Here is a 60,948-nt window from a genome sequence, read left to right as displayed (position 1 = left end):
GTGAAATGAATGCTGCCTAAAAATGCTGGGTTTGTGAAAGGAGTACAAGAGAGACACAATGCCAGAAACTCTTAGATATCTAACTGAAGATGCTCAGAAGTCCTTTGAAAAATTGTAATTAATTTGTTGTTAGCTAGAAAATGGGCAAAATATTCAAGAAAGGAATCCTGACTGCCTGGCCATGTGCTTCCAGTGGTGGCCCTGTGCTGGCATCAGGGGTCATTTGGTACTAATAAGGAACTAAACCAAGATAAGACAAATCCTGTTTAAAAAGGAAGAAGGGGAAAAAAAGAGAGAAAAGAACTCCCTCCTTTTCTTTTGCAGGGAAATCATCTGTTTTATCAGAGTAGCGTTCATTTTTATTTTTTTTTTTTTGGCTCAGTGTCAGAAGGATGGATGGTCTGCTGCAGCTAGGAAAAGGGAGGAGGGGGTCAGCTGTCCCTGCTTGGTGCAGTGACTGAGAAATTAGAGAGGTTTTTTCTATGATCTTGCAATAAAAATTCTGAATTCTCCCTGTGGTAGCCTGTATTATGAAAAAACCCACCAAAAACAAAACCAAAAAAACCCCTCATTGTCTATGAAGGACACATCTTTACTTCTTTGTTGTTAAGCCCCATAATCGCATCTTATAGAAAGGTTAATTTAATTGATCCTTAATCATTAGGGTTTTTTCAATTGGTAATGTTCAAGGTATTGTGATCTATGGGGTTTGTTCATAAATGTGCCCCCAATGTTTGTGCTTTTTGGGATAACTTGTGTATTGTATATTAAAAATTAATACCCGCTGTCTTCCAGAGGCATTTGCTTTTGGGGGTGTTATGATACCTGTGTAATGCTCTTGAATTATAATAAAAAATGTGAGGCTTTCTAGCTGTTGTATAATCAGTAGGTATCGATGACTCTGATTTGTGCTGTATGTTTCAAATTCTCATATGTAGTTCTGTTGGATAAAAGATACAGGAACCTGTAGAAAAAGAAATGGTTCTTAATTGGAGTGGTGGGTGTCCCATGTAGCAGAGTGTTATAGCTAACTAAGAAGGGGGGTTTTGGGTGTGTAGGTAGGTATTAAAATCAGTTTAAGTCTAGAAGAATATTTAGTTTGGGCTTTGTGTCTTCTGAAAGTCTGTATAGAGTCATAGAATTGTTTTGATTGGAGAAGATCTTTAGGATCATCAAGTCCAACCATTAACTGAACACTGCTAAGTCCAACCACTAGACCATGTCCCTATGCAGAGCCCACTGAGGCTTTGGGGACAGTATTTGTTTTTTCCACGTCATATCTACATATGCAATCTTATTTATAGCTTATATGCTGATGTGATCTGCAGAATATTAGGAAAACTGCCCATAAACAGCGTAGAGTTGACTGTTACGTGGCTTTGACAGCTTCAATAATTGTATGTATTTGGTTTTGTATTTTAGGAAATAAAATAATGCTAATGAAGCAACCATTTCCCTGAAGTTCCAGTTTTCAGGCTCTCTGCCATTATGGGTAAGTCTTTGCGTAATACATAGAAAAATGGTTTTGGTTTTCAATAGAAATTAAATTCGTGTAATACCATTCCTAGGAAATGTGTGCTTTGGCTGTGTGTTCCATGTAACTTGTACATGAAAGGCAACATGTACTTGCTTTGCTGGTATTCAAAATAATTCCGTTGTTTTCCATTTGAATGAGCACTTTTCCCTCATTATGTGGAAACTGAGATTCATAGCAAAGAATTTCATTGTACCATTGAAATGCAAAGCCAGGACTCTGTAGATGGTCTAACAGTGTTTTTCTAAATATGTAACACATTTGTGTTGTTTTAAATTTGATGTTTTTTCAAGGTGTATGTGCTTTTTAATGAGTTCACTATGTTATTGCAATCACTTATGGGTGCTCACTCAAAAAAATCCCATCAAACCAACCAATATCTGTTGTTGTTGTGCTACTTTTTCTTAGCTTCATGCATAATAATAAAGTAGCTGAATGTAGGAGTGCAGCACACTATAGATTTCTGATGCTCTCCAACACTGTGTGTGAGAAATGACTGTTGAGTCATATTGGATATTCAGTAAAGTTCAGATGCTTTGCCACGATGCTTTGGTATGAAACATGCTACCTAGTGACCACTGGGTATTTCTTTAATTGTGGAAAGTTTTGAAATGTGTCTTAGTGTGAGCTGCAAGAACACCTTCCATTCTTCCATTGCATATTGCTAGTAAAACCTGCTTTTATAGATTTGCATAGCTTAGTAGAGTTGTGAATAATGACGGCATGAGTGATGATCAGAGTTACTTGTTTTCAGACCAGCTTTCTGATCTGTTAGGAATCTATTAAATTAGAACACTGACATCCCACAATTTCTTGATACGACAAGTGTATTTGATTATATTTGAATAGAGTGGGAGGGAATTCTCACCGTGGCTGAATACCTGGAATGCCCATTTAATGATCTCAGTGATGAATTTTTCTTAAGTCTGTGGCTGAGAAATGCTGTTCTTTGTAAACCACAGCACTTAGCAATGAATTCTTCAACAAACATGCACGTGGTGAAGTAGCACGAAGGCACACAATCAGTGCCTTTCTGGTTACATTTTGTTACCCTTTGTTCTGCATGCATGGTGAATATTGCTATAGTAGTCTTGTAGTAGCAGAGAATTAATACAAAATAATAGTGACAAATTTCCCTTAGTGGTGGATGTAGAGGGTTTGAGCTTCTAAGTGCCTTCCAGTCTAAGGAAGCATCCCAGTTCCAGGGGAGACCTTGTCTAGCATGGCCATGGGCCATCACGGCTGCAGCAGGTCATCAGGATTTAGGATTTTGTGTACACTTTAAACTGAAGCTGCTTATCATTACTGTTCCTAAATTGTCCCCTGGGGTCTGCTTCTGTTTCTCCTGAATTACTCCTGTGAGCCTTAACCCCCCTACTTTTGCAGTCCTGGGAAAATTCTGTTGTGTTTTGTTTTGGTTTTTGTCTTTAATTACTCTCTGAGTTGAGAGTAGACACTCACAGTGGAAGTGTTTCTCTGGGTGTTTGTGTACACTTCCTATGTGTGTGACTGTACCTGTTCAGGACAGAGGTAAAAATCATTCAGAAGTACATGGTTTTACTCTTTATTTTATGAATCGGGGTAAAGGGAGGAGGTATGATTTCCAGTTAACATCCCATCCATGGACTTTGTTTCAAACAGGATAGATAATCTTTTTTTCCCCCCTCTCCTATCAATGCAGTCTGCATGTATATAGAGCTGTCAGTCTCTTGTTAGGACTTCATTTTTGTAAGCCTGCCATGTAAGTGTGTTTAGTGATTAAGCAATTTTAATCGGAAATGAAATAAAAATGTTTGCAGCATTTCAGGAATTTTTTTTTTTCATTTGGCAATTGTGTACTGAAGTGTAATATGGACTTTTAGATTTTAGAATAATGCCTGCCTAATTGTGAAATGAGACATTAATGCACTTCAGATGTAACAGTCATTTACACTTCTCTGATCTGAGCAGATGAGCAGCAAGCTTTGAATTCAATCATGCAGGATTTGGCTGTGCTTCATAAGGCCAGTCGTCCTGTATTGCCTCAGCAAGAAACAGGAAAACCAAAGTCATCTTCACCTAAAAAACAGGTAATTTTTAATATCCTTGCTATCCTACTGAACACTGAATGTCCTGCTGTGACTTCTATAATTATTTTTCTTGCCAGACCAGTGAGCATACCAGAATGAGCTATTAGTCTCCCACATGTGCTGCCATTTTCTTTGTTCGTGTTCTTAAATTAGCAGCAAAATGAAATGGGGCATTTCAGACCAGATCATAGAGTAGGCAAAAATTACTCTAATCCTGATAAATTGGAGTTTATAGGGGTATTTTGACAATGTGTCTAGATTTATTTTTTTATTATTTTTATTATTATTAATTAGCTGATCAGTATTAGACTATTTTAATATATCAAGGTGTGCTAGTGTCACAGAATGAACTTTACAGGTACATTGGAGTCCCCAGTTGTAGGTGAGTACAGCAGCAGAAACACACTTAAGCTCATTTACTGCATCTTTGCCCTCAATTTCTTGTTTGTTCATATGCTGGAAATATGAGTTCTTTTCTGCAGCTACTAAGCACAGATGTAAAAGTAGTAAATACTTGGTTGATAAGTTTGAACTGCTATATAGAGAGATTAGGAGAAGATGTCAATTTTTACCCCAGTTGTGTAACAGCCTTATTGAGTTAACTGTATGTTTATTTGATTGGATCTTTCAGTCCAATATTTCATCAAACTTCAGTTTGTGCAATATTCTTTTAACCTTTTAAAGATCAAAGTATTTTTACATATTTGGCTCTTCAAAAACCAGTGGGTACATCTTTTTCATTCTGTGCTTTCAAAGCTGTGAGAGTTCAGCATGTAACACAATGGTGCTCTGCTAGTTTCATGTAAGTCAATTCTGAGCTGTCACTTCAGACATTGTGGTAATACCCACATGTGATCCAACATGTATTACATTCAATTTATGTTTAGAAAGTTGGAAGAAAAATAGTTGAGCCGTTTCTGAGTTGAAATGTGGTAGTGGTGAGGTAGAAGTGGATATTTGTCATTCTGTTTAAATTTGTGATTTTTGAAAATAATCACTTGTGAATCAAGTAATTCTTTTGGAAATTATGGCATTGTTATTTGGATATAGTCTCTGTGGTTGAATGCATTTTATGTTTTTTTCCTGCAATAGTTGCTAATATAATTTGATTCTTAATCTTATGATTTTGTGAAAGAGTTTTATTTCCATGTAACTGCAGATACTTACAGGTATCTTTGTTTTTTGGGGAATTGATTGCATGAATGCTGGTTTAATTACATGTGTGGCTTTCTATGATAATAATTAAGAAACTTATTTATGAGGGTTGGACTAGATGATCTTTTGAGGTCCCTACCAACCCCTAACATTGTGAGTATATGAAACAAGATATGTTTTTTAATCCTGGAATGCTCATCTGTGAATTGTAAATAAAAACCTGTTATGGAAGTTAAATCTACCTGCCTGTTCAAGATAGGGAATTTTTTAGTAGTCAGTTCCACACTGTATTTCAAATCCTGAATCTGTTATAGTGGTAAAATATATTGATAGAAAAGAATGTGTGTGTTTACAGAAGCATTTGTTGTACTTCAGAATATTTTTTTTGTATTTTTACACCCTTGAATTATCTATCAGATACCTTAGCAGAAGTAGCTTGTTAAAATGTTAGGTATCAGAAATCTAATATAGACTGATTAAGGATTTTAATTCTGGTGTAGGATTATTAAATGGGATTTCATTACCTTTGTTGAAGAAGGTAGTAACAAACTAATAGTGTTTCCTTTATCTCTTTTCTCACAGAATGATGTTAGAGTCAAATTTGAACATCGAGGTGAAAAAAGGTAAGGTGGAAACACAGGACACATTCTTGTCTTTTAATTATTTACAGCATTTTGTTGGGTTCCTGTCATATAGTTTCACAGACTGTTCAAAGTGTTTCAGCTATCTCAGTGTATTTAGTTTGATAATATAGTGCTACTGTAGCATCCAGAGGAAGAAGCCTAGATCTTAAAACTCAATATTGGATTTACTTTGGAGGAACCAATCTGAGAACTGTTAGACTTGAAAGTTAGATTGTTTTTATAGACAATTTTGAATACTCATTTTAAATTTATTTTTATTCTGTGTATGAGAGATGAATGCTTTAAAAAGTATATAAACATCTCTCTGTATCTCTACTCTGGGTGCTCAAAAGCTTTACAGAAGTCAATCTATGATTCTGTGCAGAACTAGTTTGTGGACAACTCTTTGTCTCTTTTTGAAAGCTTCAACCTTCATTGTGCTCACAGAAAAGATTATAGACCAGGATGTTGGAAAATACTGTATGAAAAAATAAATAATACCTTGGTCAGGCTGTTTGTTTATAGAAGTGGTAAATTCCTTAAGTAAAGATTGCTTCAGAGTGAAACCTGTGCTGCTTCTGAGCATCCATAGTGTGATGTGCAATGGCTGTGTGTTATCCATGCTGATTACACTGTGTCCTCTCTGCATGGTGTAGTGAAATAGCAGTAAGTTCCCTGGGTATCAATGTTCTTCAGCTGCTTTCTATTGCTTTTCTCAACATCACATGTAACAGAGCATGAGGAATGGTTGGGTGCTATAAGGAATTTGGAGGAAATAAGTCTTTTCTGAAGCTTTGAAAGTTGAGGACTCTTCTACCTTGGAACTTGAATTAAGCATGAATTTAAATCAGCGAGCTGCTTACTCACTGCCTGCCTGCATGGACAGTGCGATTTTGCAGTTTATCTTAATTCACTTTCACAGTGGACTAAGTTAATCAATTTAGTGTGAATGCAAGCATGAAGGAAGTTTGCAGAAAGATGCATTTCCCAAGCTTTTGTGCTGGTGGGCCGAGCTGTTTTGGACCGTCCCGAGTAACTTGACCTTCCTTTGCCCAGGGGTGCTGGGCAGCCCAGGCTCCTTGTTCAGCATGAGTTATAATGCTTTAGATCTATGTGCTCAGGCAACAGAAGATTAAAATAATGAAATTATGCAAGAAAAATAAGTTATGCAATGGCTTTCTCGCTAGTTCTTAAAAAGGGAAGTGGAAAAGAGAAGTGATTCCAGAGTTTCTTTCAGTAGTGAATGTGCCACTCTGTACCGCGGACCATGCGGTGTGATGGGCAGAGTTCCAGGCTTGTTGAACCAATTGTTAACTACAGTGAGAATTGGTGGTGTTTTTTCATATGTGGGTTTTCTAAATGATTTTATTTTTTCAAAGTCTTTTTTTAATCGGAAATGGCCTGGCTTTTAGCCTCATTTCAATGAGAAGTATTTTTCCTAACGAGTACCAACTGAAACACTGATAAAAAGAACAGTTACCTTTTTGTTATTTTTTCTGCTTCACAAAATTTGAGTATCAGTAGCTTAGTTGCTTCTAAAACCTTTTTTTTGGGGGGGGATAGGAGGAGGTTTGATTTTTTTGTGTAATGGTGTTGTGTCCCAAATAATGCAATAGTGTTCTATAGTGAAAGGTCAGTTAGAGGCATTTTGGGCTATTGGGTTTGAGACACAGAGTTACAAGAAGATCTAAGTTGTTGACCTACAGCTGCACCATTCTTATGGAAACACACTTGAAGGCCATTAGCGATGGACTTCAGTAGTTTGGGCGTGTAATTCATTGTGGTAAAGATGGTAACATTTAGTTACCTCCCTCAGATAAGTCTCTTGGATTTCCAGAGCATGAGGTCTGTAGGAGTAATTCCTTTCTGATACTTAAGCTTGTCAGTCAATAGTACTCCCGTTATTTTCCAAACCAGAAGATTTTAGAAGTTTTAAAGAATTTGCCTCTGGAATGGAGGCATGCAAAGCATTAAGAAAGATGCCATGTGCAAGCAAGTAAGATAGTCATGAGATCTGATTTTAGGTGTGATTATCCCTTACCTTTTTCACTACTCTTCTCTCTTCATTTGATGACTCAATGTATGGAGGACAGTAAATAAACCATAGCCTTTTGTGGTCTTTTTAGTAATAAACTTAATTCTAGGGTTGTTCTTAAGTAATAAGTTGCCAGATTTTCCTAAGTAATCAACAAAAATTCTTTGTAACCTAAATTGTGTTTCAGGATCCTGCAATTACCAAGGCCTGTTAAACTTGAAGATCTTGCAGCTAAAGCTAAAGTTGCTTTTGGACAGACTATGGATTTACATTACAGCAATAATGAGGTAATATTCCATTTCTCGTAACTTCTCAGTGACTTGTACATTGATTATTTTAAGGCTGAAATTTGCTCTTGTATGCCATGAGAACCGCTCCTGTGACAAAACTTACTCCCATGACAAAACCACAGATTTCTAATGTGTGTTTTCAAATATGTAAGGCTTGTCTAAATTAGGATAGGCAGGAGATGCATGAAATGTTTTATGAGGAGAGTCATATCTTAATGAACTAATGTCTCTGGCTTTACTGGGAACGGATAAATTGTCTTTCTGCTCTGCTACAGTCTAGTTGCACGTCTCTGGGAAGGTCTCTACCTTTTTGAGCTTTGTCATGTTTGTAAATTTAAGATAATATTTGTCCTTTCTTGTATACTTTAATTTTTTTAAGAACAAATCTTATAAGCTAATCACTACAATGCTGCATTTAGTACTGTTTAGATTGGAGAATTAGGCTTAACTGTTTCTCCTTGTGAAGTGGCTGGTTCACAAAGATTTCTTGGGAGAAGTGAGTGCCTTCAAGCCACTTGTGTCTGATCATTATTACTTCCAGCTTTTTTTTAGAAGTAGAGATAGAAATTTTTAATAGGAAACATATTTACAGATGCAAGATCCGTTCTTAGGAGTTACTTCTGGGTTTTTGCCTTGAGTCAGCGAAGTGCATGGAAGATTATTTGTGTGCTGGGTTATGCACAAGATAATCGCTACATCTAATCTGCATTTTTGCAGGAGAAAATGCCTGTAATTGCGTTTTGTTGATTACTCACTGCCTTACCAGGCACTTCTGTGAAACTTCTGTGAGGAATTTCAGTTAGAAGGCTTTTGGAGATTAGGAAGGTTAGAAGAAATGGCCATCATGATGCTTTAATGTCAGCTCCTTCCTTGGATAGATTTTTTTTTTAAGCATTTGAGCAGGTTTTCTGCTTGTCAGCTTCTGTACTGGTTGGCAGATCATCAGTTGCCTTTCAGAAATGCAATGGTAATAACCTGTTATTAGCAGTAAAACTGCAACTTAAAATGAAGGCTATGCATGTTTGTTTTCAAGACTTTCCTCTCTTATTCCTATTTCACCTAATGTGTTTGAGCATCTCTGACTGAAGCTGTTTACAAGTAGAATAGATTTTTTTTTTACAATTACATTGTGTTAATCCCCCTTTATGAGCAGAAGTTGCAATTTCCACCTCTGAAACAAAGCCCAATTACAATTGTTACAGAACTCAGCTCTCGAGTGCTTTAATGACATAAAATTGTCTGTTCTAAAGATACATGTGTGACAAGTTAATTCTAATCAATTAGATCCACATAAGAGCCTACTGAGGACTACAGTTGTTCCATGTGGATCACATCATGCCTCATACACCTCTGTAACAAAGTCTGCTTTTACAATGGAGCAATTCTTAGTGATGCAACTTCAAACATAGTTGTAATATTGTGAGATACAAAACTGTGCTTTATGCCCTATAAGATAGGGCTTCTTTTTACTTAAGACTTTTATTGATTTAGGTGATGGCAAATACACTGACACTGTTGCACATGTTTCTCTGAAGCTTGTAGGATATTACATGTATTGTATGCATGTTAAATGGTTTCTCCTTCATTGTGAAGACTTGTTTCACCATGCTGTCACTATTGAAGTAAAGGTTGAACTTTAGATGTTTTGGTGCTAAATCGAGGCATTGTTTTACCTTATTTTCAAGTTGTTTGGAATTAAAAGAGAGTATCAGTTTATTTGTTTCTTTGCACTTCACTTCCTCATTTATTCCTCGTTTATTGTCCTGTTTAAGACATGGTTTTAAATATTATTTTTTGGTCCCCCATTTTGTAGCTTGTAATTCCATTAACCACCCAGGATGACCTGGACAAAGCTGTTGAACTGCTTGACCGTAGTGTTCATATGAAGAGTCTCAAGATATTACTTGTTATACATGGAAATACACAGGTATGAGTTGCCATTCTAAATGTCTTTTTCCTCACTATTCACAGTGAGGTATAATTTGTATCTTTTCTTAGAGGTGACTTTTTTTTTCCAGTTGAAAGTATTACTCATTGCTTCTTCAGTGAACTTTAAACATCTGATAGCATTTTGTATTGACTTGGTTTCAGTTCTTCCCCTGATCCCATTCTTCCCATTTGCCTTCCTTACAGTGGTAGGAAAATGTTCCTTAATTAGATGATGATGTGCTATAAATTTGAGAACTACATGTAATTTAAGTAACTACTTATTTGAAACTGTCCTTTAAGTAATATGGTGTGACACTCCTTTGTGGCAGGCTGCATAGCGGTGAACTGTAGGCTAAATACTGAGTTAATGATTCTATGATTATCTGACACATCACGGCCATGATACTGATAGAATTTGCATGCTAGTACATATTGACAATTATTTTAAAATATTAAGACTGAGCTAGTAAAATAGATGAATTTTGATATAAATTGGCAAGCTTCTTTTAGACTACTGGAAAAAAGGAATGTGCTACACAAAGCCTATAAAGTTTGCAAAGAACTTTCATTGTCGGGGTATAAAACACTGACTGCAGTTTGTAATATTTATGTGTTTTCACAGTCACCCAGTGTAAATAATGTGGAACCCTTGCCCTCACTGGAAGATTTAGATAATACAGTGTTTGGTGTGACAGACAGAAAGAGGCGACTGTCTGTAATAGGTAAGCTACGTATTTTGATAGCTTTAATTGTAAAAGCCTTTATTTTGTAATACTCTCTTTATGAAGAAATTGCTCTCAACACACAGACTGGTTGAATTTCTGTTGCTTATCAATGACTCTTCTATGGAGTTTGCACGCAGGGGGGAGCAGATTTTGAATTTTAAGTCAGAGGTGATTTAAATATATGGAACAGAGGAATCTATGTAGAATTATTTGGGCAAGCTGATGGGTATTCTAAAAAATTGATGCTAGGACTCCCCTTTATTTTCAAATGCAGGAATGAATTACTGAACACGTTGCCTTATAAAAGACTTTTTTTCCTTGCTCAGTTTGGGGCTTCTGTATTTTTTTAATCATAATGTCTGAATGCCTGAGATACTTCCTTTGGCATTGATACAAACTTTTCACTTATTCATGTGTAAAGTTGCTGTGATGATAACTTCCAAATTTTGTTATGAAACCACAGAGTTTAATGAATAATTTTGCAGACCATTTTTAAAAAGAGGTTTTCATGTTATTGCAGACCTAATATTCTACAAACAAACCTGAAATTCTTGGGAGTTGGAAAGGATTAGTTGACGTGGATGTGGATTTTTATTTTGCTTGTAAAGAAGACATTTACCCAGCTAGCTGTGCAGAAAAATTATATCTCCTTCCAATACAATGAAAATTCTTTTTAATGCCACTGAGGGAAACCTGCCCAAAACTTTCTGTAATTCCTGTGTTGCAGGAATTCAAATGCTGTACAGAAGTCTTAAATTGCATAGGCATTTGGGAAATTTCTAAAGAAAGAAGGCAGCCTCTGAGCCCAGGACGCATTTGAATAACCCCCTTGGATTCTGGGTTAGTGAAGAGAGTCTGATTAGCCCTTTTCTTTCCAAAGGTTCTAATACTCGTGACAGGAGTTCACCTCCCCCAGGATACATTCCAGATGAGTTGCATCAGGTGGCCCGAAATGGGTCCTTCACCAGTATCAACAGTGAGGGTGAATTCATTCCAGAAAGTATGGATCAGGTACGTGTGTGATTTATTAAAATTAATGTTCTTGTTATGTTGATTTATGAAATCCTGCTGTTCAAGAAGGATATGGAATTGTTAGAAAGAACAGCTAAAAAAATTGACAACCCTAGATGGTTAAAATAACTGTGGTTTATTCTTGGACAACCTGTTTTTTTTCTCTGTAAGTCTGTATAATTATTTAAATATGTTGCTACAAGGACAAAGATAATAGTCTTAATTTCCATGATAGTTGAATAAGGGAGTGATAAATATAAATTACAGCAAGAGACGTCTACATTAAAAAGAACAAACCCCTTTTATGAGTAGGATATGTAAGCAAGACAAGTTTTACAACTTTCCCTAGTAATTAAAGGAGGTTTTAAAGAGCAGTTTGGATCCATTAGAGTTATTTGGTCTCAGTTGATGCTGTGACTTTCCATGGTCACGGTTTTTGTGTGAGGGTTACAGGCGTGTACTACCTTGTTCTCCTTGTGCACCTGCATTATTGTTGTGGAGTATCAGTACACTTAGTGTGACTAAAAATTGTGCTCTCTGAATGTCAAAACTGCCATTAGGAACAGCAGGAAAAGATGGAGGAATGTAATGGCTCACAGAATTGGCAATGGAGAAGGAGATATTTTAAGGAGAAGAAAACCCACAATGCGGTGTACCCGAATCACCTCAAGTTCTTGTTGACACTGGTGCTCTGTACACAAATGGCAAGATGCAATGGTTTTTATGAGCTGACTAAATGAGACACAGATGATAGAATAAAAATAGAGGCAGAGAGATGGTGCAATTTGTTGCACAATTTTAATGACTGAGCTGGGAATACAGACTGAATCTCCTAATTTTTAGACCAGGATGCTATTTGTTATCATAGCCACGTGGTCAGTTCCAGCCCAGACCTGGATTCATTCAGTGAAATGATTGCTGTTTGCCTGGGCAAAATCTTTTTTGGTTACTGACTGGTCAGACAGACAGATGATCTCTGAGGCTCAGGCTATATTTTCACTCTAGAGCATTAAAGAAACAAGCAACCTGTCATGTACACGTTGCTGTCTAAGCTGTCAGTGGGGTTTGAATACAGGAATCCTACTTTCGTAGAAAGTCAGGTTAGTTCAGCCTGCGCAGCCTAGAGGGCTATATTGGGGTGTTGGAAACTCACAACTCCCACCCCTCCTACGTTTCTCCATCACCTTGGCAAGCATTGACCATGAGGACAAGAAGGGAATTTGAGAATTTTGCTCTGCTCTCCTGTTGTTCTGCCTGAGCACAGCTCTTCACCCTGACAGCAGCCCCCACACTTTCTCGACAGAAGAGATGTTGGGTTGGACATAGTCTGCCAGTTGGACCATAATACATTAAGGGATAGAGGTAATTAATATGGCAGCAGCTGGTCTTTTTTCCCACTCAGCACTCACCATTCAGCATGAGAGAAGAAGAGAGTAATTGCTGAATGTGTGGTAAACTTTGTCCTCCCCAAAACAGAGTTCATTTAAGTGTCTGAGTTTGCAGACTGCAAACTCACTTTCTGGGCACTATTTTTTTAGTATGTTTGTTGCTTCACAAAGTTTGTGCCTAGGACCCTTAAGATTCAGCATTGACAATAAAAATTGGAGGGGCAACTGCTTAATATACAGCAAAAGACTGGTGTCCAATTCCTAAAAAATAATGCGGGTTATATAACATATCAAAACAAACTGTATTTTAGGAAGGAGCTCTTTTTAAGACAACACATGAGTTTTGTACTCTTTTTGAGAGGCAGGCTGGTAAAACTGTCACATCCAATAATTCAGAATTCTGTTTCCATTTCTTCTGAAAAATAAATCTGTGAAGTGTTTCAGATTTGCTTTGCTACAAAAGAGAAGGGAGTGATGTTTGCCTGTCATTACACTTACGACTTTCAGGGTGGTAGGGCGAGATAAACAAAATGAATGTCAGCCAACAGAAATAGCTGGTAATCAAGAGGGTGCTCTTGATTATTAATCCATTTCTGTCTCTCTGGATTAGAGTTCAAGAAACAGAGAAAGTGTTAATGATTGTTTTCATTATGTAACAGATCTGGCCATGACAGTCAGTTGTATGACTTCTTCAGTCTGATACATGTCAGACTTCACACAGCTCAATTACTAGGTCCTAAGAAGTGTTTTAGGAAAAAAGAAAAATCTGTCTGTGGTGTTTTTGTAAACTCAAGTTTCATACAAAAGTTTGTTTTATTTGAAACGGGATTTTGGTTTGGGTGAAAAAGGAGATTATTTATAAATTTTATGCATTCTTCTTTCTCCTTCCATTTTCTCCTGAGTTCTATTTTTAAAATTGTGTGACTTGCTTGGAGTCCTAATTAGAGATAAAAATTTAAAAGCTCTTCACAGTATTTGATTCAGCTGTTTTCTGTGACTGCTGGTTGGCCAAACTTAAGCCACTGCAGAGATTATATAAATTATGTTCATCACAATCTGTGTCATATCTGAGACATTTTTTCTTTGGTGTTGGTAACAAAATATGAGGGGGGGGGTTGGTGTGGGTTTTTTTAACTGTCCCAGCTTTTTATCCCTTAGAAGCATTATGTTTGTTATTCGGTTAAGATACTCGCATGCAGATATTGCTGTGATGTTCAGAGACAATGGTGTATACAGGGAGAATGTAGCAGTACCAGTTATTACATACAAAGCATGATAAGCACATTAAATATCTTAATTGCATTCTAGCTAGATGTGAGAAAAATGAGTCCTTTTGGGATTGCTGACTGTAATGCAGGCTCAACTATGGCAGCTAACTATTATTTTCTAGTAATTAATATTTCTGGGTGGGGGTTTTGTTTTGTGTTGGCTTTGGGGTTTTATTCAATATTTTGAAAGTATTAAAAAAGCAAAAAAAAAAGCCAACAAACTTGGTCTTTTTCTGTTATTTTTAGATGCTGGATCCATTGTCTTTGAGCAGTCCTGAAAACTCTGGCTCAGGAAGCTGTCCCTCACTTGACAGCCCTTTAGATGGGTAAAAATTAGTTACATTAATTATTTATCTTTATTAGATTACATAATGTATCAGTTGTAACATATAATAACTCTCCAATGACAGCTACTGAACTTCTTCCAGAAATTCTTCTGTAAGTTATAGAACATTTATAAAAGTTTATTAAAACTTAATTGCTTACTAATGCATGAAAAATAGAAATAGCTTTCCTTTTTTTTTTCTTTGTATGTAGCTTGCATTTGAGAAACAAAAATTTAGACTTTAGATCCTACAGAAATGTAGTGAAGATTTTTACTAAATTTTGCCAGCTTTATGTATATGTGAAGTATGTTCCCTGGCAGTGAGCTGCCCCATCAAATTTACATTTCTTAGCTACTGCTATGTGAAGTAAATTCCCTTTCCCAAGGTCCAAGGTACCCAATTCAAGATAGAGGGTAGAATCATCTGACTACTTCAGCTGATCCCCTCCTTTTCTCTGTTCTTCTCCTGTCATTCCCAGATTTTGCACTGATTTTCTTTGTTTAAGCCTGCCACTTAGCCAGAGGCAGTGTGTACTGTGGTGGGTCTGGAGATTGGTTTTGATTGACTTGTTAGGTGTTTGATGTGTTGCGAGGGGGCCACTGTCCACAGCTTCTCAGCCACCAGGTAAGCCAAACAGAGCATGCTCCTGTTTGGCTTGTGGTTGGTCAGGCAGATGAATGTGGTCTTAGTTGCACAGATTGACTGTTGATTTGGAACTTATACAAATAATACTGTTAATTAAATATTTTATTCAATTGGGAGAAAGGTAAAAAGATGGAAATGATTACCTGTGGCAATTGATCAGAGCTACAGTATCCCATAGGACCAATCCATTTGAGAATATGTGATTTGGGGACACACAGACATTTGGTCTAACAGATACATTTTTTTTGTGAAATGAGTCTCCGTTTCACAAGCAAGAAAAGTATGTTGTGGTTGGAGTGTGACAGGTTATACACACCCCATGTTTAATGTAACTACACAACATAAAAATTCAAACAAATTTTTAGGGTTTTCTTTTTTGTAGAGTGAGTGTAAGAAGGGGAAACAAAGCAATTTGAATCATAATGTTTCTCCTTCAAAGTTTCTATTGTTTGGGGGTTTTTTAATTAATTTGTCACTTCTATTTAGCTTATTTTCCTTTTTGTTTGTTTTTTTCATTCAAATATTTCCTGCAAGATGTAGGTTGTGTGTCTCCATTTAGCTTCTGTTACCCATCAGAGAAATTCATACCGAAAAACAAGGATATTGTTTTGGTATGTTTACAAAAATACACGGTAATTGGTTGCTCTGACTGGCAATCCCATCCATTCCTTTTGGTGGCTGGCAGTTACATTCCAAATGTAGATAAGAACCAATGTAATCATATAAGAATCAAAAAATTGTTCATCTTTCAGTAACTCAACAAAATTACCATCCTAAATTTTGAGATGTTCAGAAGTTCTGCATCTCTTTGACTAAAGTTCATCCAGAGTTTTTGTAGGCTGTATAAGAGATTTTGCCAGTCTATAAACTTCTGTGTTTAGCCATAAAGGTGTTAAACCTAACAGTGCTCCTACATGGCTTTACTTGTGATAACTCATGTTTTTACTAATATCATTGCTCATTAACACAGTCTGTTGTTTCCTTAGTACATTAAGCTCGAAAAGCAAGCTGCTTTTCCATTGTTACTGATCTTGAATTATTGATATCTATTAGATTTAATGTGTTAAAATGAGGTTCCACGTAACACATGCAGCAACATACATGTAGCAGTACATTTTTATCTATCATAAAGAATTGTGAGAAAGTAAAATTAAATGTTTAAATACTTAGATTAACAACAGGTTTTAGATGCTGTGTGTTTTTACACTTACAGGGATAACTATCCCAGATCTCGGATGCCAAGAGCACAGAGCTATCCAGATAATCATCAGGAATTTTCAGGTAGGCAAAACCACTGGACATGCTACCTTTCCAGAACTCTTCCTCTTGCAAATAGGACTTGGAAGGGAATCTCACATTGAGAAGTATTATATTACACAAACATCATATGGTGGGAAGGAACTAACCAACAAAATGCAATCCAAATGCACACAGTAAAAGATAGTGAAATACAAGATGTCCTAAATGTTTCCTTCTAGGTTATTGTGTATAGCACACTGTTTGTGTGCATGGTATAACATCTGCTTCTCTGAAAAGAACAATGCAGTGGATAGGGGTGCACAACAGTTTGTTAAACTGGACTGTAATGTCCATCTCTAAGTTGGCACACAACCTTGATTTGTTTATTTAACATGGGAGTGCTGTGGTTTAACCCCATCAGGGAGTTAAGCAGCATACAGATGCTTGCTTATTCCCCTCACAGTGGGATGGGGGAGGGAATCAGGAGGGTAAAAGTGAAAAAAAAAAATGTGAATTGAGGTAGAAACAGCTAAATAGGTGAAGCAAAAGCTGCACGTGCAAGCAAAGCAAAATAAGGAGTTCAGTCATAACTTCCCATCAGCAGGCACACGTTTTGCCACTTCTGAAGCCGGACTTCATCTCACCTAGAAATTACCTTGGGAAGACAAATGGCAAAACTGAACATCCTCCTTTCCTCCTCCTTTTATTGCTGGGCACATCCTCACATGGTGTATCCCTTTGGTCAGCTGTCCCAGCTGTGCCCCTTCCCAGCTTCTTGTGCACCACCAGCCTCCTCCTTGGTGGAGTGGTGGTGGAACAAAAAAACCCCTTGATGCTGTGTAAAGACTATTCAGCAGTAAGTAAAACATCCCTGTGTTATCAACACTGTTTGGTCACAAATCCAAAACATCATATGGGCTAAGATAAAGAAAATTAACTCTACCCCAGCCAAAACCAGTACATGGAGCTTTGATTTTCATGAGTTCTGTGAGAGCACTGCAAAGGGAAAAGATGAGGGAGAACTGTGTGCTGTACTTAGAAATTTTAACCTAGTTCTCTCGTGTTTGTCTCAATATTTGTCTCAATATTTGTTGTGGTTTTGCCCCTATGTGATGCTCTGGTATTTTAAGTGAGATGGACAGCAATCATTAATTTCATATCCAGTATTGATTTTCATCATTTGATGTGCAACAAAACCGGAATAGTATGTGGAGTCAAAAAAAAAGTCCACCTGGCCTAGTCTTTTCTCCTGCCACAACCGGTACCAGGTCCTGTAGAGGACTGTGTAGTATTATATCCTCAGAATACATTCCTAGTCACATTTGGCTTAAGGGTTCTGCAAATGCAAGATGCTTTTCTGTGATTTGATGAATTTATCTTTCCTTCCTTACACATTTTTTTTCCAGTCCCCATTTTAAAGTATCAACAGTATATTGTGACAAGAAGTTGTGAAATTTACTGTGCTTTATGAAGTATGCACTTTGTGGGGTGTTGGGGGTTTTTTATATTTATAGACCTCTTTGTCTCCCTTTGAGCTGTTACTTTTCTAGTCTGTAGAGGCCTGCATTCCTTACAGAGAAGCAATTTTTGTATCTTTGATCATTTCTGTACTTCTAAATCTTTTCAGTTTTATTAAATCCTTGGAAATGCAGTAGACCAAAACTTTGGTCAGTATGTCTTAATGATTTATGGCATTTAATTTGTTTCTTAGCCAATACAGAGAGTTCAGCGGTTGCTTTATTGGAACTCTCCATCACAATCCTTTGCTCTAGCCTACACTGAATTTCAGCTGCCATTTTACTATCCAGTTATGCAGACTCTAGGGCTTTCTCTAACTCTTCTGTTGGCTTTATTTCTCCAGACGATTTTGTCACCTCACTATTCGTTGTCTGTCCAGAGAATTTATTCATAATTGAACAGCATGAATTATAGCCCAGATTCCTGGGGAAGTGTTGACCATTTACTGCCATCTTACGTACTTACCTTCTAACCAATTATTTATACATGAGGGACTTTCTCTTTACCTTATGAATACTTATCTCCTTTATTAATTTTTGAAAGAGGACCTATCAAATGTGTTTTGGTAATTCAAGCTGTGTTAACTCATTTGCCAATTTTTCATATTTATGCATCTTTAAATTCTATTCTTTGTGATAGTTTCTGCCAATTTTCCTGCTGAACTGTAACTTCCCAGAGTTGTTCTAGAAATGATTTTTAAAACTGGAGTAATTTGGTGTGCTGCAGTCCTTTGGCACTCTTCTAAGCAAGAGGTTACAAACTGCTTGAGCTATTGAGTTCTTGTTCCTTTGGAACTTTTGGCTGGATGTCCTTTTGGTTCTTGTGGCTTGTGAAATTCATGGCATTTCTTCTATGATCTTTTTTGCTCGGACGCTTCAACTTGAAGCGTATCCTCTGATATGTTCCCCTGTGTTAAGTTTATAATACCAAACTGATTGCTATGCTTCTATGACACCTGAAATGTTGAAATGTCTCTCTTTATTTTCTAGTGGAGTATGATATCCCAATATTTGAGAAATTTGGAAAGGGGGGGACTTATCCCAGAAGATACCATATTTCATATCATCAACAAGACTACAATGATGGTAAGTGTGAATACTGCAAGAGGTCCACTTTCTTAATCTGTTTTTTTCTTGTTAAATAGTGAAGAAGATGATTTAGTTTATAAAATCTTAAAGAATGAAAATATTGAAGCAATCGAAAGCTCAACTTCTTTCCCGAAACTCACTTGCTAATCTAATGATTGACAGAGCTGCTGAGCAGTCTTACCTCAAAGTCATGGATTACAGAATCCATGACTCACATGCACAGCTATGAAAACATTCTCTATCTTTGGCCATGCACGAGTCATCCAGTGTAAGCTTTTGACCTTTGTGACCCTTTTCTGTCCAAAGTAGGTATGTCAGTTCGTTTCTCATTTGTTGTTTTGCTTTTAAAAAAATCCAAATGCAGTGGGATTCGTAGTAACAGAGTTTCTCAGATTACAAGAGTGATTAGCATTGAAGAGCAGTGATTTACATGGAGAATTAGCAATTAGCTGCTTGAATCAGTTGCTGGTATGTAAGACGACACCTGCTGATGTGGCCACAAAACTGATTTGGACAGTAATAACATTGATGTGAATTTAACACATGTGAAATTCCCAAAGGAAGGTAACAGAAGCAGCTGAAGGATTGTCTGACTTCAGGGTGTGTCTAGCACTAGTTGTGAAGTGTTAAGAAACTTCTCAAAAGACTAGCCGGTTTCATTTGCAGTGTGCAATGAGCACATAAATGGAATTCTGTTACAGAAGTCACAGAAATACCGAATAGAAGAACTGCAGTGCAGTTTCAGTCCAGTTCCTTGCTCTAAGGCAAGATTAAAGAGGCAAAGATCTGTCACAGTGACTGTTAAGCCAACTCCAAATTGACCTGAAGAGAAGACATACTCATTTTCTCTACATAGCTGACTTCAAAGGTAGCTCATCTTATAACTTACCTTTCTCTGCCCTCTAAATGACTTTACTGCAAATGAAGCTAGTACCTAGTTACTCCATTTTAACACAGTGAAAAATTGGTCACTACCCATATAACTACTTCACATACACCTCTTTCTTCTCTTCTTGGTTTTCTTCTTTCAAGCCTTAAGCCTTACCTCAGACATTTTTGCAAGCCTTTTTGTTTTGTTTTGTTTTTCTTTCTTCACCCCCTCCCTGGTCTCATCTCTGTTCTTTTAGTGGCCAAAACCTAACAGGTTGCTCTAGCCAAGGCTTTTTTCATGACCACTTTATGTATAACATAGGATACAACTGTCAGTATGTAACAGTCATGCTAATACATTCCAGAATTACACTTCAGTCTTTTTCATAGTTACTGTACAGACCACTGTTCTGTCTGTGGTCTATTACAGTTCTTATATCCTGTTCCACAAGACCTTTAGCCAACCAATTACTTTACACTTTGTGGTTTCTGCATTTGATTTCTCTTGAAATACATATGTTGTACTTCCTTGATGAATTTCACCTTGTTGATTTCTGAATCATCTCCAATTTACTAATACCATTGTGCATTTTGATTTTAATCTTTAAATGGACCTCAGCCACCCGTAACTTGATGTCACCTGCTATATTTCAATGTGTCATGTCCCATCATATATACATCATTGGTTAAAATATTGTATGGAAATGACTTGAAGTTAAACTGGTGTGGATGTCCCCTTAAATTATGCTTCTCTTTGAGAAATCACTGATAACTCCTCTAAATCTGTCTTGGGCACACTCTACATAGTAAGTTTCTGCAACACTTCACCAGTTAGCTTATGAGTATGTCTTGATGAAATGGGGAAATTGGATTAGCAATGTGTGAGAAAACAATTATGGCTGGTTTATCACCTTATTATCTTCTCAGTGGTTTATAAACCTGCTTAATAATTTGCTTGCATATCTTACTTGGAATTTAAGTTGGCCAGAATAGTATATAAATCTAAGTCCACTTTTTCAAAGACGTTTTACCTGCCTTCTTAGTCCCATGAGATCTCCTTTTCCTGTATAATACCTAATGAATCAGACTCCTACAGCTATTTTGAGTTTTGTAGGAAGAAACTTCTTCAACCCATGCTGACCTAAAAATGCTCATGTTGCCTACATACATTAACGCCACTTGTATTAGTCATCTGTAATTGACCTTTTTTCTTTTTCTTTTCCTTCTAGTGCTGTGACCATCTCTGAATTATGCATTGTTTATGATGTAGGTCTTTCTCTGCATTCAATTCTTACTAGTTTGCAGGATAAAGATGGCAGCCTGAGCACCACTGGAATGTAAACGTCTCTCCTATTTATCATAAATTTGGTATTTATACCTCACTAGAACAGTGAAAGTCAGAGGCAAGGCGTTTTCCTCTCTCCTCTCTGTCTTCCAGGTTTCTGAAGCACATTGATTATATTTCAGAACAGTTGCAGAATTTGGTCCCAATTTCAGTCGCTTCAATGTAAACCGGTTTTTGACTCGGTCTAATCCTTGCATACATCTGTGGTGAATGTTTGTTTTCTTCTAGGTAGAAAGCTAAACTGGTAAATTTCATGATACCATGCACTGTGGGAGATTTGAACTGCATTATATGGAATTCATGAAGTATTTGCATAGCCACACAGCGTAGCAGTATGTTCTGTAGTGTAACATTAGCATTTTCTGTATGTTACTGAAGGTCGTAAAACTTTCCCAAGAGCCAGGAGGACTCAGGGGAACAGCTTCCGATCACCGGTTAGTTTCAGTCCCACTGACCACTCGCTGAGCACCAGTAGTGGGAGCAGCGTCTTTACACCAGAATATGAAGATAACCGAATGAGGAGGAGAGGAAGTGACATAGACAATCCTACCTTGTCAGTCATGGACATCAGCCCACCCAGTCGCTGTAAGTTAAAGCATTTTGTAAAATCCTTTCACATCTCAAACATTTTGTGTCAAAACTAAGCTTGTCATCAAAATACGTGCGATTGAGGAACACACTTCTGTCTCTGATAGGGAAAAGCCAAGTGCTCATCTGTTTTTCATTGCAAACACTGCCAGCACTCATGTAGATTTTCACATGGAAATTGCATCTGTGATGATAAAAGGTTAAAAAAATTAGGATGATTCGTTAGACTCTTGAGGAGCCAAGAAGGGTTGTGTAGATAGCAGTTACTGTTTATTTTTGCAGATGAGCTCTACAATTTATCAGGAAACTCGACACACAGGTGGTACTGTGTTATATGTGGGAGGCATTTCAGGAGAATCTATACTCCAATAGCCCGTTATATTTTAATCACACCTTGATTATTTTTTTAAATGTTACTAAGTTTCTTTACTGTGTTTTTTCTCTTTTTCAGATTAGCTGTTGATAGTTGTTTTAAGTGTATTTATCTATCTATGACAAATTACTTTGTGAATAAATATAAGTAGCTCACATTTTCCATTTTACAGGAGGTTATATTGATCTTTGTAATTGTATGGGGAGGTTTAGGACACATGGTCTCTGTTGTTGAAAAGCATAGTCTTTTAGAAAGTTATTTTCTGTGTATTCCAGTTTTTCTCACTCAGCTGAATAACAAGCTCATTTGAAAACCAAAACATACTTATATTTTCAGCACCACGTGCTCCAACTAATTGGAGACTTGGTAAACTGCTGGGACAAGGTGCATTTGGCAGAGTGTATCTGTGCTATGATGCTGATACCGGAAGAGAACTTGCTGTTAAACAAGTTCAGTTTGATCCTGATAGTCCAGAAACCAGCAAGGTAAGTGATGCTGTCCTGGTTTTGGCTGGGATAGTTAATTTTCTCCCTAGTGGATGACATAGTGCTGTTTTGGATTTAGGATGAGAATAATGTGGATAACACACTGATGTTTCGGCGGTTGCTGGGCAGTGCTTACACCAAGTCAAGGACTTTCCAGCTTCTCACACCACCTGACCAGTGAGGAAGCTGGGGGTGCACAAGGAGCTGGGAGGGGACATGGCCAGGACAGCTGACCCAGAGTGGCCAGAGGGATAGTCAGTATCATATGGTGTCATGCTCATTGTGTAACTTGGAGAAAGCTGTCCGGGGATTTAGGCCCCAGCTTGGGAACTAGGTGGGCATCAGTGGTCTGCAGTGGTGAGCAGTTACGTTGTGCGTTGCTTGCGAGTATTCTTCTATCATTATTATTACTATAACAATTAGTCTCTTCCTTTTCTGTCATATTAGACTGTCTTTATCTCAATCTTCAAGTTCTAACTTCCCACACCCCCTCCCATTTACTTCTCCCAGTGCTGTGGGATGGGACATTGATCCAGTTAATGGTTCTGTGGTTGTCTCAGCTGTTGGCAGGGTTAAACCACAGCAGGTACCAAAGAGAGTTTGTAAAGGGGCTTCTGCTGAAGTGGTGTGTTCTAGACTAGACTGAAGCTCCTTTTTTGAACAGTATGAAGTTTTAAAACATGTTACGTGTTCATGTTCTTGTTTAGGAATCCTGTTTTGTCAGTAACTCAGAGAATTAGTGTGGTTACCTGATCTTAATGTTACATCCCATTTATTAATTTTCAGACTTATCCTTAAGTACTGAACATATTCAGTTTGATGCGGTCTCAGTCTCTAAAATTAAACAATCCATTATGAAGAGTGCTCTAAAATAGATAATTATTTATACTTACAGGAATTAGAACAAGTTCCGTTTATAAACAGAAAAATCTGTGCTAATTTAAGGGCTCCTGAAAATAAATTCTTGAGGATATTTTGCTTGGCTATGAAGAAAGTTTGAGGTCTTTATCTTTTTTCTTTTTCTTTTTTCTTCTTTGGGGAGGGTGTGGTGGTGTTTTGGGGGGATTTTTTTGTTTGCTTTAAAAACTTTAGGTATCAGGGCATCATTTAGGCAACTACTGTTGCTTGCTGTATTTATCTGTGAATTGCAAAAGTGTCATTTGGAAAAATGGAACTTTTCCTTCTTCAAATACTGAGCACTTCAGGGGAGAAACTATTTAAAAGTAGCACCAATCTTCTGTTTCTTTTTTTCCCACACCATACCTGCTGCTTTTTACAGGATGGAAAAAGAATTATTACTTCTGCATTAGGACTGCACTCTGCCCTGAGGGGAGCAAGGCCGGGGAGGCAGTGGGTGTAAGCACGATTGCAGAATTGAGTGGCTGCCAGTTATAGTTGCTGCTACTAGTGATGTAGGAGCAAAGAAGAAAGCCAAGAATGATTTGTGCTGTAGAGTCCTTGTGTAGTTGTTGTTGCTACTTCTTTAAAATGTAACAAAGAAGGTTAAATGTAAAATACTGTAGTCTGCTGTAGCCACTGTTTGGTGACCTCACTTGCCATAGCATTTTGTTACGTGTGCCTTCAGTGTCAAAAAATCTGGTTTAACCTAAGAAGTGTGAGGGTATCAGTAAGAGTTTGTGACAGATTAAAAGTATGTTTTGATGAAAGACTTCTAGGTGAAAATTGGAATCTAGTCAAGTTTGAATTTGTGGGTGGTTTTTCCCTCCTCTTATTGTACAGTTGGTTTCAGCATATCTCTCTTCCTTTTTGCAAACTTTTTAGTAATTCAGATAGCTCTGGAGAAAGCACTGTATGTGGTGGTGTTTTCTTTGGTGTATTTCATTATTACAATATTAAGTAGTCCCCGAAGGTGTTTTTAAAGTATAGTTTGTCATAGTGGAAAAGCTACAGATTAATGCTGATTATTCCACTACAAAGATTTAAAGGATTTGGTTTTTGGTTTGTGTGGTTTGTTGTTTTTTTTAAAGCCAGTTGGAAGCTTATGACATGTTGCATAATGATCACTAACTTTATACACATATTGGTATCCACTGTGTGCGGAAACAAAAATAACTAAAATAAGAGAAACACTGAAATAACAGCAAAATCATCCCAAAGTCAATTTCTAGAAAGGCCATAGTGTTTTGGGTTTTTTTACTTCAATCTAATGGTGACCCTTTTTGTTGTTGTTGTTACAAAATGTATAAAATTTACATAATCTACAAGAGTGTTGTTTTACTCAGTTTGCATAACCTTTCGTTACGTACATACTGTCCTGCTTTAAAAAAAATCCCAAACTTCATTATTACCACATCAAACATAGTAAATCTCATCTCTCCCTTCCTTTTAGGAAGTAAATGCACTGGAGTGTGAGATTCAGTTGCTGAAAAACCTGCTGCATGAACGAATTGTTCAATATTACGGCTTCTTGAGGGATCCACCAGAAAGAACACTCTCTATATTCATGGAATATATGCCTGGGGTAAGCGAGAGAGCCACGTGCTTAAGTACCTGCTGAACTGTTCTTCTGTTTTTTAATGTAAGCATTTTAAGGTCAGAAAGCTGTAGATTCTCATTTTCTTACCAGGTGGGGTCAGCAGAGCTAAATAAATGTGCTTGTATAGAAACAGGTTCTGTGTTTCCGAATAGTTTCAGCATTCTGCTTCACTGTGAGATGCCGTGAGGAAAAAACCCAACCCAGCCATGTGAGGGGTTTTTTAGTGGTGGGGGGGGTTTCACTTTGTTTGTCTGGGTTGTTTTTTTGTATGGGAGCTAAGGACTCTGTTTTTGGAGGCCTTGTTTGAATGTTTCTGAGACTTGGAGGGCAGTGTCACAGAGGTAATTGTAGCAGTTTGTAACTCCATGTGACCAAGCCATGTTATACAGAAATAGGTACAAACTGGTGGGGTTTTGATTTGATGTAATTTTGAGCCAAGACTTGCTTACCTCTTAATGCTCACATCAAACACTTTCCTCCAGCACATGGTGGTCTTTTTCTTGACAAACTCTTTTCTTTTTTCCTTATCCTTGAGCATAAACTAACCAGGGGAAATGGTATGTGTTTTGTCCAACTTGAGCATCATCACCATGTAACCGTCAAAAAGGTTGAGAGTGGTGTTTGAATGAAAATACTGCTGTTCTCTTTCTGTGCATCACACTGGAACTGTTCAACTGTTTGACAGTTTTGAGGTTAACAGCATAACCTTTTGGTATCTCACATCCCTGCCCAGCCTCTCTTTTGGCAGAGTTGGTATTTTTCTCAGTGAAGGTAAAAGCACGGGTATAGTTTGAAGTTAATGTAGAGAAGTAGGACAGCTTTAGATCTCTGCATTTCATCATCAGTGAAACTGTATCGTTAGCCCATTTGTGCTTCTGAAATCAGAGTGGTTTATACTTCTCGTTTGCCATAGGGCTCCATCAAAGACCAGCTGAAGTCATACGGAGCGCTCACAGAGAACGTGACTCGTAAATATACGCGGCAGATTTTGGAAGGAGTTCACTATTTGCACAGTAATATGATTGTCCATCGAGATATCAAAGGTAATGATAGTTCTGTGCACAGTCCAGTGCTCTGCACTACAAATTCTTTTCTAGTTCTGTGTGAAGCACTAAGACATAATTAAGTTTGAAATGCCAAAATGCTGACTTTGCTTTCCATCACTTATTCCTGTCATTGTTATAACCTGGTTGGGGGGGGGGGGGGAGGGGAATAAGTGTCTTCAGCAGACTTCTGAAAAATGTTTCTGTAGTTTCTGCAAAACAGTCACAATAAATTTCTTTCTGACTTTCAGTATGAATAGTTTTGAACATATGAAGGGATTATGTCATTACAAATAGTGCAGATGAAAGCATCATGACTCAAAAGCTTATTTTTAGAGTTTTGTTTTTATCAGTTACGTAGAAATGACCCAGCACTTCACTGGTCCAAGAAATGACTGGCAGAGGTGACTTGTCTGACCAGATAACTCAGACTACTTCCATTTTACTGCCAGGAAGCCTGAAGAAATAGACATACTTACTTTTTGCAGATAGGTGACTTTCAAGTGCTGCATAAGCTATGAATATGTACGAACATGGTGATGTGCAAAGTAGGTGTGTTGATCACCACCCCGTTGTATGCCCTAAAACTCCTGCAGTTTCCCTGTTGCTTTGTATCAATAGTATTTTATTCCAGGAAAGGTCGAGGTATGGTGGTCAATTTGTCCTTGCTGGTGCAGGTAAGTGTGAACAAATCTGTAACAGAGTTAGAGATTTTGCTTTAATATAGTTTAAAGACAATTTCAGTTGTGTGTAAACTTTTTTGCTGTTTCTTTTTATTTCTGTGTACAGCACATTCCCAGGAAAGCTTTACAGAGTGACTGGGACTTGCTGGAAAAGGCCTAGGATACAAACTAGTGTCTGCAATTCATTGTTTTCTAAGCCTCCCTCAGAATAAAGTAACAGGAATGAGCAGAGGAAGTAATTTCTCTGGCTTGAAACACCAGGCTGATCTTGCATTGTATCACTGAATCCAAACTTAGGTTACCATTTTCAACACCACAGTGTTAATGGGCCTTTCATGAATATAATGCTGCATTCCCTTCCTTGCAGGGGCAAACATTCTGCGGGATTCAGCTGGCAATGTGAAGCTGGGTGACTTTGGTGCCAGCAAACGGCTGCAGACAATATGTCTCTCTGGTACAGGAATGAAGTCTGTCACAGGCACTCCATACTGGATGAGTCCAGAAGTTATTAGTGGAGAAGGGTACGGCAGAAAAGCAGACATCTGGTATGTTTAAAGAAACTTTCTTGATTAAAGGTAGAGAGAAGGGGCTCCTTTACAGCAGTGTGCTTGTTATTTGGAGTTGGACTGTTTCATTCTGGGGTTTAATTCGAAGAAGCACCACCAGTCATATTTGGTGTGTGAACACACAGAAGAATACTTAGGCAACAGTAGATATACAGGGAGTAGTAACACTTTGTCCCTTTAAAAAGGAGCCACGTTACATCCGACAAATGGCAATACTTTTCAAGTAAGAGAAATTAATTCAGGTCACTTAGTAATTATTCTGCTATACTTCAATAATGGAACAGTCTTACAGGTTTCAGGCAGTTGACTTGTTAAACTCTGAAGTGTACGTACCAAGGCTAATGGATGTTTTTTGATGGAGAAAAGCCTGGTTAGTACTAAGGAAAAAATGCTGAAGTATGGTTTATGTCCCTCAGCAAATCCTTATTGTGTAAAGAAATGTACATCTGTCTAACCATAAAGCTTCTTCCAAGCATCTTGAAAAAACATACGACTTCCTGAGACATGGGTAGTTGTTCCAGCCTGTGCATTTTGTAGGATCATTCGTGTGTTATTTGAAGAGGCTGCTCTTTCAGGACTTAAGAGACACAGCTTTTCTGGCTGTATGTACGCTCTTCTGCCTTCCTAATTCCTTTAAACCTAAGCTTTGTATTCAAAGACTGTTTAGGATCTTAACATTTTGCTTGGCAACTTAATTATATTTATAGTATCCTTAACTGAAAGGATGATGCCACTGAAGCACAGTTTGAAACTTTTCAACTGCCGTGCTGTGTGTGCACATTATTCCTTGGTGATAATTTGTGTGCCTCTAATGTCCTAGCAATATATACAGTGAGCACAAAGCTCCTGTCACTTTGCATTTCTGTTGGGTCTGAATGAGCAAGAAAGCTTCTGAGTGCATTTAAATCCTGCTGGGGTCTGAGGAGCTGGGGTACCGGGGTTGTGCAGCGCTCATGGCCTGCATCAGCGTGCTGAGCACCGAGTAGCACGCAGTGGGTATTGACTAGATAAATAGCTTGTTATCTCCTCGCTGAGGTAGCAGCTTTTGGCCCAGTGAAGATGTAGGTAGTGATCTGTAACCTTGAGATAGTGTATAGCTGTACGTGTAATTCTTTTAAACGCCTGTTTCACAGAATGTTCGGGGTTGGAAGGGACCTCGAAAGGTCAATTAGTCCAACTCTCCTGCCAGAGCAGTATCACCTGGATTAGGTCACACAATAACACGTCCAGGCAGGTTTTGAGCATCTCCAGAGAAGGAGACTCCACAACCTCTCTGGGAAGTCTGTGCCAGTGCTCCATCACCCGCACAGTGGAAAAGTTTTTCTGTGGAACCTCCTATGCTCCAGCTTGCACCCGTTGCCCCTTATCCCATCATAGGCCATCACTGAGAAGATCCTGGCTCTGTCCTTCTGACACTCACCCTGTAGCTATTTTCCCTGCAGTAGCTCAGCAGAGTTCAGTGCCTGCTGCTTACCTGTGGTGTTTCCGTTGCTCTCCGCTGTTTCTTGTGTCCCTGGGAGGGCGTGACTCTCTTGTAACCGGCTCTCTCACTCTGCCTCTGTTCCAGGAGCGTAGGTTGTACGGTGGTAGAAATGCTCACGGAGAAGCCCCCGTGGGCAGAGTTCGAAGCGATGGCGGCCATCTTTAAAATCGCCACTCAGCCAACCAACCCCCAGCTGCCACCTCACGTCTCCGACCACGCTCGGGATTTCTTGAAACGGATTTTTATCGAGGCCAAGCTGCGACCCTTTGCAGATGAACTGCTAAGACACACGTTTGCACACTATCACTAACAGCCTGCCTCAACTCAGCTTGCGTCTACTGCGTTTATTTTCTATTTGACTGCACTTTTATTTTTATTTTTTACAAAGAAAAAGGAGAAAAAAAGACAAGAGAGAGAATATTCTCTTGAATCTTTGTTTCACTTAGATTGTAAACAATCTAAATTTTGTATCTAAAATGAGAATCTTCTCTCCTCTGCTCCCACCAGGACTAGAACGTTTTGTTTCTCTAATGTACTGATGTGGTTCATGTAGATAAAGCACTTTAGTACATATTTGTTCCTTATTTAAAAGGGGGGGGGGGAGGGAGAAAAAAAAAGACAAATGCTTGGACAGTCAGGAACTGTGGGACTTTTTCTGACACCGCTGACTGACTCAGGGTGCAGGGAAAAATAGACATGCAGCTAAAGGACAATAAGGCTACTTCTCTGTGATTCTTCTTTATATTATAGGTACTTGTGGCAGAGAGTTCTAAGTTCTTACTGTATTTTAGCATTTAAATCAGTTTCTGGATTTTCCCTTGAAGCTGGAACACACTGTTCCGAGAGTTAATGATAAACCTGGAAGAACTTGGAACTCTTTGTACAGCAGCATGTCTAACTGGTACTTCTATGTGACCAAAAGAAAATAATAAAAAAAAAAAAAAATCACTCAACACTGATGTACTAGTTAGAGGTTTTGGTGTAGAACTATTGTATTACCTTAATAGGAAAATAATTGCAGGTAACCAGATTATGGACCCAGACTCCTAGGAGCTACTGTACTGCAAGGGAGAAGTTTCCATACAGACAAGGGTCAGCTGTTGGATGTAAATAATTGGGAGAATGCCTCCTGCTGTATCTGCCAAAGAGAACCTCTGTTGCATAAGCTTGGAGGGAGACGGTTATCTTAGATAATTAAACATAGTGATGTTGAGAGTCAGTTCTCCTCCACAATCCCGGGAATGGCTGGAGGGGAAGGGAGTGGCTAATCCTTGTGCAGTACATGAGTTACTTGGTTCAGAATGAGCTATAAGTAATGTTTTCAAAGCTGTGCAGAGGCGCTAGGGTAGAATGTATGTCAACATCAAGTGCCTGAATAATATAAAATTCTTCCCATTATGCACTAAGAAAATTGCTGTTGTAACACAGTTCAGTCATCCAAGATGTGCTGAAATAAAGTTAAACATCTTTAACACCAGGAATAGGTCACTGAGAAAGATAAGACTCCAGTTAGGTTTTGAATAAGGTAGCGGTGAACAGGGAGGCACGGCACAGAACAGGCTGAAAGCGCAGGGTGCACCAGGGTGTGATTACTCCAGCCTGATAATCCAGCTGATTGGTGTTTGTCAGATTTCCAGCTGTCATAAAACATGTACTAATCACTCTTTCCATTGCTGAAAGAGTATAATGAAAGAAGCAGAGTACAACTCTGAAATACCGCTTCTCAGCCGAGAAGTCCCGGGGCCGATCAGGCCACGTGAGCTGATCAGGCCACTGGTCACAACAGAAACACCAAATGCTTGTGGTTTTGTAGAACAACACAACGTAAATAATTTGAAAGGGCATTTGGAAATAAACTGTTGGACTACAGAACTGAAACAATGTATCCTGGTTTGGATGGTTCATTTCCTTGTTCTGTAAAGGCAGAGCGGCCTGGTACTGTGAACCTTGTCCACTCGGACAAGGCTCGACCTGTGTCACATCCTTAGTGGGCTGTTGGAATGACAAAGTGCACGGAGCTAGAACTGCATCAGCTTACCCATTCCTGTGGTACTACATTTCTGAATCCATCCTGACTACTTCCAAATGCTGTACCAGAGCCTAACAGGAGCACAGATCCATCTGTCCTGGCCCCATTCCCTGTAGTGGAGTAAGAATGAATATTTTTTATTTTCTTTTTGAGGCCATCTCTCCTGAGACAGCTTGGTGGCTTGTGCATCTTGTGTCTTATACCCAGCTTATTTCCTCAGCCAGGGCAAGGTTTTCTGAGCCTGGGAAGAACTAGTCAGAGCAGGGGAAGTTTAGAAGGCTGAAAGGAAACTCAGCTTGTGCTGACTTCGGTTTGGTGGGGTTTTTTTTGCTTCACTACACAAAAGGTACGAGAGCAGCCTCTGAGTAGAATTGGTCTGTACTCTGCTGTAAAAGGCCTTTGCTTTATGAGCAAAAAATTTAGTGATAGTAAGGTGGGAAGTTTAATGTAGAACCTAATAGTTTACATAGGTAATTTAAAGATCATGTAATTGAACAAAAATTATTTCAAACCGATAAAGAAGGTACCAAAACTAAGGTGGAAATGTATATAAAAATGGGTAGTGGTCATTGATACCTGTAAAGGTATGGAAACTTTGTATTACCAAAAAAGGACATCAAAGGGAAAACGTAACCAGGTTTATCTGTAGCATTCCTAAGATTCAAATATCCTGTTCTAGAAAGAGGCGGCACACTCTGAAGCTCCAGACTTTGCAGAATCTAATTTTCTTATAACTTGTCCTTTTGGTGAGGCGGTGCTGGCTGATGTCTCTTGCAAGATCACTTCATCATTGTGATTTTTCATTACTGAATAATCAAGTTTGCTGCTTTTGTGCCTTTTTTTTTTTTCTAAAATAAAAAGGCATTCAGTCATGACAACGGTGAGCATCTCGGGGCCAGGAAGAAAGCACTTCAGAATTAATTTTCCTTAATTTCTTTGACATATCAGAAAGCTGCCAACGCGTAAAGACAGAGCTGCTTAGATAAAGATGACATTTGCCAGTCCCAGTGATTCTAGTAGAATTTTATGGATTTAACTAAGATTAGGCGAATTTGAAGAATTTGTCCACTGACTAAAGCAACCCAGAGTAAACACGGTGGTGAATAAGAGAAATGGTTTGAGCTAGAAGTAATTACAAAGCTAAATCAAGCTTTAACCAAAAGATTAGCTAATATTTGTCCCCTGTTGTGGTAAGGAGGCAAAACAAGCTGAGTTAAATCACATGGTGCCTCCCTGTACAGCATCTGTAGAACACTTCCATTGACTGATGCGATCAGCAGTGACCAAACCCTCGTTCTGGATTTGGGGAGGGTGGAGTTGCATGCCTAAAACCCCGTCGGAGGGGGTTGGTAGAGCCAGGGTCCCTGCTCACAGCTTGCCCTGTGCTGCCAAACAGGTACCAGCATTTTAGAATCATGGCTTAGTCTGTGTCATTGAATCCCGTTACCAGACAATGCCAGCGAAAACAGCACTGTTACGGGGTATTTGGCTTTTCCCTAAAGGCCACGATGAAGCCAGGCTCTCAAGAAATAAAGCTCACAGTGAGTATGTGTGTTTTCGGAAGACTTACTTATCTGCTAATGAATTTTGTTATTCCCTCTGCCTGTATTAAGTACCAGAAGTTAGTCTGCTTGTGTGGCATGGTTCTAATGGTGTAACCAACAGCCCTCTTCGAGAGGGACTGAAAGTTTCAGTTGTTTTAGAGCAAGTTGTTTGGTTTTAATTTGGGTCATAGAAATATCCATGCAAGGACTTAAAAATGATCTGCAGAGCCAATAATGGCAAAGTTAAACTATGTAGATTTATTTTATTTTATTGACAGTTCAAATTCAGGCTTAAAATTGTAACTTTGTTTGCATTTCCATTGTAGCTGACCAGCTCTTTCAGTATGACACCAGGAAGTTATTTGGGGTGGGTTTTTTTTAGCCAGTGCCTTTGTGTCTGTATGCCTTAATTTTGTTCAGGCTTGAACAGCACACTGAAACACATCATACAAACGCTGCACTGAGACGTGGGCTTTAGCGACAACCTGCAGCGCGCGTTCAAGCTCAGGACTTTTGGAGCGTTTCAGGGGGCTCCCTGTGCCAATACAGGTTGGTGGTTGTGTTTTGGAGATGGCACCAGGAAAAGGACTTTTCTGCACTCGCAGAAATAGGGTTGGAGTTGAGATTTAGCTCCCTGGCTCTGGGGACTGGCCTCAGTCAGGGTTTACTGCCAGGACAGTGCCAGAGTTCTGGACTTGATACTCTAGTTGGTACGTTCGTAAGCGCGGTACTGTATGGAGAGCTGTTTGCTTTGGCACACCGGGATATGGTGTGTCTGAGCAAGTGACCAGATGTCTTGGTGATGCAGGGCATCATGCTCGTTAAATTCTTTCCTTGTGGGCATCCCTCCTCCTGCCATTGTCTTGACTGAAAGCCATGCAGCACCTGTAGGTACGGTGCAGCTCAGCGAGCCGTTCCTTAGAACAACGTAGAGCAATGCCTAACCGCAGCTTCAGAGATGTGAGCAAATTGGTCAGATCTATAGTTATTTATAACCCATTTCCTACTTTCTTTTAATCTTGACAGTCACTGTCATGCATAGGGAACAGCACAGTGTGTGTGCCTGAGTGCCAGACCCCTGCTGCGTTTACAGAAAAGCAGTACTGCTCCAAGTATCGTTTCTTATTGCTGGTAACTCGCAGTCTTGTGTTGATGCCAAGTCTGCAGTGTAAAGTCACACACGATTACCAAAGCTTCTCTCTCCCCGTATACATATAGCCAAAAGTGATGTTTCATGGATTAGTACTGTTACCTATAGGTACATATATACCGTCAGTAAGCTATTGCTAACTGAGTGAAGCAGGTACTAGTAACAAGTGGTAGACACTGCCCATATTCAAGAGATTTGGGTGTTCATAGTTGCTGTTTTGATGTGCAAAATTCGTGCTAGCATTAAAATATGAAGAGTTTGCTCTTCAGAGCTCTTTCTAACATAAATCTTCTTGTCATTCTAAAAGCAATGCGAAAGCTTGGTGACTAAACCTGGTGCCTTTACTGCCGGGTTTGAGCTTGGGGACGTTTAAGCAACTCCACGAAGATAAGTAGATTGTGACCTGACCCGCTCTGTGCGCCGCAGTGAGAGGGTTTCATTGCTGCTGGGAAGCAGTCCGCTTGACGCGACAGCCAAACGTCACCCATAGGTACGGGGGTGTCCATGCTGCCTGCCCACCATGGCACCCTGATAGGGACAGGCAGCAGTGCTACCGGCCTGGGGTTTCCACACTGAGTCCTGTATTGGGAACAAAGGAGCCCCTTTCTCTCTTTATATCACCCGCTCGGCCGGCATTTTGGCTTTTGTTCTCATTGGTGTAAGTGAAATACCACGTAGGTGGAGGTGACTGATGGCTCCCACGTTAGGTGTGAGTTCATGTAGAGCTTTGTGCCAGGGCTTCAGCACTTGAACCCTGGACACTGCAGCTCCCTGCTTGCTGAGCAGCCCCTGGGTTTTCCCCAGCAGGGTCCTCTCATATGTAAACAGGGTAGATGGGGCTGGAGGGCACGAAGTTTCTCGTGTTTCAAAGCACCAATGCCAGCAGTTGCGCTTTGGCTGGGTCTTCGTTTTCATAAACTTACTTCTAAAGGGAGAGGAACTGGATGAAACACATTAAAATTGAATCTCATGGTTCAGCCCTTGCGTTGAGTCCACCAACGAGGGTTGGAGGCCAGGGCCTTCTGTCAAGAGAATTCCAGAGCAGATGTTCATGGGAAGTAGTTCAGAGGGTTGTCATGCCTTTTACCCCAAAATGAGGCGACCCTGTTCCCCAGAGGTTTTGTCATGTGGATTTAAAACACAGATTGCTTTTTTCTTTCCTGAACAGGCGTTAGACTGTCAGTTCCCTAGTGTTTGTTTCTCGTTGATAGTATAAAAGGTGATGTCATCCTAAACTTGGAAGGGTTTTATTAAAGCCTATAGCGTCTGTCATCTCAGACCTCGCAGGAGTATCGCTGTACATATGTGGAGGAGACTCAGATGAATCGGAACGTAGGCTTTTAGTTTTCATGAAGCTATGAATAAAAATTTGTAAATTTACTCGACCTAATGTACATTTTTACGTAGCCATTAAATTCTCTATTTAATCTATCGGTTTCTCACTGTAAATGTTTTTACTCTCAGTTGAATGCTGGGCACAGTTTGTAATGTATGTACACAAAGGTGTTTTTTTCTATCAACGTTGACTTTTTTGCACATTTTTGGAAATATTTAATTTGTACACTGATTTAATACTCTGACCAATTGTCGATGGGTGTATGAGAATCACGTGTGTGTGCAACGTACTACTGTCTGGATGTGGGGGGGGGGTATTGCTTTTGAGGTGTTGCTGCCAGTAACCGCACCCCGCTGTTGCTGCTTTACATGGAATAGCTTCTGTACTAAAGAAAAAAAAACAAAAAAAAAGGGAAAAAAAGAGATATAAAATCCAATTTAAAAAAATAATTAGCCTGTGGTTGTCTTGGTTGAGGAACTCAGGAGTTTACTGGTTCCGCTGGGCCGACGACCTTCCAAAGGCAGAGGAACCCACCGAGAAAGCACCCCGCCCCCGTGTAGCTCTGTGTATGCTGGATGTGTGTGTCGGTGTATATATCCCAGTAATCTTGTTCCACGGTTTCGTTTCTACATTTTTATGAACTTGTTTTTTAAGGGTACTATGTTTAGTTAGGACGATTAAATATATAAAAGCTTTGAGAGATGATTTACTAGATAAATATATTTTCAGCTGGCTGATGTTCAAAATATTTTTTTAATTTTTGTTTTTAACCATTCAGATGTATTTGTATTTCCAGAATCAGACACGAATTGTACTTAGAAATATATTAAAACACTCTGTAGGGACAAGGCTGGCGTCGAGTCTCTCTTCAGGCCTCTGGGCCTCACCCCCGCGCGGAACGCGGCCTCCGTTACTGGCCCCGCTCTTCCTGCCCCGCTGCCCGCTCCGCCACCCCGCAGCCGCTGCCTGGCGCCGGCCGCCGGGCCCTGCCCCGCCCCCGCTCCCCGCGCCTCCGCCCCCGCGCCTCCCTCCGCGGCCGCCCGGCCCCGGAACGCAACCCCCGCGCTGCGGAAGTGACGCGAGGTCGGGCGCTGGCGTGCAGCGGCCATGGGCAGGAAGGAGCGCGGTGAGCGGCCGGGGTGGGGAGCGCGGTGGGAGGTGGGGGAAGGGGGGGGGATCCCGGGGGCGCCGGGCCGTGCCGCTCCCCTCTGGGGGCGGGTGGCGGCCGGGCCGCCTTGTCCGAGCTCCGGCTTTGCTCCCAGATAAGAAGAAGTCCAAGAAGCGCCATTACGATGACGACGAAGAGGATGAGGACGACGCTCCCGGCAAGGAGTCGCAGGAGGCCGTGCCCTCCGCCGCGGGGAAGCAGGTGGAGGACAGCGGCACCAAGGTGGACGAGTACGGGGCGAAGGACTACAGGCACCAGATGCCCCTGAAGCTCGACCACGCCTCGCGGCCGCTCTGGGTGGTACGTGGGGCGGTGCGTGGGGCTGGAGTCCGTGCGGGAAACGGGCAGGGGCGCGTTTGCGGCGCGTCCCCCCCGCCCCCCGCGCAGGGGCTGGGGCCGAGCCGCGGGGACAGGGGCAGAAAAGGGGTGTGCGTGCGGGGGGAGGGAGCAGGCCGAGACCCAGTCGAGGGTCGCTGCGGGGCTGGTGGCGCGGCTGAGGCTGCCCGGGAGCGTGTCTGCCCATGCCGGGGAACGACTGTCCCGGCGGCAGCAGCAGGTCCCTCCCGCGCTGAGTGTGCACTGACCGGCCGGGGCAGTGGCGACCTGAGGCCGTGTGTTTCGGGGCAGGGAGGAGGTAAAACAGCTTGTGGAGGTGGCTGCGTTGGCCGCTGGCAGTAGCTGGCTCCAGTGTTGCGGTGACCCAGCAATGCGGTCTGCAAGTTGGTGCAAAGCAGCCTTAAGGGAGGCTGGTTGTGTCTCGTGTGGCACCGCTTGGCCTTTCGGCCCCAGAAGGGACATCAGTGCACCTGTGCAAAGCTCAGCTGGTCGCACCAGCGGGTGGAGAGGAGGTGGCTGCCCTGCCAGCATCTGCAGGGCGTCTGTTACTGAATGCTGCAGCACACAAGTGCCACCTTCCCTTATTTCTGCTGTTTTTTTCCATGTGAAATGATCAGGGAGTTTTGTTTTGGAGGAGCAGGGTTGGAAACACGTCTCTGCTCGAGCAATTTGCTTAACGTTAAGAAAGAAAAAATACCCTGACATGTTGGTCTGTCAAAGCCTCATTGAGCTGGGTGCAGCTTATTCTCAGTGCCGTGGGAAGGACATGGGCAGATCAATGTCTAGACCCTTTCAGAAGAGAAAAGCTGGGCATTCCTGTGTCTCCTTTCTTCTTTTTCTTGTAACTCTGTTGTTTGGGCAAGTGCTTAGTGTGAAGCCCCGTGGTGGATCGCTTACCTAAGCATCTGGCCCTCTCTATGTCATTACGGCACTTTGTGGGGAACTCCTGGTTCTGTTAACAGATGCCCTTGAGCCTTCAATATCTCTCCTTACTTCTGCAGGCTCCTGATGGCCACATCTTTCTGGAAGCCTTTTCTCCAGTTTACAAATACGCACAGGACTTCTTGGTTGCCATTGCTGAGCCTGTGTGCCGGCCAACCCACATCCACGAGTACAAGCTGACCGCTTACTCGCTCTATGCTGCTGTGAGCGTCGGGCTGCAGACAAGTGACATCACAGACTACTTGCAGAAACTGAGCAAGACGGGCGTCCCAGATGGGATAATTCAGTTTATCAAGGTAAGGCCATTTTAGTGGCATGGGAAGTATATTTTATGCTACTAGCAAAACCCTTTGCCAGCTGCATCTATTGAATTGACTTTTTTTTTAGTCATACATTGTATTCCCTGTCTTACTCTCTTTTGTCACTGTTTCAAGAGACCTTTATCTAATTTTTTGTCTGTTTCTGTAGCATGTTGCTGCACACATACTGTTTTCAGAACATATCCTGTGGTGGGTTTATGCTTTCAAAGAAGAAAAAGGGAGTGTGCCCAAGTACCTGTGTGCGTGTGCTCAGCCCGTAGGAATTGTGCCTGGGGAAATAATAGCTCTGGAAGAAGCCTGCGAGTGTGGGAAGCAGTGTGGAATAGCTGGGCACCATAAAACTTAGCCTGCCCTATCCTGCCTTACCTTGCACACGTGTGCTCTCAGTCTTGGAAGCAATTGGGTATAAAATTAAACAAATCTATGACATTTTATGGCACCATCCTTCCCCTGAGGGACCTTCACTGCACAGTGGCATTTGGTCCCAAGCCTGCAATTGCTCTTTTGAGTATTCTAATGACTGCTCTTGTTCGTTCGTAGCTCTGTACAGTCAGCTACGGGAAGGTGAAGCTGGTGCTGAAACACAACAGGTAAGCAGTGTCTTCCTTACCTGGTGTAGCAGAGGACGCCCTCTGGAAGCACAGTTGTGTGTAAAGGAGTGGTCTCTGTTGCTGTCGAGTCCTCTGGCTCCCAGCTGAGCGTAGTGTTGTCAACACAGGGTCATTTTTTCTGTGATTGGAAGTGTTCTAATATGTTGGTCAGTGAATGCAGTTTGGCTGTGGTGAGTTGCTGGTGGCTGTCGCTAGACTTAAAGAATAGGTTGTGAATTATGTACTCCTACATTTTGCTAAGATGCATGTTTCTTTATTGCCCAGACTTGCAATGTATCCTTAAGGTTTTTAGGTAATTGTTTCATGTATTCCTTTGTGAGGAATGTCGCTGAGCCTGGTTAGACAGATTTATCTACAGCTGTCCTTCAGTCTCACGTGTTCTGCCTGGTTGGGAAGGATAAGTGCATCCATTGGCATCCATCCATTTCAGGATGTGCTACTTGACGTATTTATGTTTAGATGGTCTGCGTTTCGGGGTTTTGTCTCGGGCTGTTTTGGTCCTGTGGGCAGGACTTTAAAGCAAACACCACATCCAGTGATTTCACAGACTCACCTCAATCCAGTCTCAAAAAAGTCACCTAAGATGCAAGATGCAAGAATGTAAGCTGGAAGAGCGCTCTCCAGGCAGTTCTGCTGGTGTTTTCCCACTCAGGTTCTGTGGGAGAGCGTTGGAGCAGGATGGGTACGTGTTGCTCTTGGTGTGAGGCACCTGCTGAATAGTTCCATTGCCAGAATTTCTTTATTTTTCAAATTACTGCCTCCAAGCTGGGTACCTGAGAGTGTGCCTGGGATAGATACACTTCTAAGTATATGTGCCACTCTTCCTGTATGTTATTTGGTTGATCAGTGTAGGGGGGAATGTTTTTCTTGATTTTAGATATTTTGTGGAAAGTACCCACCCTGATGTCATTCAGCAGCTTCTGCAGGACCACGTCATTAAAGAGTGTCGCCTGAGGAACGCTGAGGGTGAAGAAACAGAGCTCATTACAGAGACGTTCACAAGCAAGTCAGCGGTACGTTGGGCACGTTTAATGGGGTTGAAGTAACGTTCAATAAACTGTTGCTATTTGGAAGGGTTATTGTTTCTTTGTTGCATCAGCAGTTGCTTTCAGTTCTGTCAGCAATGATCTCTGCCTCCCTTGTGAGCCCTAATCAGAGGTGGGGGGAAGCATGGGGAAGTGTCTCTTGCAAAACCCTTGGTGAAAATTCCTGTCCCTCTATTTCAGATTTCCAAATCCAGTGAAGGTGGCTTTGGTCCATCAACATCACAGGGGACAGATGCTCAGAATAAGCCAGATGTCCCAGCTGACTTATATGAGTTTTATGAACAGATGGACAAAGATGAGGAGGAAGAAGAGGAGGAAACGCAGACAGTGTCTTTTGAAGTCAAGCAGGTACAACTATTTTAGTGGCTCTTCGTTTGATAGGGAAGATCACTGGAAGTGCTTCACATTTCTTGCCTCTTGCTTTCCAAAATTTTAGGATCTCTAGGGTGGCAGACTGGGTGTTGTTCCTTCCCTGTCCTCAAGACAGTCCTTTTTGGGTTTTGGCAGTGTTCTGTCCTGGTTTTCTTTTGGATTTGTATTTGCAGAAGGAACTCCTGATGGTCCTGATCTCGTAGCTGGAGAAGGGCAGCTGGAGGTTGGGGCACAGACCTGGCTCAGCCTTCAGAGGGCTTTTGCAAAATTTCTCAAGTTGTTTCTGGATTTGGTGATTCTAGTGGTGTGTTAGTGGGGTTTTTAAAAAGATATCTTAGTAGCTCTTTTGTTTTTACATGACCCACCCATCTCTTGGTGATGGAACCAGCCCCTCACTGGGGTGGAATACCTGCGATATTACCAGGGTTTTCCAGTTAACAGATGTGCAGCTTTGGCAGGTCCTTCTGTGCAGCACACAGGCCCTTTTGTGTCTGTTAGGCAGCTCTTCGCTGCAGGATTCAGGGAGTAGTTTAGTTAGTGCCAGATGAACAGCACATCTGAGATGAATGCATCAAGTCCTTCCATCTGTCTGAAGAGTCCTCTCTAATATTGACTGATAATAAAGATGTTTGAGGGGGGTGGGGTGGTCATGAATAAAGTTTTTGGAATAAACTTTAACTCTTGCAGGCTTCATGAGCATAAACGATAAATGTAACTTCTCATGGTAGTATGGGATCTGATAACAAAGAAAAAAGTCAGATGTGGAGAATTTACCATCTGAAGCTTTGTTTCCTCTTCAGGAGATGATTGAAGAACTTCAGAAGCGTTGTATCCACTTGGAGTACCCCTTGTTGGCAGAATATGATTTCAGAAATGATTCTGTGAATCCTGATATTAATATTGACCTGAAGCCTACAGCTGTCCTGAGGCCCTATCAGGAGAAGAGCCTGAGGAAGATGTTTGGAAATGGACGAGCCAGATCTGGGGTTATTGTCTTGCCATGTGGTAAGTTGCTGGGTCGATTTTGGGGGTTTCTGTTCTTTATTTTCCTTGTGTAAATTAACTTCCAAATGTGAGAGCTGCTTAGATTTCAAACAGTAGTAAGGACAGCTCTGGATACCTCTTAGATTTTAGTGGCTGTGTGGTGAGGCTGTGGTGGGGGAGAGCCCTGTTGTTACTGCTGTCAGGCACCTGCCCCAGTGCTGTCTGTATCCCTGTAGTGATGGAGTAACTGTTTTGAGTTGTGGGAGCCTCAGGCTACGTTTGTGCTTTCCCTGTTCTGTCAGCTCTGCTGATCTTCCAGTGGAAGGTAAAGCTGTTGGCATTGGAATAATTTGCTTCTGGGTTCTACAGGAAGCAACAGAAAAGGGAGGGAACGGGAGACTGCGTGCCTGTGACATTGTGATTGGGGTGGAAGAGGCACATGGCAGATATGTCAAGGGCCTGAGAGAGTATGTAAGGGGTGCTGGAAGAAGTGTGGAGGAAGGCTGGAAAGATTTAAGGGCTTGCTGTCTGGGAGAACAAACATAACTGATGAGGGCAGTGGGACAGATGATCTTTAGGGGAAGTGTTTTGGAGCCACCTGGAATTAACATGCTTTTGACATTCAGAAAGCAGTACAAAGTTTGTATGTAATTGGCAGAGCCATTGTTTATGACAGTTTTCTTGAGAAAATAGTTACATGTCCAGGAGACTCTCCAGCTGGCTTTTTAGAAGCGAATCTCTTACAGTAAAGTTAACAAAGAGAATTTGCCCTTAGGTGATTTCATACCCTCTCAGTGCATTCATTTTCCTCCTACTCCCATGATACCTGGCAGGTGACTGGTGAATGTTGCTCTTCTTCCCCTGCAGGTGCTGGCAAGTCCCTGGTGGGAGTGACAGCTGCGTGTACTGTCCGCAAGCGGTGTCTGGTCCTTGGGAATTCTGCTGTGTCTGTCGAGCAGTGGAAGGCGCAGTTCAAGATGTGGTCCACCATTGACGACAGCCAGATATGCCGGTTCACTTCCGACGCCAAAGACAAGCCCATTGGCTGCTCTATTGCCATCAGCACGTACTCCATGCTGGGACACACGACGAAAAGGTCCTGGGAAGCAGAAAGAGTAATGGAGTGGCTTAAAAGTCAGGAGTGGGGCCTTATGATACTGGATGAAGTGCATACTATCCCTGGTAAGGAAATGATGCGTGAACCTTTCGTGTTACATATGATGTTACTGTTACAGTGCACTTTTAGAAGTGGGAGTAAACTGCCTTGTTCTCCTTTTCTCTTTCTTTTCCCTTTTTTTTTCCTTCCCCCATACTACAGAGTTTAGCTGACCATTAGTTTTCTGAAATCCCTCAAATTAGACACCACGTTTTCTACAATGGCAGTGTAAAATACAAGTGCCACCACCTTCTGTGCAGGTTGATAACACACTCTTAAGATACCTGAACCCCATTTATATAATTTTGCTGTAGACAAATTTGGAACAGGAGAGGAATTCATCTGCCTTCTTTTCTTTTGAGATGTAGCACCACTCTGGGCTAGCAGTTAATATCTTTTTCTGTTCAATAAAATATGAGTTACCATAGCAATTACTGTCCAGAAATAGCTGCTGTGTTCGACATTACTGTGTAATTGAGATCTATGCTGTTGGAAAGCAATAACGTAGTATTAAAGTGTCTGTGGAATAATCCTGGCTAAAAATACTACCCAAGATTCTGTTAGCTGCTCTACCTTGTGCTGATGATTTAATTTGAATATAACTTGGTGTCTACAGAAACGATAGATTTCAGAAGTAGACCTTGGTGATTAACTGCCGTTTTATCGGAGTAGCGTATTGCTGCCACGGTTCTGCCACTTCTGTTCTTTCGTGGTTTCACAAAGGGAAGGTACAGAGTCTCTGCTGCATCTTTAGGTTCTGCTATTACAGGATCTCTAGCAGTGCTAAAGATGAGCAGCTGCCATGTACTAGAGGTCCTGAATGTGACAGAGTCACCCAAGAGTCCCCGTGTCATAGTTCTTTCTGTGAAATACTGTGTGACCTAAACCAAGCCCTGTAACCTCGGGCTATGTTAATTTTCTCTTGGGAAATAATACAAATGCCAGGAGGTTTACTGGGATTTTCAGAGTACATTGAAGATGGAAACTAAAGTGGCAGTCGGTGTGAAGTTTTGCTGTAACACAGATTTGTTAGAAGTGTAAGTGACACGGGGTAAAATCTCCCAGCACTGTGCTTGCTTTGTGTTCAGGAGCTGATGAAAGTGGGTTTTAAGTTGCAGTGTTTGTCTTCTGAATCTGTTCAGGAAAGTAAACAGAACATTTGTCTTGCATTTCTTAGCAAAAATGTTCAGACGTGTGCTCACTATTGTCCAAGCTCACTGTAAGCTGGGGCTGACAGCTACCCTGGTCAGAGAAGATGATAAAATTGTTGACCTGAACTTCCTGATTGGACCAAAGCTCTATGAAGCCAACTGGATGGAGCTGCAGAACAGCGGCTACATTGCTAAAGTCCAGTGTGCTGAGGTGATGCTCTGCTTTTTGGTACTACCAGTGTTTGTTTAGTATGCTTATAACCTTGCCCTTTCTTTTATTAAGGAAGATGTATAAAGTTCTACATGTTTACCTGGGAAAAATGGGTGCCCTTATGACTTTTATTAAGCCTTCTGGCTTGACTTTGTATCTTGAGCTGAGTTCTTTGTGGTAGCATAACACCATGTTACGAGGAACGTGACATCAGGTGGTGTGCTGGAAGCTGCTTTTCAGACACTTCAGCTGATAGTCTGTAGTTGTTTGAGGAAAATTCTTCTAACTGTTAAAACAAAGAAGGGTAGTAGAAGGATTTAAAAAAACCCTAAAAGTCCACCTGCTTATTTCAAGCCTGAATGCATGAGAGTGAAAATTGAAAACATAGGACTGGATCTTCCTGTTTCTTTCCAATGTAATTGTGTGTGACCCCAGATCTTTCCAGCATATGGATGAGAGGAAAAATCCAATACCAGAGAAGAGGAACTTTCATACAGGCTCGTTGGAACATTAAAGGAACCCTGCTGTTAGACTTACAGTCTAACTTAGTATTGTGTCTCTGATAGTTGTCAAGGGAAGAGTTTAAAAACAGAGAAAATATCTGTTATTTCTGCTACGTTCCCAAGCCCTCAGTTGTTTGAGCTCGATGTGGTTTCTGTGTAACCATCAGTGGGTTTCTTTATGAGTTTGTTGAGATTCCCATTGAGTGGAAGGTGTTCTTGCAGCTGCAGCATGCTGTGGTAGTTTGATGATTTAACTATCTTAGGTTTTCCCTGGGGCATGGGGGACTTGCCTTTTGTTGTTGGGTTGGTTGGGGTTGGGTTTTCTTGGTGGTTGTTGTTGTTCTTTGTTGGGTTTCTTTTAATTGGGTGGGTTGTGTGTGTGTTTTGTTGTTCTTTGCTGTTGATTTGCTTTGTTTGTTGGGTTTTTATTTGTTTGTTTCTTAAAACCCTGCCTTGATAATTTCATGCAATCCTTCCTAGCTCTGGTACTGGAATAAAAGATGCAGCTGCAGGTCAGCTGTTTTCCTTTTGAACTTTGTGCAAAATAGAGGTTGTACAAGGAAAAAAAAAACAACTCAGCAATTTTTAAGTAATAAGTAAAGAACATCTAGAAAACAACTAGGTTGAAGGGAGAGTAACCAGTCTGCAAATTCAAATTTAACTAACTAGGCCCTTAGTTAATTCTGCCTTGGGAGTGTAATTCTTCTCAGTCCCTGAACTGCCCTTTAGACATTGAAAAGCCAAGCATGGGCTGCCTTGCTTCGGAATGGCATGAAAATTCTACACAGTTATATTCTTTTGGCCAGTGTTTTGGAGTAACCTTTGGTGGCACAACTCGGTGGCTGCTGCATAACAAGTCTCACACAGGCACAACTGCGTTGTGTGTTTATTTGGGTTTTCTTGATGTGTTGGGAAGTAGCACCTTTCATCTACTTGCCTTGTGCCTCCCAGCCAAAACAGATGCCTGGTTTGCTCTTTCAGTGCGGTTCTTTCCAGGTGGCAAGAGAGGGCAGTGCTGCTGTCTGATGAGGCAGGTCATGGTCACTGCAGGTACTGCTCTGGCAGAAGTTTTAAAAAGGAGAACAAGCCTGTTCTTTAACTGTATGTTCAGAGTTTTTTAATTTACAAATAACCCCCTTCCCAACTGCCCTGCTAAGTTTTTGTCTTGGTGTGCATGTCTTGCATAAGGTAAAAATGGGAAGGTTGTGTGGGTGAGAAGTAGATTTTCTCCATTTCTAAATCCAGAAGAGAGTGCATATACAAATCAAAACATGTTCAGCTTGCCTTGTAGTCAGAGGCATTGAGCAATACATACATTATTTTACTACTATCAGAAGTTCAGTATTCATATCTCATTCTTGCTTGGAAATACTCTCTTCTGATTTAAGAATTTTAAATCTTTCATGTAGACAGCATGCAATAACAACGGAGCCTATTCAGTGCATAAATTTACTGTTAATGTCTTCAGGGGATGAAACAAACCATCACCTAGCATTTAACTCACTGGAAGAAACACTTTGAAACCAAAAAAAAAGGTAGTTCTTAGCAGTACAGAATGAATCAGGCTAAATAACCTCCTGTAAATTGTCACCTAACTTCCTCAGCTGGAGGATGGTTGTGAAAGAGGTTTTTCTTTGCAGTAATCTGGTAATTTGTACTGTGCAATGGGTGTAGGGGAATAAGTCCTGTACAGCAGAATGAATGTCTTCTAACTTGCACGTACTATAGATGGTGTTATTTCATTGGCATAAACTCTTAAACTTCATAAATTCTTCTCTTTCCATGCTACTGTAGAAAAAAATACCTCAGTAGGCCTAGACTTGTGCAGTACTATGACATGTATTTACATAATAAAATAATTGCTTAGGGAAACCTCCTGAAAACTTCTAGTCAGTCAATCCCAGTGTTTTGAAATTTGTCGACTCAATAGCTGTTAAAATAAAGGTCCCTCCTCTGTGGGTATATGAAGAAAAGATTGGTATGTTTCTTCTGTAATTAAGATTAAACCTGTGTCTCAGCTTTCAGAATATGGATGACAATTACTTTCTATGGAAAAAGCTTTGACTGCTGTGACAGGGAGATTACACAGACAGCTCATTCCCTTAATTATCGCTCTGTAATACACAATAGCATTCAGTCCAATTATTAAGTATGAAACATAAAGGAAATATCTTCCAGCCTTCTTCCAATCCCACTGCTGGTTTCTGTCTTGGATCTTCCTGCCAAAGCCCTTTTGAAGGCCAGAGTAGTGTTGAGGTAAAACAGAGTTTGGCTGCGCTGCTGGGGACTGCACCACCCGGTACAGAAGTTGTGTTAAAGTCTGTGGCCTGCCCTGTGCAGGCAGCTGTGATGCATTGTTACTCCCCGAAGAACTTCCCAATTCCCACTGGAACATAATAAATAACAAGAGGCTTGTTTTGTGTGTGCCTGTGCTTTTGTAATTCTAGGTGTGGTGCCCAATGTCACCTGAATTTTACAGAGAATACGTAGCTATCAAAACGAAGAAGCGCATCCTGCTGTACACCATGAACCCGAACAAGTTCAGAGCCTGCCAGTTCCTCATCAAGTTTCACGAGCGGCGGAACGATAAAATCATCGTGTTTGCTGACAATGTGTTTGCACTGAAGGAGTATGCAATCAGGCTTGGGAAGTAAGTGTTTCCCACCCAGGACACCTCTGTTATTTTCCTCCTTCCTGGAGAGTTCCCTTGTAATCTCGCAGCTATCAGTAGTCTTTAGACATTTCGTGTAATACTTTGATTTAACTCCAATCCTCCTGTATAAAAAGGAGCTTGGGGAAGTGTTTCTGGATGGATTTTATTGACACTGCAATGTTATTTTGGTGTAGAACTGTTTGAAAAGAATCTGTTCAGTACCTCCCTCAGAGGAGTTTTTATCCAAGATTCCGGTGAAAGACCGTTAGTATTTCTCCATCTCCATTATTATTAAAAGCCAGTGAGAAAATGAGGTGCTTTAAAAAATATCACCAGAACTATTGCTGTAAGGGCTGGTAGCTTCTCCTGTCTTTCTGAGACAAAGGTTTTAAAGTTTCTGGATCTTTCAGGGCTCGGGGCATTCCCCTTCAGGTTCTTCAAACGTCTTCACCTTGTCTAAAAAACTTAAGACAAACTTTTGGGGGATCTGTGCTGTACCATGCACTGCCTAGAACTACTGTGATGGTTTAATAAATGAAAGGATATTGCACCTGTGAGCTCCTCTGCGACCTTAAATGACTATCGTGACTGCAGTTATGGCAGGTTTTACAAATAGAGTTTAGTGAGGGGCTAGCATCAGTGTCTTTATAGGATTTGGGGAGGGATGATCAGAGAGACTGTTTGCCAGGATCATATGTAGAGCATTTATTGGGGAAAATAAGCATAGGAGCTGGCCTCGTCCTTTGACAAGCCCAAATAACGCCTTGTTGGCTGGAAGCTCTGGGGCTTTATGACTCTCTATGATTTCATGTCTAGGACTTTCAGCAGTGCTTCTTAGTGAAACCACAAACAAGCCTTACACTTTCCAAAACTCAGGATCAATTTTGACTGTAGTTTAACAGCCATGTTGTGCTGGCTCGCTGTGCCATCAAATAGTGAGCAGAGCTAATGGTGCTGGAGGAATTCCAACACCTGTGGTCTCTTTCATCATTTGTTTTAATCAGTCTGGACAGAGATTAGCTGTAATGGTGCTTCTGGAATGTCTCTAAGCAGTGTTCAGTGCACCACAGAAAGAGCCTTTACCACAGGTGATGCTAGGAGAGGGTGCTTGCTGAGTTGCAAACCAGTTGTGAAGCAGGGTAGATGCTGGAGAGCACGTGGGGAAAACCAGTAGGGAAGTATTAGGTGCTTGCTTTTCACTGGAGGTGCTTGCTTTTCACGTTGATCGGATGAATCTCTGTCCTTCACATCACATAGTGAGCAGAGGTTTCTGCCTGCTCCTTCCTTGCCCCCCTTCCTCTGGTACTGGCAGGGAAAGACTATGCACGTGACAGCAGGGCTTATTTTGACTAATTTCAGGGGCCATGGAATTCAAGCTTGCTTAGCCAGCTTTTGCTCTGTCGTGGGTCTGTCATCCAGTGTCGTATAGCTCGTGTGCTGACTGTTTTTTACTGGTGTTACTGATATGTTTATGCCACTGTTTCTGAAGGGCTATGCCTCTGGCCTTGACAGTTATGGCTGTTAATGGGAGGGGGGTCTCTCTTTGAAGATTCCTCAGATATCTTTTTGCAGTGGGGAAAAGGGGTCATTAAAAAAAAAAAAATTGAAAATCAGTCTAGCATTGGGTGTCTCGGTCAGGAGGGTAATCGTGTTAGTGAATCAGTGTCAAGTAGGATCCCAGGCAGGTGAATCAGAGGATTGGTACCCAGGAGGTCTAAGATACTCTGTTCTCAAAAAAAAAAATTCGTGTTTCAACCCTTTCTTGCTGGCTTTAAGAAACAGAAGGCTCACAAACGCCAGAGTGTTAGTTTCAGTTTAAATTATCTGTTTAGTATTGTTGGGAATTAAAATCATCACAATTTAAAATGTTACCGAACGCTACCGATAGAACAGCAGTGCGGTTCAGGGTTGACTCATTTACCATGTTGATTTTTTAGCTGTGTTTTTCTAAAATTCTGGTTTCACTGAATAAGAGAATCAGGTTCCAGGTGCAGAGGGTTGTTTGGTAAAAGAAAAACTAGAATAAAGTTTGTTGTGAAGAAAGCAAGTGGTGCCAACGCACAAGGGTTAGTGGACAAGAATAGAAAACCGTAGTACTCTGAGTGTTTATGTCCAGCTGCCACCCATGTGTGTGCAACATTAAAAGTTAAATGAAACATTTCAGTTGGTTCTTCGTGTAAAAAGTAATTTATGGAAGGGTGAGCAAAACAGAAATTGTAGAACTTGATTCCTGTTATTTGGAGATGCTTGTTAATAAGCATTTGGAAGAGTAATGCAAGAGGTAAAAACACAGTGGCTGTGCACGCCGGCGTGCCTGTCTTTGTGCAGGCTTTGCCATTTCCAGCTTCGTTTTTTGTGGATTTGTTGTTTGTTTTGTTGGGGTTTTTTTTTAAACTCTGCTCAGGCAGGAAGGAAACAGCTAGGCTCTAGAGACAATCTTGGAAAATTTGTCATAGCCCAAGTTACTTGTGAAGTCTGTGGGTGACTGAGAGTTTGTGTGGGCTTCTGGGTTGGGATAATAAATGCTCCCGGTGATTCATCGTCAGATGTTAGGAAGTTGAGGTGAAGTGTTGCTCTGGCCATGGAACATTTGGGACCTTGTTAGCATTTCAGTGGGTCCAGAAGGTATTAGGAGGGGCAAAAGATTAACTTCAAAAGAAAAAATAATTTTCCCAGCACAACATCCAAGAGGCAGCTTGTGACAGCATATTGTTGACCGAGAAGCCTGGATTTTCAAGTGTTTAATTAGGAAGCAGAAGTTGCAGCTGTCAAAGTGCTAAGTCAGTAGATTTGAGAGAATGAAATCTCCTATGTTAACAGCTGCCTTCGGTCTTTCATGTAGGCTTAGCCAGTACATTCAGTCTGTTGATTTGTGGCAGTGTTGGTGCACGTAATTCCAAACCATTTCTGACTGCCAGAATTTATTTCTGGCAGACTGGGTTGCTGCAGAGGGATCCACAAACAAGTGGGTAGCTGCCATAAAAAGCCAAACAAGCTAAAAGTAAACTGAAAGTTGTACCAAAATCTGCTTTGTTTTTAAATGAATTCAGATGTGGACTGCACTCCCTGCCATGCTGTTTTCCTACCTCACAAGAAATGCTTGAGAAACCTTGAATTGATGTTATTTGGGTATGTTCTGCTCTTTCCAGACCCTACATATATGGACCTACTGCACAAGGAGAACGAATGCAAATTCTACAAAACTTCAAGCACAATCCAAAAATCAACACTATTTTCATTTCCAAAGTAAGTAGAGGATGTTCAGTGTGCCATTGTGCCCATCTTCACAGTGAGGGAGTGAGTTATAGACATGCATGTGGTGTATTTGACATCTTTGTATCGCAGCTCACAAACTTGTATTAAGTTTCTGTTTATGATACATGGAAATAAGATGCTGCTCAGAGGATGCTTCTCTCTTGTAGGTAGGTGACACTTCTTTTGATCTACCAGAAGCCAATGTTCTGATCCAGATATCGTCCCATGGCGGGTCTCGAAGACAGGAGGCTCAAAGACTGGGACGGGTGCTGAGAGCCAAAAAAGGTGAGTGAGGTAGGTGATTGTTGGGCTGTGGGCTTTGCATCATGGTACCTCAGAACTGCAAAGAAACTGGATGCTCACAGTATTTCTTTATATTGCTCGTAGATTTATGTTTTAGTCAAAAAGAATCTTAAATTTCTCCACCAGTGATGAAAAAGAAGTGGTCTGGGTCAGTAAAACTTTGCGTTGGGAAAGCTTCCAAAGGACAAAAAAAAAAAAAGCTGAAGGAAAAGGAATTTTTTTGTTCTTTGGTACTTTCACTTTTTCCAACTAGCTGTGTTTTTGCAAAAGTTATAAGGAGCTCTTTGTTTAGAAAAATAAGTCTTAAGTGCAAGTAGAAAGTGGTTTTAAGATCTGCGCGCACTTTATGTGCAGTTTGTGCTTGTTATAGCTGAGGCTTTGTTTGAAAATGCATAAAAAAATCCATGTCAGTGAATTAACAACAGTCTCAGTGAAACCTTGGGTTTCAAAAACGAACCCAGTACTGCTTGGGTAACAGATCTTAGGGGCTGTTTGGTTTGGTTTTTTCGTAAATATGAGCATCCTTTTATATCCTGGACTTCAAATAGCCCTATGAATTCTTAGCTAAATATCTTTGTCTCACTTTTTAGTGAAAAAACACTTCAAGCTCAAGTTTACATTGATAAAACTTTTCCTTTGTCTTTTTGTGTTGAACTTATTTGACCTGTGTTACAATCCTTGCTCTTGACACTTCTTAACTGCATAATAGACTTCAAAATAATTTAATCTTTCTCCTTGTCTAGCATAATAAAGAGGAGACTCTTCTTGCCGCTCCAGTGTGATCACTTTGCTCTGTTTCCTTTTTTTGGTTGGTTGGTTGGGTTTGTTTTGTTTCGTTTCTTGTTTTTTCCCATTCTCAAGTTAAGAACTAGAGAAGTGATTTCCATGCTGTGTACTTGGTGGGTCAGTGTATGTAAGGTCTGGGTGCAGCTAAAAGTTGTAGATTGTTTTTTGTGGAGAGTCAACTTGTTTAAACACCTGTTTTCAGTATTCAGGTTCTTTTTTGTTCTTGGTTGCAGTGTTCCGAATGGAACTAATCACTCAGTGTCTCTGTCTCCTAGGCATGGTTGCAGAGGAATACAATGCCTTTTTTTATTCTCTTGTATCCCAAGACACTCAGGAAATGGCATATTCAACGAAGCGACAACGGTTTCTTGTAGATCAAGGTTACAGCTTCAAGGTAACTTGTCCCTTCTATTTATTCTCTTGTTAGCTAAGAGTATAATTTGCATATTGTTTCATGTTAGTAGTAGGGCAAATATTGAGAATTCTGGTTGTGGGATGTGTTAATGCAGGTTTTGCTCACAAGCAGTAGCTGTTTCAGGATTGTTCTGTCATCTGTGAGGGTAGGTCCAAAAAGCTTAGTACAGCTTCTAGAAAGGTAAGTCTTCTGACTCTAAACTAGTGACCCACTGGGGAGCAAAGCAGAGTGTTGCTCACATGGATTGGTTGGTGCTCCTACTCCTCTATTCCCTGTCTGTGCCAGGACCCTACTGCACATTACAGGTTGTGTGTAAAGCCTTGTTGAGAAGTGTTCATGTCACAGCAGCCAGCAGCAAGTCTGAAAACTTCTCAAAACATCACGAGTCACAATTTCCAAAGAACTCCAGTCTCAAGACTTTTTTCCTTATGGCAAAAGACAGCATATAACAGGTAGGTTTCATCCATCCAATGTTCATACATCTCACTCTGGGAATCATAAAGTTAGGTATCCAAAGTGCCCAGCAACCCATTTCCAAACAAAATACCCCTCTGGGGTCTTTGTCCACACAGTAACCCTGTGAACTGATTTCACAGTGCTGTGCAGAGCCTGCAGTAGTACAGATAAATCAGGATCCATCCGTGATACAGTGATTCTGTGTTGGCAGAAACTGTTCTGGCTAATGGAGGCCTTCAGACTCTGCGTATTTAGCTTCCACCAACAGTTTGAACTTTCCCTTGTAATTTTCTCTGCATGGAATGAAATATAGCACCAATATCTCACTAGGTTGAATGCTATTTGATTAGGGAATGACAGAAGTTACTGCAGGAAAAGACTGTTACTGCAGGGTAGAAATCTTTTGACTTGTAACTAAAACACACTCCTTGAAATATCCAGCCTTTTTGGTGTTGACAGTGTAACAGAGCTAGGACTTGAAAGAACTTTCCCCTAAAGTCCCTTTGGTAAAGGACTGAATGCTCCCTCATTTCTCCAGACACACTTGAAAATTGATACTTCAGTTTATTACCTATCTCTGTATGTCATCTTCTACCAAGCATAGAATCTCATTCCACTTAAAGCTCCTTTATTTGATACATTTCAGTAGATCTCATTTATTTTTTCTTTCATCCATGGGCTGCCCCATATGTCCATGTATTGGGTTGTTAAAGGCAACAGCGTGTCATAATAGCTCTTGCTTTTAGGTAAATTATTCCTTTACAAAAGTGGAGTTTATGGCTCTGATTAGAAGCCTTCCCAGTAAGAAACACCGCTGAGAAGAATGAAAAATAAGGCTCCCATAATCTGCCTTTAGGGAACAAGCTCAAGCTTTGAGGCACAGAGTCACACTCGGTTTGCTTGAGGTACAGGGGCAAAGCAGCCTCCAACACACGGGCAGGAGGGGACATCCCTGTGGGTAAAACCTCTCTGAACTGCAACTGTGCTGAAGTGGATAATAGCTCTGTAAGCAGTGGCCCATCAAAGAGAGCTTTACGGGGTCCTTACACTGAAGTAGGTGTGTCATGGTCTTTGTAGGTAAAAACCTTCTCCTGCTTTGTAGTCGACTGTATTTAGACTAAATTGTAGATCAGTACTAAGCTGCTGCTAATTACAGCAAAGGCATCTGTCTGGCTACAGCCCAGAAGATTAGAGAAATCCCTTTACTTATATTTGAATGCCTTGGATTTTAGAACTAAAAAGAGTTTAAAATAGATGGATTTTATTTTGCAAGCAAGACAGAGTCCTCGGAGCTTTGGTGCAGTATGGGAAAAGAAGTAGTGCAAGTGGCAGCTGAGTGTCTGCAGTAATGTTTTAGCTGACCAGTACTGGAATGTTTTTTATTTGCTGTTTAGGAACAAAATGTTAGAATATCTATTTTCTTGTGCTTGCCAAACGTTAAGCCTTAGTCATAGCTGGCATCAAAGAGTAATAGAGCTGGAAGAAACTTCCAAGAAACCATCTTTTGAGTTTCTTCATTCCAATCCAGGATCACTATGCATATGTCATTCCCAGCAGATGTTTGCTGCATTATTCTTCAAAATTTGGAGACTCTACCTCATCTTTAGGTAAATTATTTCAATGCTGAGAACTGGAATAATATGGGGTTTTTTGCTAAGTCACATACTTGGCTTTTTAAATCACAATTTACTGCTTGGTGTTTACTGCTAGGAAGTTTGGTTTTTTGTTAGCTAACCATAGTTCAGTTATTTAATGTATTGTGGTTTTATTGAGAGGAGGATATATTAAATTTTAAACCAATAGCAGAAGAATTTGCTGTATCAAAGAATTGGGGATAACTCAACTTGGCATCTGTTGAACAGCCTAAAAAGCGATGCAGTGGGAATTCTTTCCTGTCTATGAATCATGCTAGCACTGTTTTGCAACCACAACTGGAAACAGGCTAATGCAATTCAAAATTGCTTTTCATGACTCCTTTTTCTTCATTTTTGAGATGATCACAGCACATGTCCTTCTAAATAAACAAGAATGGGGACCTTTAGCCATCAGGTAGGACAGGTTGCTTTCCCTGAATGGATTCTTAAAGCTAGGATGCTTCTTAGAAAGACATTCATTTTCCAGTTAGAAACTGCCATTGACAACAGCCCACAACAGTGGTTATTTATTCTAGTGTTTCACTACCCTGTTTTTCAAAACCAGTACTTTGCATCTAATGCACGTTTGTTTTACCTTGAGCTGTCTTTGTATTGTATCAGTCTTTGTGATAAGACCCAGCCCAGATTACTGAGCTAGTTAGCTTCTAATTGTGTGGACTGAAGAGACAGGCTGAGAAAGGAAGATGAGGAGGGGAAACACTACATAATCAAGGAAAATGGCCGAATTAGAATGTCTTTCTCAAAACCTCTTCAACTTGGAAACACAGTGGGGAAACTGCGATTCTCGTGTATAAACATGTGATTACCAAAATGCATTTAACTGCAGGGGAAAAAAAGCTTGTGAAATTTTCAAAGTACCTCTACTGAAGAAAGCAAGCTGCCTATCGTAAGGTTTGATAACAAGCTGGAGAGCTCTTCAATTCCTTCGGAGGTTTTCCAGCTAATGGAGTGTATGGCACTATACTGCCAGAAGATGGCATGAGTCCTGCATCTGTGGCTATCAGATGAGTTACTGAGAATTTCAGAGAGAGCAAACTAACAGCCGAGTTGAAAGAGCCCTTTCCCTCTGATGCACGTTGCTGCACAGACATCAACTGATCACACATCTTAATTTGTTAGGGTTTTTTCCCTTATTCCTCAGTGTTTATGCTGGAAAGCTAGTGGGTTACTTTTGTTAAGCATAAAGTGCTAGTTCTTGAGCTAGACAGATCTAGAGCCCACAGGATGAAGCTGAGGTGAATTATGTTTCTGAGGTGTGTGTGTTTTGGTCAGGTTCTTGGTCAAGCTGGTATGGACAGTGTGTGGCTGATGTTCTCTGTCCAGAGCTTTGCTTTATGCGTTTTTTTCTTCCCAAAGGTTTCTATTTTGCATTTCCAACTAGACTATAATAATGGCAGTGTGTGTGTGTGTATATGTATGTACATCACGTACCAGGATCTATCTGTGCTGTCCATGGTGTTAAGCTGTTCAGGTCTTTAATGAAAGTTGAAGGCAGTTCCAACAGCATATGGAATCAAAAAATCCTTGTCTTCATTTTGAATAGCTAACACTGAGGAGGAAGAGTGTTCACCTTGTCCTGTACTCTGTTTCTTAGGTAATAACGAAGCTTGCTGGCATGGAAGAAGAAGAACTTTCATTTTCAACCAAAGAAGAGCAGCAGCAGCTTCTCCAGAAAGTCCTACAAGCATCTGACCTGGATGCTGAGGAGGAAGTAGTTGCTGGAGAATATGGTTCAAAGTCAGCTCAGGTAATGAAGAATGCCTTGAAAAGGATGGTCACAGATATGACAGAACTGGACCATTCCATTTCAATTCTAAATGTGATTCCTTCATCAATACCTTAGTATCTTTGGGAAACATTGGAGAACAGATTGATCTTTTTAAGTTGCATTAGCGCTCTGCTTTGAGTAATTCAAATTTTAGGCACAAGATAGAGGTTAGACATGGAATTCAGGTCCTTCTCCATCATACGTATCTGTTGTTATGGATTTTGAAGTAAATCATCTAAGTCAAAAGCAGTCAACATATTTTCAAACATTTATAAGATGCACCTGTGTCACAGCACATACTCTTCTGTGGTGGCACTGTGCTCCTTGAGTCATGCCACAGTTTCCTCATGCCCAGAAGGCAGAAACGTAACAGACACTTTTGTTCTTTTTGAAGAGAAGTTCTGTTATAGTAGGTGGTAGTTGGATGTTTTCAGCAAGATATAAGAAAAATAAATAGCCTGAAACATTTATTGTTGTAAGAGTTAAAGTCAAGCTACAATGTGGTAATTAATTTTTAGGGTTAATTTTTAGCTAAATGGCATCCTGTTGAAACGCATTAGGAATTCCCCTCTAATGTATCTTTCCATATTAAATCTTAGATATGCTTGCATACTTATGGCGTGTGGCAGGCAGTGACTTTCTAAGGTAGAAATTCCTCTTAGGAAAAAGAAACTCAAAGACTTTTTGGCGTTAAGGTCACTAAATGAGCAGTGCTGCCCAGCAGCCATCAGTAGGTTAGAGCTGGTCTGTTTAATCATGCACTGAGCCTGTGGCTTTTCTCCCCGTGCTTGCAGATGTCCCGTCGTGCAGGCACAATGAGCTCCATGTCTGGAGCAGATGACACGGTGTACATGGAGTACCACTCCTCGCGGAGCAAGGCGGCTTCCAACAAGCACATCCACCCGCTCTTCAAACGGTTCCGGAAATGACATCCTGCAGACTGGCATTGTGTTAGAGCTCTGGATCCATCTACCTGTCCCCATAACCAAAAAAAGGGAGTTGAAATTTCTGACCGGCTCTTTAAGAGACTTTTTTCTTTTAATAAGCATCTCTACTTCATTTAGCAGCGTGTGCTTTCGTGGGTGAACGTGAAAGAAAAAAGGAACTAACTCTAACCACAGGAAAAGTACTTTCCAGTGACTGGATCCTGGTTATTCCTGTCTGTTCTTCAGGGTAATTAATAGAATTTATTTTTATCAACTCAAAACCCTTTTTCAGAAGAATTCTGGAAAAGTTTTATACATGGAAGGTTGTACTGATATTTGAAATATTATTTATGTGTTTATCATGTCTGCTCAACAAAATATTGTTTCTTAAAATGCTTAAATAAAAATGATTCATTGAGCTGAATGAATCCTGATTGGAGCACTTTACAGAATATCTTTAAATTCGGAGCTAATTTATACCAAGGACTTTATCTGGCTTAAAATTCTAACAAATATCCTGGAAATATTTTGAAGATAAGGAAGGTCTCCAGAGTAAACCCATGAAGATACACAGGTTTAGATATATCTAAATACAGATAACCTCTGTGCTCCATTTTCCTTGTTTTTCTTGCTACTGTTGAGAAGTTGTGGAAATAAAGCTGTTGCCTCTGTTGTTTATATTCTGTATATTAACCAGGCAATAAAACCATTGTAACTCTGAAACAGCACAGTGCCACTGCAAAAGTTCTTAATGTATCAGAGTAGTTTGACATGTCATAATGTGAGTTGGAAGCAAAGGTGTGAGGAAAGATTCCTGAGTTTGTATCTTTTTTCTTCATGAAGACTGCAGTATGTTTCTAGAATATTTGTGGAGGTAGGGATGGTTTGTGGCAGAAGAACACTTTTTAAATAACAACTGCTGAACATTGTAAGTTATGCTTCTTGGTATTGTATTATGAGGTGGGTTTTTTTGTGAGAGTTTGTAGAGCTTTAGGTTCAACCTATGAAATAACTGATATGGATCTGTTGGGTTAAAATAGGTTAGTATGAACCTTTGCCATACAGAAGGGAATATATATGGTAGAGCTTTTCTGAAGCACATTTATCATGAAGCACTTGATAAATGTGCTTCAGAAACATACTGTTTCTTTCTTAGTGGCATCAATTCCCAAGTTGAGAATATGGAAACACTGAAAGTGTAATTCAGAACTCTTGGTTGTGATATCTGTCTCAGAGTCAGGATGTTTTGCAAACTGATCTGGTTCAGTTTAAGCTTTGTTTATCCCCTGAGCCCTACCCCATAATTCCTGGTTCTTTCTCTTGTTCAGAGTCTCCAGCCTCACGAACTGCAACCAGGCATGGCAGTGCTTCAGTGGCTTATATGCAGATGGCTCTTAGGTAGTAAGTCTTGTCTATGATGACGACTAATCTTGCTCTTCTAATTAATGGGTCTCTGTGGGATGCAGTACTTTCAGCATCAAGTAAAGCATAATAATTTTATGAGGTAAGAATGACTCCATGCTTCAGTAACGGCATGTTGGTATCCAAACTTTAGATTCCATTACTTCAATGTGATTACTGCAATAATTACTGCTTGCTATTACTCCAGACTGTAGCTGTGAGTAGCAAACTGGCATGCATTTGCTTTCTCATAAGAGTTGCTGCTGCACATGGCAGCATCTGTACTGGAACATGGTCAGTTCTGCTTTCCAGACAGGGATTTAGTCATTGAGAAGTGCTGCTGACTCCAGAGGCTTCTGTTTCACTTGCTCCTCCCACAGCCCAGCAGTGCTCAGAGGTGCTCCTGCTGTCCTCCTCACCCAGTGGTCACAAAAGTCTGCTCCACAACTAGTCTGTAATCTCAGCTCTTTAGGATTTTGTCTTGTTCAGGCACAAAATTCAGCCCCATGTTTTGTTAGGCAGGTGTCTTTATTTGAAGCAGTACTGTAGACTGTAATTGTGATGCTTCATTGTGACCAGAGAGTTTGTGGCAGCCTCTCACTGCCCTGTAGCCTGAATCCAAAGAATCTGGGCCCCAGCCCTCTTGGAGTGCAGTCATGTCTTTGCATGCTTGATCAAACACTCCTGTTAGCAAGGGGTCTCGCTGTCCATCTGTGCAAGAGAAGCACTGGCCAAGCAGACTGTGGAAATAACATGGCTGGAAACCCCATGTTTGTCCTGAAAATGGTGCATGTGAAGAAAATCTTGCTTTTGGCCACTGCAGTGCTGTGTATGTGCTCCTCTGGGACGCTGCCTTTATCCCTGCTGAGTGTGCTTGCACAGCACCACGTGCTGCTTAGCCACAGCAAGGTGCAGTACAGTTCATGGATCTGGATGACGTGCAAATGGGCAGCAATAGGTAGGTGATTACCCAGACAGGATTTGTTTGCTGAGGCCTCTTCCTAAACTGGGGGCAGAATAACATAGACTGGTGTGGCAAAACTGTTTCAGACCATTAGTGATAGCAGAGGCAGGTGAACTTTGGGGTAAGTACATTCATTCTTGGAAGTCTGGACAGGGGAGGTGTGATTTTCTTGGACATAATTCAGGTTTCCTTGCTGAAATTAAAGCTTTTACTCTGCTCCCTGGCTGCTTCCTTAGGCTGAGTTCCACACTGAGGAATCTTAATTTTCTTAAGGAATTGTTGTTTTTTTAATAGTTCCTTTCTTTATGTTTCTGATAGGCTACACTACTGAAATTGGTGCTAACGTGCTGCTTGTTCTCATGGCAAACCAGCGAGGGTCTGTGAAGGGATTAACACTTGAGGGATATTGTTATTCACAAAGACGGCCTTCTAGACTTAAAGGGCACAGTGACATTGGGGTGGCAACCTCAGCACCCTCACAGCTCAACAGAGCTCTGAACACCCAATTTCTATGTCTCTGGTTCCTTACACCCTCCTGATGGCCGTGAGTTTTAGTAGCACTTTTTTCTAATGTGTTTAAAAACTTGAAGGCAAGCAGTTCTTGGGATCACTGAATGGCACACACTGAGAAGTGTAGAGTAAGGATCAACACCTACAAAGCCTACAAGTAGAGCTGAATGCTTTTTGTTGCGGTTTTGTTAAGCACTGAAGAGCAAATCCTGCACAGTGCTACCACATTGGGATGGGCTAGCTTGTGCTGATTTAAGTACCTTCTTACTGTGCAATATCTGATTAGGATTTTACTGGTAGATGAAACTGAAGATTGATAGAAACATTTTTAATTTTCTTTTAAACTAAAGCTGCTTAATTGGTAAATTACCTATAAGCTCTGCTCTCACCTCGCAACCTATTAAGTTCAAATCTGTCCCCTTGTCAGGGAAAAGCATGGGAATTTAGAAAGTGGTTAAAATTCCCGAGGAATAATTTCACAACTTGAAAAGATCTTTCAGAAGATGGGTTTCAGGACAGTCAGAAAAGGCAAAAATCATGACTAGCTGTTTGCCTTTTTCAGTGAGGGGATGTTTCAAACTACACTGGAAACTTTTGCTTATATTTCTGACATTTCAAGACAGTTTTTCGGTTTTTCTTCCTTGCAAATGTTCTGAAGAGCCTGTCTCTGCAGTCCCTGCTGTAGGTGTGACTTGGGCAGAGTTAAATGCCTCCGATGAAATCTTTTTTACTTCCATAAATTATACACGTAGGTGCATTAGCTATTTGAACAGTTATGTAAAACACACAGTACAATATTTATCACAATGTATATCATAAAATGATGTTCAAATAATTACAAACCAGATGTAACTAAGGCTGTTGAAAAGTGAGAATCCTTCTAAGAAAACAGGATTCTTGGTAAGTTGACAATGTAACCATTGACTCTGAATACGGATGTTATTAGGACACAAAAAACCTTCAACTGAACTTTGTCAGAGTTCATGCAAGGAGGAGGGCAAGTTTAAATTGGATTTGGAAATAACTAAGTGAAGGTAACAAAGTACAATTAATATGACCCCACTAGGAGGTCTAGACAGAGAACAGTATGACTCAGGAGACTAATTATCCAAAAATACAAATCAAAATTAGCAATAGTGAAATTTAGTTTATACTGTGATCCTGTTACATACCAGAAGTTAACTTAAATTGAAGCACCTCCTCTGTGAAGAGGTGTGTGCTTCAACTTGTTTAAAATAACAAAAGTCCAAACAGACTAGTTACATAAAACAATTTTTCCAACTCAACAGGCTGACAGGCAAGGCAACAAATGTCCTTGTTTAAATGTAAAGAACTGTGAGTGTGTTTTCAAGTTGGTGTTAAGATGTCTGATAAATATACACCCTGGAAGATTGTGGAAGGAAAAAATATTTACCTTCCAAGTCACATAAATGTGTTTTGGTTGGCTAGTGCTGATGGCATAACATCTCCCTCCTTTGTGGTTTGGTGGGTTTACATGACTGGAAGGTTTTGTATCAGGGCTGCTGCACTCACCAATCCTGGGAATTCTGTTGCAGAACTAAAGGACCCATGTTACCTGAAACAAGGAAAATGGGATTAGGCAATGTCAATCCCTCCACCAGTTTAAGTTACACCCTAAACCTTCCACGATGTAAAACTTTCTGCTGCTTTTTCAAATGTTTGTTGATTTATTTCCTTCACTCTTCATCTTTTTCAAGTCTACTATAGGAATTGTTATTTCAGCTTCACCTATCTCATGTAGCATAAATTTAGGGGTTTACTTACGTTGATTATTTAACATGCTGCAGTTTCCAATTTTGACCTCCAATGCAGACTCTGCAGTACTAAGGATGTAGTAAGTGTGTGGGTAAAGCAGCAACTATGGGGCACATGCATACATACATTCACAACTCTAATTTGAAAGTCAAACAGAACCACATGATTATGATCTGGCAGAGCAAAGAGATGCAAATAGTTTAAATACACATTCCATGTTGTGGTAGCCCACATATATCATTCACATTCATAACTATTCCCTTCCTGTACTTGGCTGTTTAACCACCGTACAGTTTGGTTACTGTTGTCTGGAGGATATTTTTTTTTCCATAATTTACCTAGAAAAACAAACTTGTATCTGCACTGATGGGTTACTATAGTATTATTGATAACTATTACACAGTAGCGTTGTAATAGTGTGCCCACAGCTGTTAGGGGCTCTGCA

The 60,948-nt window shown here is 40.6% G+C and overlaps 2 protein-coding genes across 2 annotated transcripts; both read left to right on the top strand.

The window, feature by feature from the left end:
• Positions 1–1,488: 1,488 nt before the first annotated feature.
• MAP3K2 (mitogen-activated protein kinase kinase kinase 2) lies at positions 1,489–29,167 on the top strand (the record flags this gene model as incomplete). The annotated part of the gene is made up of 16 exons (XM_084265675.1): positions 1,489–1,492; positions 3,485–3,603; positions 5,341–5,381; positions 7,604–7,703; positions 9,520–9,633; positions 10,258–10,357; positions 11,241–11,371; positions 14,274–14,353; positions 16,212–16,279; positions 18,745–18,840; positions 21,437–21,643; positions 22,356–22,504; positions 24,855–24,986; positions 25,915–26,044; positions 27,095–27,272; positions 28,861–29,167. 16 exons carry the CDS (start codon positions 1,489–1,491, stop codon positions 29,084–29,086), a joined length of 1,875 nt encoding a protein of 624 aa, XP_084121801.1. The 3' UTR covers positions 29,087–29,167.
• Positions 29,168–35,939: 6,772 nt separating this feature from the next.
• ERCC3 (ERCC excision repair 3, TFIIH core complex helicase subunit) lies at positions 35,940–56,562 on the top strand. The gene is made up of 15 exons (XM_084264867.1): positions 35,940–35,961; positions 36,098–36,303; positions 37,341–37,577; positions 38,142–38,191; positions 39,090–39,225; positions 39,439–39,606; positions 40,431–40,635; positions 41,482–41,796; positions 42,948–43,132; positions 46,083–46,285; positions 49,438–49,534; positions 49,711–49,828; positions 50,908–51,026; positions 54,753–54,905; positions 55,721–56,562. Exons 1-15 carry the CDS (start codon positions 35,943–35,945, stop codon positions 55,853–55,855), a joined length of 2,346 nt encoding a protein of 781 aa, XP_084120993.1. The 5' UTR covers positions 35,940–35,942; the 3' UTR covers positions 55,856–56,562.
• Positions 56,563–60,948: the final 4,386 nt, after the last annotated feature.

This window comes from Gallinula chloropus (genome assembly GCF_964237585.1).
Source record: "Gallinula chloropus genome assembly, chromosome: 5".
NCBI classification, from domain to species: Eukaryota; Metazoa; Chordata; class Aves; order Gruiformes; family Rallidae; genus Gallinula; species Gallinula chloropus.
The sequence above is the reverse complement of the archived record's forward strand: the minus strand, read 5'-3'. Positions and strand labels throughout refer to the sequence as shown.

Coding starts and splice junctions, on each gene's coding strand:
- ERCC3 (XM_084264867.1), top strand. Junction 37,578..38,141: donor GGATAATTCAGTTTATCAAG/GTAAGGCCATTT, acceptor GTTCGTTCGTAG/CTCTGTACAGTCAGCTACGG. Junction 49,535..49,710: donor ACACTATTTTCATTTCCAAA/GTAAGTAGAGGA, acceptor TCTCTCTTGTAG/GTAGGTGACACTTCTTTTGA.